The 65,000-nt window shown below is 28.4% G+C and overlaps 2 protein-coding genes across 5 annotated transcripts; one reads left to right on the plus strand and one right to left on the minus strand.

Annotated features, from left to right (window-relative positions):
- The first annotated feature begins 25,809 nt into the window (after window positions 1–25,809).
- Awh (LIM/homeobox protein arrowhead) lies at window positions 25,810–39,529 on the plus strand. 3 transcript variants are annotated; one of them, XM_035881992.2, is made up of 5 exons: window positions 25,810–26,012; window positions 37,048–37,265; window positions 38,195–38,443; window positions 38,754–38,924; window positions 39,306–39,529. In XM_035881992.2, the coding sequence occupies exons 1-5, from the start codon at window positions 25,825–25,827 to the stop codon at window positions 39,371–39,373; spliced, it is 894 nt and encodes a 297-aa protein (XP_035737885.2). In that variant the 5' UTR covers window positions 25,810–25,824; the 3' UTR covers window positions 39,374–39,529. The 3 variants fall into 3 exon arrangements, with proteins under 3 accessions (XP_035737885.2, XP_085517029.1, XP_085517030.1); XM_085660903.1 differs by having other exon boundaries at window positions 38,754–38,936; window positions 39,279–39,373; XM_085660904.1 differs by having other exon boundaries at window positions 38,754–38,928; window positions 39,280–39,373.
- A 1,814-nt stretch (window positions 39,530–41,343) lies between these two features.
- LOC118448565 (LIM/homeobox protein Awh) lies at window positions 41,344–57,973 on the minus strand. 2 transcript variants are annotated; one of them, XM_035881966.2, is made up of 5 exons: window positions 57,855–57,973; window positions 57,452–57,550; window positions 50,596–51,110; window positions 42,748–43,202; window positions 41,344–42,216 (listed from the first exon to the last, which is right to left on the minus strand). In XM_035881966.2, exons 2-5 carry the CDS (start codon window positions 57,455–57,457, stop codon window positions 42,008–42,010), a joined length of 1,185 nt encoding a protein of 394 aa, XP_035737859.2. In that variant the 5' UTR covers window positions 57,458–57,550; window positions 57,855–57,973; the 3' UTR covers window positions 41,344–42,007. The 2 variants fall into 2 exon arrangements, with proteins under 2 accessions (XP_035737859.2, XP_035737861.2); XM_035881968.2 differs by lacking the exon at window positions 57,452–57,550 and having other exon boundaries at window positions 57,855–57,967.
- Window positions 57,974–65,000: the final 7,027 nt, after the last annotated feature.

The raw sequence follows: 65,000 nt of genomic DNA on the forward strand, positions 1-65,000 counted from the left end.
TCATTTGTTCTATGAAAAAGACAAAAGAAAAAAATAGTATGCAATTTTAAAAATCATTTTGTAAATTCACGTGTTCTAATATTTCTGCGGAACTTTTTAAAACCTTCCTTGGAGTAAATTTTGGCACGATCGAAATTATTAAACGGACTCATCAGCTTTTCAACGTATTACACTTTACATATGACTCCCCTCTTCCACACACATATATATATATATGGGTACGTATGCACGCGCACATACAGACACATACACATACGCGTTAATACTTGGAGACGTACATTCGTACAGACATTTTTACACACTAATACACGTGTACATGCATACAGATTCGAATGTATTCGAAAAAAGGTATTTCTTCGGCGTCGTTCGGACGACCGGCAGCGAACGGGACCGCTATAAATTACAAATCGAAAAAAGGAAGCAACAATAAACGGCAACCGCGGCGAGTTACGATTTCGTGTTAAATATGAAATACTGCGATCCTTCGTCGTTTTGCTCGTTCGTTCTCTTGGTTCCTTGCTTGGTTCTTTGCTTGTTTGATTCTTTGGTTGCTTGCTTGTTTGCTTGCTTGCTTGCTTGCTTACTTGCGTACTTGTTCCGTTACACATGTGACCACGTCATAATTGCTTCTCTTTTACGGTCTTATACATTTACGTGAGTAGATTAATATCTATAGTGAGTAGATAATAGCTACTTAACATATTTTAATTGTCTTATTAAAAATCTTTTATCATAAAATGTGTTTGTCTAATAACTTTTTTTTATAATAATCTTCTTTTCGAGATAATGAATTTAACGAATTGTTATATATATATACATATATATATATATATATATATATATATATATGCGTGCGTGTGTATGTGTGTGTGTATGTTAATATTAATTAGTCTGTCATTCAAAAAAATAAATATAACATTTTTTACATAACTTTTTATGATCATATAAATTTTTTATTATCAAATATCTAAATTTAATTGAAGTAAAATAGAGATATGTCGTTGCTAAAAGAAAAAAAAATATTAATAATAATAATAAATAAATGATCAGATCAATATTTCGAAATGTTGTTTATCCTTATAGATATTAATTTCCAGACGACTTACGTCTATTTTGTATAAAACGATAGATTCGAGTATATTTCTAATGTTTATTATTATCTAATTTCTAATTACAATGAATATGATATAAAGTGAACAACAGTGGCTCATATGTATTAAATCGGCCAATAAGCAATAACAGAATTTTCTAATATATTGTCAATATTTTTTATTGAATATGGTATTATTTATTACTGAAATAATATTACTTTGGAGTTACTTATTATTATAATAATATTACCGAAATACTTTTGAATTAATAATTACTGAAATATTATTACTGAAATAATTTTGAGTTATTTATTATTGAAAAGTTATTACTGAAATATTTTTAAATTACTTATTATCGAATGATTATCACTGAATACTATTATCTATTCAGACATACATAGAATATTTTAAATTCTGACATTACTTATTAGCCATATCAGTATACGCCATTACATAAATAAACGAAATCAAAGCTCGAATTTACTATCGTTAAAATCTTATAGAAATAGTCGAAGTATAGTAATCTTGAGGATGTTCCTAGAAGCCGCACGACTTCTTTAACCTAGAGAAAAAGAGAAATGCTAACCAGAAATGATTTTTCTTCGCGTGGACATGAGCGTAGCGTCGAATGATATATCGTCAGGGCAATAACGCGTGTGAATAACGATAAACGATATTTTCTTCGATATTTACGGCTGCGTGTTTCCCCCCTGTTCTTCTCTCTCTCTCTCTCTCTCTGTCTGTCTCTCTCTGTCTTTTTTAGAATCGTAACGAGTTTCAAGGCGAAAGGACCTGAGCCGAGGGCGGACGGTTTCGAGAGAGATCGAGACGATTGGCCCATTAAAAAGAGCCTTATTAATATTGTAATTTCCTTTTAATACGCGTAAATCTAGGATCGGGACAAGGCCACCACGGAAGACTGTTTTATGGCCATAAGGGATTTTTTCCTTTCTTTTTTCTTTCTTTCTCTTTTTTTTTTATATATAATCTATAGAAGCTAGGAGATTTCAAGAAGCGTCTTTAGTTCAGTTCGATAAAGAAGAAGAAATTGAAAGAACTTTGTCCTTACTGAACCGAGAAATTTGTTGTTGATAAGATTGATGGATGGATTTTGATAGATAAGAGAGAGAGAGAGAGAGAGAGAGAGAGAGAGAGAGAGAGAGAGAGAGAGAGAGAGAGAATTTTGTGGTTTTTGAAAGAAATTTTCTTTTCTTCTTCTTCGTCTTCTTTTTCTTTCCTTTTGTTTCTTTTTATTCCTTCCTCGTTTATTCCTTCTTCATATATAGTTAAAAAAGAAATAAATCTTCTTCGTTAACTATATATGATAATACTCTTACAATTTATAAATACTTGTGATCAGTCGTAAAAAATTAAAATATCTAATTTTCTAATTTAATTGTGATCAGTTTCGTCGAAGTTTTAGATTCACAGATATGATCGTCTTGAATAGGTATAAAAACGAGAAATTTATATTAATAACAGAATGTGATAATTAATGAGTTAGATAGGACAATTTATAATATCTTCGAATTGTAACAATTAACAAATATCGCATTGAATTATAAGACATAAAAATTTATAATTTCAAATCTGATTGATACTTATTTCATCAAAATATTGAATTTATAAGTTCGATAAGTCTTAAGAGAAATAGGAAACTTATACAAGTGATTTCATATACGTTAAAAAATCGATGAATTTTATTGAATAAATTCAATTATTTTTAAATTTTTATTGTTCTTCTGACATTACTTATATTTCTGACATTACTGAATATATATTTCATTGAAAAATTTGAGAAACGATGAAATGATTTAATTTGATGACTTAATCAATATCTATGTCAAAATAGTAATGAGATCTGTACGATATAAGCTCGAGTATGATTAAAGTTACATAATTTTTTAAGAAATTTTTCGTATCTATTACAAAATTGAAAAACGATAAATTAAAAAACGAATCAGTAGGAAAAAATTTGTGCGAATAAATCGGTGTATTTAAAAATTACTAAATTCTGATTCAATGTAAGTTCGAGCATGATTAAAGTATTATAATTCTTAAAAAAAATTTTTTATATCAATGACAAAATTGAAAAACGATAAAATGAGAAACGAATCAGTAGGAAAAAATTTGTATGAATGAATCAGTGTCTTTAGAAATTAGTAAACTCTGATCAATAGAAATTTGAGTACGATTAAAGTTTCACAATTTTTAAAGAAATTTTTCCCATATATCTTTGACAAGAAATAGAAAACCGATAAAATTGGAAATGAATGAATAAATTCAATATATCTAAATATTAGTAAATATTTGTACTCGTGTATTATTGAAATATTTCTAACACTCGAAAAGATCATTCCGCGAATAAGACTATAAATGAAAACGCAAAACTTAAACGAAGGAATCGTCGAATTTAAATAAAAAAAAAAAAAAAAAAAAAAAAGAAAAGAAAAAAGATTAAGTAAAAATCTATCGAATAAATTTTGAATATCACGAAAGTTTCGAAGATGATTTTTCCTTTTTCTTTTTTTATTCTTTTTCCTCCCCATTTCTATTTTTTTTCCCTCTTCTTTTTTTTTCCTTCATCTACCTCATCTTCTTCTCCATCCGTGTCTTCTTCGTTTTTCTCTCTCTCTCTCTTTCTCTCTTTATCCTTCTCTATTTAGCCGGTCTCGATGCCGGTATGACGTGGTAAATTATATATTCACCAGCAACTGCGCCTGAATAATGGATCTTCCTTCGGCGCGAATGGCATCGAGAAGCGTTATTGATCACCGAAATATCAAAAGTAGGCGTATCCATCACTCGCTCGGACCACCGCATGTTATCCAAGAGAGACAGAGACAGAAAAGGAAAAAGATTGTGAATGAGAGAAAAAAAGAGAGAGAGAGAGACAGAGAGAGAGAGAGAGAGAGAGAGAGAGATACGTGTGTGTCGAAACGTTCACTCCTGCCAACAAACGTGCTCCAATGCGATGGACGGATGGACAGACGGATGGAATGTTCGTTCGGCGTCTCTTCCGACAATAAAATCGATTTTTCATGCGGGGCATTTATCATGGGTTGCCTCGCGCCTGATAATAGACGCACGTGGAAATATACCATATAAATGTTTCGAAGTAAATAATCGTTACTCAAGGGACTTTCTCTCTCTCTCTCTTTCTCTCTTTCTTCTCTTCTTTCTCTTTCTCTCTCTCTTTCTCTCACCCTCTCTCTCTCTTCTCTTCTTTCTCTTTCTCTCTCTCTCTCTCTCTCTCATGGTTTACCTTCGATGTGCGCGAGCAACAACGTGCTAACGATCGATTTGTCTCCGTATCACGTATTCGTTACAGCACCACCGATACTTACCTGGATGATAGGTACTACATGTTACATACACATCTAATATATACTCGTGTAAAGTACAAACTTTGGTATTTCTACTGGGTGTTTCTGAAATTATTCTCATAAACAAATTTTCTCATGTTAATTTGATATTTATATCAGTCAGTCAATTAGATTTGACAATATGATTAAAATAATATATTATGTTCATCGTACAAATTTTAGATACTATTGTAATAACAGAATATTTTGTGTGTGTGTGTGTGTGTGTGTATGTGTGTTTATATCTTGTACCAAATATGTACCTGATATTGTATTAACAAATTTACGATTGGATATGTCTTAATTATCAAAATTGATAATAGGATCGAACTTTTACTGTGTTCGTTATCGAAATTTTAGATTAAGTTTTAATAAACAGAATTAGAATTGTGTTTAATCATGATATTTATACTGGATAATTTTTGAAAACTTCATTGTCAATTAATAATATTTAATAGATAATATTTAATATTTTAATAGCACATTATGGGAGAATTTAAGTAATTTTTGAACAAATCAATAGAAACTAAATAGTTATATTTAAAATTTAATTAAATTCGATGGAAAATTTAATACTGTAATAAATAAAATTTTAATACTATATCATTCTACAATCCAAATAATTTTAATGTTACTTATCGTACAACTCAATACATATCTATCATTTAATAAAATTTTAATATCAAATTATTGATAAATCCAATAGATAAACTTCATACTTACATTTTATTCTTTTTTTTTTATCTTTGTTAAAATCTATCTCATTATATGTTTTCAACCTCAATCAATTGATAGGTCGTAACAAAGCTAAATGAGAAAAAAAAAGAGAAAAGGAGTTATATATAATTCAATATCCCAATATCTCTCGATCTTGTTTCATATCCAATGTAAAAAAAAAATTCTAACACAAAGAAAAAAAAGAAGAAAAAATTGATCGATCAGGACACGAGATATCTGAATTAGGGGTAAGAAAAAAAAAGGATGGTTGTCCGAGGAGGGGTTTTGACATTCGAGAGTATGCATGCAGATCAGTGTTACCGATAGATTGCACGTGCGTGTTATACAGAGAAATAGAGCCTCTTCTAACCGAGATAAGGGTAGATGGATGGTTTATGAATCGACCGAATCACTATTGTATCCGATAGGCGAACGATAATCGCTCGCTTCTGTAACACTTGTCGTAGTGTTAGACGATTTCACTCGATGTCCGCTCTGTTCGACGATCTCAAATCATCGTCCGATTTCGATCCACGGTTAGGAAAGGAAAGGGAGAGCGCCACTTTTAGTTCTGGCACCCTCGGTATCAGCGGGATACTAATCGGTCCTCCTGTCATTAAATAAAAATGTTCAACGAGACACGGAGATTTTCTTTTTTTTTTTTTTTTTTCTTTTTTCTAAGGGAATAAGTAAGGGAAACCATCTTCTAAGTTTCATTTAATTCTCGATTGAATACATATAATTAGATTGTATCTACGTTCTTTTCTTTTCTTTTTTTTTGCTTTTATTTTCTTTTTCGCATCAGCCGTACAAATAATCGTGTGATAATAATGACAAATCTTATATATTTGACTGGATTCCGATATTAAAATTTATATATATTTATATATATATATTTTATATATATATATTTAATATATATATATTTATATATATATATTATATATATATATATTAATATAATTAATATAATTAAATTTTAATATCGTTTACATTTATATATACAATATATATGTATATATATATGTATATATATATATATATATATATATATATATATATATTTACGCACATACATATACATATAACGTGACGAAAATTTTTTTTTTTATTTTTTTTCCTAAGCGAGTAAATAAGCGAACCATCTTCTTTTCGATTAAATATAAATAATTAGGTTGTATCTACATTCTTTTCTTTTACTCATAACAGCAAAAAATATAATCGTGTTGTGACAAATTTTATAAATTGAGCTATGCACGTATGTTCCGGTATTACAATTTATATATACGATATTACTTTATATATATGTATATATATATATATATATGTATATATATATATATGTATATATATATATATGTATATATATATATATATATATAATTTATATATATATATATATATAATTTATATATATATATATATATATATATATATGTATATATATAATATACATACGTCTATATAATTTATATATATATATATATTTTTATATAGTTCTATATATAAATTTATATATTTAAAATGAAACGATAAAAGAAAAGAAAAACATTATTATTGCAATAAAATTCTTGTTTTTTCTTTTTGTAAAAAACAAAATTTTCGCAAAAATTAATTACGACATTACTGAAATTATCTATTGAAATTTACGTTTATGAAATCTATTGAAATTTACGTACGAAGATGACTACGAAGGTGTCGATTATGTTTATTATCGTAGTAGTAGATACAGAGTGCTCGTTTACAAGGTAGAACTATGCTTGGCCAGGTGGTCGAATACTATACTCTTCCAAAACCTTCCGTCAGGAATGACCCCCAGCTGAGGATTCCCCTGAGCTTTTTATTTTTATTTCTCACCTCCTACGGCGTTACTTCTTCATCTTCGCGAAGCACACACGTATCACGCACCATAAACTCCCCTACCCCTCTCCTCACCCCGGCTACTCACCATTACCCTCTTTCTCTTCCATCTCACTCTCTCACCCGTTATCCACCCATCTTAATCCTTTTACTAATACAATTACACACGATAGATGTACAAGTAAATATCTTTTGGCTCGATTATGTAAATGATTTGTATCTACCCGTCGGATTTGCTTAAGCAGGAAGTTATTGTCTTCTTTAAAGACGTGACAAGACGCTGAGACATAACTTTCACGTATAGTTTTTTAATCCATCCGGCATCTGCCTTAAGCTTGAATATTACAGTCACTTTATTTCGTATATACATAGGTGTGTATATATATATATATTTATATATATATATATATTTATAATATATATTATATATATATTATAAATATATATATATTTATAATATATATATATATTTATATATATATTGTATATATTTACTGCATATATATATTGGTATATATATAAATTTTTATATCGTAGGTATATTAGTATTATATACATATATATAGTAAATCAATATATATATATATATATATATATATATATATATATAATAAATAAATGTTTTATATTTATGTTTTATATTTATATACGTTCGAGGAAACTCCTTTTCGGAAGTATTTTCATAACGACTATTCGCATACTATTCACAAAATTTCGATTTATTTTTAATTCATTCAAGATTTTGATAAAAATAACTCGTAGTTATGTTATACTGATTAAATATGACATATCTACATACTAACATTTTATGACCGTTTATTGTACGTCAGAACTCTTCATTGTAAGCTGTAATTATCCCCTCCCTTCTTTTTCTTTAGCACTTTCTAACTTACATATGTACATATTACGAAAGATTACGATGGCGAAAAATTTGAACTTTGATAAAAATAACAATAATACACAACTACGTCTTAAAATTCACTAAAAATTTCATTTATTTTTAACTTTCTGGAATTGTGACAAAAATTAATCCACTGACCTAGTGGAGAAAAACGTATCGTGAATGAAACAAAAAAAAAGAAGGAAATAAAAGATCGATAGAGATTCGGTCTTCTTTTCCTTTTTTCTTTGTTTTCTTTTATTTCTTTTTCTTCTTCTTCTTCTTCTTCTTCTTCTTCTTCCTCGTCGTTGTCGTCGTCATCGCGAAAGTCATTGGTAGGTGGAAGACTCGGAACCCCTTTTGGTTTCTTATTTCCTCATAAATAATTTTAATGACGCACCGTAGCAGTTCGGATATATATAAGGCGGGATCCAAGAGCCATACCTGTAGGCAGCCTTGTATTCTTATTTATTATGTTACTTATACATATATATATATATATATATATATATATATATTATATATATATGTGAGCAGTCGTCGCGAGATATGCCGCGGGATGAGTCTATGAAAAGACGAGAGAACGAACGAGTTGCGGACCAGTTTGTCTTTTTTACATATTCGCTTTCTTTTGCCCTCTACGCAAGCAAGGCGACTCCAATTAATCAATTTCGAACTTTACCACTATTGTCACGTTACCATTCATTTCGTTTTCGTTTTATTTTTATTCTTTTTTCTTAGATTTCTTTTTCTTTTTTGCTTTTCTATAACAATTCATTTCAACGGATAACTTTTAATAACATTATTTAACATTGGAATTAATGAACCGATCAATGAAAAAAAAAAAAAAAAAAAAAAAAAGAAAGAAACATAAAGTAAAAAAAGAAACAAACAAAAACAAAGATTTTTGTTCTTGACAGATAATTTCTAATACTTTTGTTTAACATTGGAATTAATTACTGATTAATAAAAGAGAAAGGAACAAGAAAACAAAATTACTATCGTTCCGAGGTATTCCATTTAAATTACCAAAAGGCAAATCAAAAATGAAAAATTTTTATTTTCGAAAATAACTTCTAAAACATTCTACAATAACTATGAATCTCATATTAAACGCTCATACATATACATTCATACATACGTAAGTATATACATACCGATTTATTTATTATATTACGAAATTGAACGCTAACAGGAAAAAAAAAGAGAAGAGAAAAAAGAAAAATATAAAAAGACAAAAGAAATTCAACAATTTATTTCATCAGAAAATATTCTTGTTTTTAAAACTAATTCAAGAAAAGTTCTGCAATCCGTGAGTGTAATGTCAAACGCACGGTTGAAAGAGAGAGATAAAGATCGAGAGAGAGCGAGAGAGAGAGAGAGAGAGAGAGAGAGAGAGAGAGAGATAGAGAGAGAAAGACGGAGAGAGAGAGAGAAAGACGGAGAGAGAGAGAGAGAAGACAATATACAAAGGCGATCGCTTGGTGGCACTGTTGTCGACGACGAAGAAGTTCGAAACGTAATAGGCGTGGTTTGAACGGGCCAATCGGTAGTCAGGATTTAAATCCCGCCTACGGTGGTCGGAGTCGAAAATTAGGCCATACCCACTCGGTTCCTCTCTCTTCGGATTGAAAGCATCGTTCTCCGGGTGTTTCTCGTCTTCGGCCCATCTCAAACTTGCTACTCTTCGCTCTCTCGACTCTTCCTCTACTCGCGGACGTTGCGTTTAACGCAACGGTTGTGTACGCGCGCGCGCGCGCGCGAAAGTTAAGTAAACGCGCTCGGAATATTATACGCCGCGAATAGATATAACACAGTGGAACCGTCGCGATATCGGAGATGTTCCGTCGCAAGTATTTTACTTTTGTGACATTGTTAAAGGATCTGTCATTAAGGATTTATTAAGGGTTACTTATCTTTTTTGTTTTTGTTTTATATATATATATATATATTTTTTTTTTTAATCTAAGAAAGAAGTTGTGCAGTGTCTCGTTCATCGAAGGGAAGATTCGTCCACTTTGGTTCGTTTTAAAATTAATCGTTCAACTTTTCGAGAAGACACACATTATTATGAAGGTATGCTTGATTAATCACTAATTTCTTATTGATTTTTAATTCGTTGAAATTTTAAATCTTCCCGAATTATTTGTTTGACGAGGATTTTACAAGATTTTGAGTATATTTGTATTATTTGTTAGATGTATGATCTAATCCTTAATCCAACGTTATTGAATGTCAATGAAAATTTCTTGAATTGTGAAATTGGATATATATACATACACATAGTGGACTTTAATGGTAGAGATATAGATTTAATTTTTATGAAATATTTAAAATTTATTCGGTACAACGATGATTAGATATAACGACCTTTTTGTTAAGTGTCCAAGATCCAATGATAACGCAATATTATCGAATAATAATGAAAAATCAAAGAAACTATGATTTGGAATATTTACACTTGGCAAACATGACAGCGCATGTATATTAATTTTATAATTAAACTTCGCTCAGTATGTTTAATTTTTTTTTACTGAAGTAAGTAATATCGTCTAATCGTTAAGCAATATTATCGACGAGGAAAGGAAAATTGGACCGTGATTTTTAAATATATATATATATATATGTTTAATGAAATCTGTCGATGTCGTCGAAATACGGCATGGTTTTTAATGTTATGATATTAATATATTATCTAATAAATTTAACATTAAATATATCTTAAATTATTCCCGAGTTGTACGATCTTATCGTTCAGTCAATGTCATTGAGTAACAACGAATATTAATTGAATTATGATTTTGATTATATACTTATAACTAATGAATTTTTTACAGAATAAAAGAGACGTCATATATTAATTTTATAAAAAATTTTCAATATCCCTAATTATTGCTCAAATCTATGATTTAATCGTTATCCAATGTCATTGAATAACAATGAAAATTATTGGATTATTATTTTGAATATACATACATGTGTGTATATATATATATTACATATATCTATATATACACATGATGTAGACTTCAATGGTGGTGTACAATGTTTTATAAATTATTAGAAAGTGTCTTTACATGGACGTTGCAATATACGGAAAGCTTGATGAGGTTGACGAGCGTCGGTGGACAAGGGTTGCCTTGTCTACCAACACGATGAACGATAAGAAGAATCTTACAACACTCATCGGAATGATTTAAAGGAGAAAGGAGACACGTTTATTATTATGTTAGAATGGGAATGGGAAGAAGATGGTGAAGGGAATAAAAAAATTAACGAATTAACGTTAGGGTATGTATTTTTCACGCTTTTCTTCAAAATTTCATCCTTTTAATATTCTAATTTATTATCTAATCACATCGTTTAAGATCTACGTCAATTCAAATATTAACGCATTCGTCTAAAATAAACGAATTAATTTTATTTACTGTATTACAAAATTAATAATTTCTATTATGTTTTAAACTGTAAAATTAATTTCACAGATACGGTATAACAATAAAGTTCACAATCTGTAATAAACTTATAAAATGTTTATCCGTTAATATTCGTGAAAGTGATTTAAGAAAAAGATTTTTAACAATTAACAAAATTTTGTTTTTTTCTTTTCTTTTCTTTTATTATTAATTTTTTTTTTCTCAATTGAAGCGTCATTTTTGGACTTCGTTGACAGTTGACAATTAATAGAACATAGAAATCAGAAGCGATTAAGATCATGATAGTGATAAATCAGGCTCAAGTACGTTGCATCCGGTTTTATTTATTGTTGTAGATATCTATAAAATGTGTTTCCCCGTCGACCTTCCTCAACCCTCTCCACCCTCACTGTTGCTTGCTTGTCCGCTTCCCCGCCAACCCTCACCAAGTACAAGATCCAGCTAAATCGTAAATACGTACTCCCGTTCATCTTTCGTCGTCGTCGTCGTCGTCGTCGTCGTCGTCGTTCACAGTTCCATGTGAGACAGTTCCACAACCCACACGAGAAGGTTCTGTCCCCGTTTTATTTCGTTAGGTAAGTGCCGTCGCTTACCACACACCGACGTGTGTGGTCCAGTAAATTCACGGCGTAAAGCGCAAAATGGCGACTGGACATCAGCCTTATCCGAAGTTATAACGGCTTCGCGGTTTTTTATTTACCTTGTCGCGGTTTGCCCTTACTATAGAGGATTTGCTTAAGTATGTTATGCGAGTACTGAGTGAATGTGCACGGAAAGTCACATCGCTATTTAAAATAAACCTACGAATTCCCTCCCCTCGCCATATCCTATTTCAGTCTTCACTATTTAATAATTCTTTTCTCCAAGAGAAAATATTTCTATACCGTTTCGAATAATCAATGAATTTTGAATAAATCAAAGATATGATAAGGAGTATATAAATCGGAATTTTCGAAATTATTTTCAATGAACTCAGGGCGTTACGTTTTCGTTTTTATCTTATTTTCGCTATTTTTCTTTTTCTCTTTTTTAGATATTTCTTTTTCTTTTTCTTTTTCTTTTTTTTTCTTCTTTACTAGGAAATAGAGAATCGTTAGTTTAAATTAAAAAAAAAAAATTATGAATGATTCTTTTTTGAAATTATACTTTTGTTGATATCAAAATTAAATATCATAAAAATAGAACTGATATGAAGCTTGATCATTTTTAAAACCTATTGAACTGTAAATTTTTTTGAATTGTTTTAAGTGTTTAAGAATTCATTCCTCTTTTAAATCCTCGAGATTATTATTTCTTTTCTACTTTAGATCCTAGTAATCATTTTTTTATATATATACATATATATACTTTTTTTAATGTAATATTTATATAACTCGTTAAATCATCAAAAATTCTAGGTCAAAAAATCTACATACTTTATATTTTAAGTGATCTTGCGATACTCTTTCTTTCTTTCTTTTTTTTTTTTGTTTTTTAAACGATAAAATCATATTTTAAGTGATAAAATTGGACGAAAATTCGGACGTCAAAATTTTAAAGGCGATCGATAAAAAAACTAGTCGACGTTCTTTTAATCGTTCAACACATCGTATTCCTTTCGAAATCCTCAAAAATCGCTGACTTTTACGGTGTTATAAAAAGATAATAGGGCGTAGAATATGACAAAGCCAGGTGAAAAATATGTAAATGACTATCTCTCTTTCTTTCTATCTTTCTATCTTTCTCTCTCTCTCTCTCTTTCTCTCGCTTTTTATTTTTTTCCTTTGAAACTGCATCGCGACGATGAATTAATAATGGGCAAGACGAACTCACGCACACAAGCTAATGCGTTCGTGTCAGACCAATGCGGTTATGCTAATCGGTAGAACGATTTTATTTCTCTAAGCTACACGAGTGGGAATTTTAGTATGCCGATGACAAAGTGCTTTTTAGATCGGAGACAAATAAAAGAACAACTTAAATAAATAAATAAATAAATAAATAAATAAATAAATAAATAAATAAATAAATGAAAACATAAATAAAGAAAAAATAAAATTGAAATTGTAATTGATTTTAACGCTTGTCTTAAATGTTAAATTTGTGCAAAAATTTTTTGAAGAAAAAATTATTAAAGAAATTTTTTCCAAATTTTTCATAAAGAATTATTATCTTTAAATCTTCTTCTTCTATACTCCAATAGTAACTTCAACTTGTAAGCTTAATAAAAAATAATTCAAATCATTTGACAAAATTATCTAACTATACTACCAATCACTAAACTCTTGTTAAGTTCAAATTTGTTGAAAAAAAGAATTTTTTTGACACAAGTCGAATTAACATTTTTAATTCATTCATCCACTTTTTTCTATAATAATGAACACATCAACTTCATTTGTATTATAATCTAAGTATAATAAAAAAATAATAAATTTTATAAGAAAATTATACTGTCTCTTCGAATTCAAATTTCTAAGAAAATTTATATATATGTACTATCTGAACATAATATCTTTATATTCTGAAATTATTTTTTATAGGAAAACAATATCTTCAACACATTAATAAACTTAATAAAAAAAATAATAAACAATTATAATAATTATATATTACATATAAATACTTAAAAATTAAAATATATATATATATATATATATATATTGTTTACAAAAAATTATATATATTTTAATTATGTATTTATATATGTATATATATATATATATATATATATATATATATATATATATATCTACATTTGAAATCAATTCTCATGTTCTGCATGATTAAAAAATCGTGTTAATTTTTCGTAATGGTGAAGGCATACCGACACTGTATAATAATAAACAAAAAGAAATAGAACGAAAGGAAAAAAGAAAGAAACTCACTTCAGTTTCCATCAGAAAATGACATTAGAAAGGTTCCCTATACAAATTCAGAATCGAAGTATCACCTCGAAATCGTGGGTTTACAAATTCGTAGGGCGTGTAAATTCAGCCTAGCTGGAGAAAGAAAGACAGAGACAGAGACAGAGAGAGAGAGGGAGAAAGAGAGAGAGAGGGAGAGAGAGAGAGAGACAGCTAGTATAGACCCAGAGAATACACCATTCGGTACACAGTATTGTCATGGCTCATTCGTCCTTTAGCAAAGATCCGTTCATCGCTTTTGGACGCGTGGTTAATACGTGGTTCGAGTTAATCGTGAAACGGATCCCCAATAGAACCGTAGAGACGAGAAGTTTCTCGCTCTCTCTATCTATCTATCTCTCTTTTTCTCTCATTCGAATAGGCAAGAGGAACATCAGCATCAGCAGCAGCAACAGCAACAGCAGTTGTCATTGTCCCTCTTTCTTCTTCTTACTCTCTTTTCCTTTTACTCCCTCTTTATCACTCTCTCTCTCTCTCTCTCTCTCTCTCTCTCTCTCTCTCTCTCTCTCTCTCTCTCTCTCTCTCTCTCTCTCTGAATGTTCACACAATGAAAGAAAAGAAACGACGAGACCGCTGACATTGTCCTGTGCAAAAGCAGAAATCGGATCGTGATTTAAATGGATTTCAAGTGGCCGCGAGGTTTTACTCTCTCTCTCTCTCTCTCTTTCTTTCTCTCTCTCTCTCTTTCTCTCTTTCTTTCTCTCTCTTTCTCTCTCTCTCTCTTTCTCTCTCTCTCTTACTTCAAAGGTAAAAGAATAAGAAAAAGAATAAAAAAAAGAAAAAGAAGAAGAAGAAGAAAAAGAAGAAGAAGAAGAAGAAGAAGAAGAAGGAGAAGAAGAAACACCATTGTACCTGCGGGGGACCGTTTCACCATAGGGGCCTATCTTTTCTACGAAGGCGTGAAGAGGCTCGTGCCCTTCGTAGAGTACCACTCGAAAAGCCTTTCGAAAGATACAAAAAGTTTAGAAGTATTATTTTCAGCATCTCTCTCCTCTCTCTCTCTCTCTCTCTCTCTCTCTATTTCTCTCTCTCTCTCTCTTTCTTTCTCTCTCTTTCTTTCTCTCTCTTTCTTTCTCTCTCTTTCTTTCTCTCTCTCATTTTAGTATCTTCCTCTTAGGCCGCAAGAACTCTGCAAGGATACCCGTAGCGGACCACTTTGTCAACTTGTCACCTGGACTCGCCAGAGACACACGCAAAAAGAAACTGAGAGTCACTCTTTTTCGCACCAGGAAGTCTACCGATTCTTTTTCTGAACGAGAGTGAGATAGAGAAGTAATGGAGACCTGGGAGACTAAGTCTGGAGAAAGAAAGAGAGAGAGAGGGAGAGAGAGAGAGAGAGAGAGAAAGAGAGAGAGAGAGAGAGAAAGGCCCAGGGTTGATGAGATGTGGGAAGGGGGAGTAAAAGAAAACTATAGTTTTCTTTTGAACCTCGATTAGTGAGGTAACTAATCCGACTCACTGAGATAATTCGAATTTATAAATCGATGTTCATTGATAGTTTTGAAAATTCAATGTTCAAGTGTGTTAATACAGAAGTAGTGAGAGGTGAAGAGGGGAATAAAATAAAATTATGTATAATTTCTTTTTTGATCTTGATTAGTAAGCTAACGAATACGATTTATTGTGATAATACGGACTTCTAAATCGATATTCATGTATTTTTGAAAATTTGATAATCATGATAATTTTGAAAATTTATTGTTTAAATGTTTTCATACTTGTAACTGAGTTTTATCAATCCTCTTATGGTCTGTATTATGAAAATTTAGTCTAATCAAATAGGGTAATTAAATTGATATTGAAACAACTTGAATTTCTAAATCGATGTATTAGTTGCGATAATATTGAGAACGCTGGTATTAATTGAGTATAGTATTTTTAAACATTTTTAATCAGCATTATAAATAAATGATATAATGGTATAATATGTAATTATAATAAAATATCTATTGCATAATATAATTGGTCAGTATTGCTCCAATTGATACGAAAAATTATCGCTATACCAATTAAAATAATCTTAAATATAGTAATTTGTTATTATTTATAATATACTGATCATTTATTTTATAAAATATTTATTATTAATTAATAAAAATATTGATCGAATAAATAGAAGCGTTCCGAGAATACAATGTCGGAATTTTAATACCGATAGTAAAGTTTTAGTAGTCTTTTTGTGCTCAGCATGACCAAAATTTAGTTTAATCGAGTGGTGTAACTAAATTGGTACTGAGACAAACTTGAACTTCTAAATCGAATGTTCATGTATTAGTTCTGGTAATTTTGAAAACTCAATGTTGGAATGTGTTAATACTGCTAGCAGAGTTTTAGCAGTCTTCTTGTGGTCTATATAATCAGAATTTAGTCGAGTCAAGTCGGGTACTGAGACAAGTTAAACTTCTAAATCGAATGTTCATGTATTAGTTCTAATAATTTTGAGATATTTTCTATGTTGGAATGTGTTAATAATGATAGCAGAGTTTTACTTTGTCCTTTTGCGGTTTCACATAATCAAAATTTTGCATGTAATTTAATTCTTTTGTTGTTTTTTCAAGATAATTAATATCTATTAATAATCGGTTTGATTTATTTCTATAAATGAAACATAATGTAACGTTTTCTGATAAAATATCAAGAAATTCTTATTAGATTTATCGATGAATTTTAGCCATTTTTATTAAAATATTATTGATAAATTCATAAAATAATATTATATAATATATATATATATATATATATATATATATATATGTATATATATCACGTAATATTATACATTATAATAATATATAATAATATATATAAATATTATATTTACAAATAATATTATTTTAATACATATTATAATTATTTACTTATTATAATACATTACATATTAATATCATTGTATCAGTAATACTAATTGAATTTATTAAAATAATCATAAATATTTTCTACTATAATTAAAAATCAAATAAGAAATAAGAATGTTGAAATGATGAAATGTTATAATCTGAATTCATATTATTAAACCAGATGATACATGAACTGCTCCAATGGTATATATATATATTTATATATATATATATATATACATATATATATGTATAATCGGATGATCATACTAAGCCTAAGAATAATCCTACTTTCCCAGCTTTACGAAGAAAGCTTTTAGACGAGGAACGAATTCGCGTTAGTTTCGTAAGCGATCCTGCCCGTTTTCTACACGCTTTTATTCGAAATGGCCATGAACCTCAATTTTTCCCTTTCGAGTGGTTTCAGTCCCCTTTTTCGAGATGGTAAGAAAGAGAGAGACAGATAGAGAGAAAAAGAGAAAGAGAGAGAGAGAGAGAAAGAGAGAGATAGGGGCCTTAAAGGTATGACTTTCAAAGCTGAAAGCCGATCAACGGGGGGTCTAACAGGGTCTCTATGAAGGGCCCAGGTCTGTCCTATGATCCTCAGAGAGCTCACCGTGTCATTTTGGGTTCGCGACACGATGCCCATTGTAAACGATACTTATTTTCCCGCAAGTTGAACAGCCCTCTACTGAAGAAATAAAAGAATCAACGCGCTCTCTTGCTACGTATACATATTACATATATAAATATAATATAATATACTTATGTAGTCCTTATCTAGTAGTTCCTTTTTTGTATGAAAAAAATATTATAATTTAGTTAAAAAATATTATAATTAGTTCTAAAAAAATTTATCGTGCTCCAATAATAATATACATAAATCAATATCTATTTCATTCTTTATCTTAATATAATATTTGAAGATTAATAACAAATTTATTCGCAAATTGGTAGAAATAAATACGATTAGAAAATAATGTTTATGTTAAAATATTTACAGTACTTAAATTTTATTTCTTTCTTTTCTCTTTTTTTTTTGTAAATATCGGAAAATATAAAAAAATGTATTTTTCATCGAATAAAAATCTAATGGAAAAATGGCGATCATCTAACGGGATCAAAATTTTGTGAAAATTTTGAAATACAACTCGATGACAATCGGCTTTTTATTATTCGTTTTAATAAACGATTAGAAAGTTAGTGTTAAATATTTTGAGTTTCTTAAATCGTTTAAACAAAAAAATATAATAAATTTATTGCAATGGAAACAACTCCAAGCAAAATGGCAATGATTTACCGAAAACGGTATAACTCTGCAACAATGGCTTCTGAAAACCCATTTAATATGACATCATAATGATTAGAAAAATAATATGAATTATTTGAAATATTTTGTAAAAAGGAAAATATCAAAAATATATTACATTATTGTGTAAAAATGTTATAAATATATATAAAAAAATATATATTATATATGTTAACTATATTATAAATATTAATTATATTACATCAAAATAGAAAATTCTGAAAGATAAATATTAATCATATTACATAAAAAGAAAAAAAAAAATGACGATAATCTATTTAGACGCAAGTTCTTCAAATATATATGACATATTTATAGTTATATTATGATAACTCAGTAACGATGTTTTCTAAAAATCTACTTTAATAGCCAGTTTAGAGATCCTAAATCATTTAAATATATAATAAATATATAATAGAATAAATTTATTGCATTGAAAAAAATCTCATCAAAATGATAATAATTTATAGAAAACTAAATTTCATAAAGATGTTACTATACAACTCAACAGCGATAATTTCAAAACATTCATTTAATATCCCATTATAAAATTAAAATATTTAGATTTTTTCTATCAATAATTAATAAACAAATAACCAAATTTTGTTTATCTTAAAAGAACATCAATGAAACTTAAAACTGTTGCAATACAACTTAATATATAAATATCCTATTATACTTAATATCCTATTAGAAAATTAGGATGAAATATTTTAAGTATTTAAATTATACAATATATATATATTTTTTAAATATAAATAGAAGAATATAAAAAATGTATTATATAAAAAAATAGACTTTGATTAAAATCTACTCTAATCTAATTTATTAAGATTCAAGTTTTCTAAAAATGTTGCAATAGAAATTGAGCAATAATGGCTCCCAAACATTCCTTTAATATCTAATTAGAAAATTAGTATGAAATAGTTAGAATACCTTGTAAATGGAATGATATCAAAAATATATTACATTAAAACAAAAAAAAAGAAAAGAAAATTTAAAAAATGGCAATGATCTGTCTAGATCCAAGTTCTTCAAATGTGTCATAATAAAAGTCAACAATGACATCTTCTAAACATCCATTTTAATAGCCAGTTTAGAGGTCCTAAATCATTTAAATACAACAATAGAATAAATTCATTGCATTGAAGAAACTCCAATCAAAATAGTAATAATTTATAGAGAATCAAGTTTCATGAAGATGTTACAATAGAATACAGCAAAAATAGTTTCTAAACTTTTCTATATAAAACTTAACTATAAACTTTTCTATTATTTTCTAAAATTCTCTAATATCTCAATGTAGAATATTTAGATCTTTACCAGTAACAATTAATATGATTAATAATAAAATTTTGTTTATTATAATAAAATTGTGTGTAAAATTGTTTGAACATTAATCAAAATAAGGATGATCTTATCAAGATCCATATTCCTTAAAAAACTTCCAATATAACTCAACTTCTAAATATACATTTAATATCCCATTAGATTAGAATGAATTATTTAGTAAATTACATACCTATATATATATATATATATATATATATATATATATATATATATTCTTTTTTAAATATAGATAATACAAGAATATAAAAAATGTATTTCATAGAAAAAAAAAGAATTCTGATTCAATCTGATTTAATCTATCAAGATTCAAGTTTCTTAAAAATGTTGCAATAGAAATTCAGCGACAATGGCTTCCCTCAATATTCAGTTAATGTTCGATAGGAAAATTATTACATTATTAGAAGATATTTAAGCTACTTTATATTATCCTTTTCTTTTTCCTTTTTTTCTTTAGATAAAATAATAACAAAATAAAATTTATTATTATTAAATATTTTCAATCTTGAAAAGATTGTCTAAGAAAGAACGTCAATCAAGATGGCGAATATCTCTGAAGAATCAAAAGTATTTCGCAATAGGACTTCACTTTCTCCTTTAAGGTTTAAACACGCGTAGAGACTCTCTCAGTAAGCCGCGTATTTCATATCTGATATACAGTATATTAGACGGATAATGAAAAGAAGTCTAATCCTCCGTTTTACGATCCCGCCTCGCATGCGAGCAGGGGTCATTATTGTCGTCTATAACTCTCCGAAGGCCGAGCCTTTGGAACCTAGAGCGTGGGTGCGGTACTCGAGTTATTCGAGACTCGCAAACCAAGCGGCAAGTGCAATTTCCGATATTTATTACATACGTATTACACCTTTACAGATTCAACTTAGCCCATTGTGAATCCTTTCTAATCGAGTCTAATTCATATGATCTTAAACTACCTCACATGTTTTATCAAAATAAAAAAAAAAAAAAATAGAAAAATAGTAAGAAAAGAAAGTAAGAAGAAGAAGAAGACTTTTTTACTGATTATTATTGTTATTATTATTATTTGATATGATTATGTAACTTGAAAAGTTGAAAAAAAAACGAAAAAGAAAACTGATTCTTTCGAAATATTTTTACTCCACAATATTATATTCACAAAAATATTCCTTCTGAAAATCTTTTTCGTTAGAAAAAATTCTAAAAAATTAACAAAGTTACAGATTTATTTAAATTTTAAACGTTGTCTTCTCGAAACTATGTTTTTTTAAATCGATGCAAATGATATTTTGAAAAGTGCTTATCAGATTTGAATGAAAAATTTAACACGATTATTTCTCCTATCATTATCCTAATTTTTTGTAATTTAAAAATTTTTTCTTCAAAATTATAGTTTCATTTTTTAATCATTAAAAAACTAATTAAATATTTTTATCGAAGATCATATGTTAAACTTCAATTATTCATATATTTTTTTATTAAATGAAAATATTAAACGTCAGTTTTTTTCTTTAATATTTTTTAAGGGCTCCTTCGTTTTTTTTTTTTCATTTTTAATATATTGCAACATAAAACGATTTTGATTGTTTCAACGTCGACAATTCAAAGAGAATTACGAAATGTTTTACTTTTTTTCTTGTTGGAAAACATTCCTCGAAATATACACAAAGTATCACACATATTTCATGATTTTTTATTCATGAAATAAATTACATATAAAACAAAAACTGTCCTTTTCTTGGACCACTTAGTTATGTGTAACCTGTTGATATCAACAAAAGAAAATTAATAAAAATTAATATAATTATTTACTTTTTAATAAGTCCAAAATAAATAAAATAATCTGTAATAGTAAATAGAACAGATAAACAAAATATTTCTAAACGATCAAAGAGAACGTTACATTTTCCTAATGCAAGGATATCAAACGTTTCAAGTTAAAAATCTCGTATTTGAATCTAACGTCCCTTTTGATTCTACCTAGAACATCTGTTTCTGAACGTTCTTATACTTCAGAAGTAACGTTATACGTTCCATCATCTAAGCCAATAACCAACCGAGTACGGAGTACCGAGCTACGGGTGGTATGTAACTGCAGCCGGTTCGACGTGCGAACATTTGGTTGGTTATGGTTGGTGGTTAACCGAACGTCACAGTTATAAGGGTGTGTGAAGTTACATAATGTCATTGTAACGTGATACCTACGTTAGCAGCTTCCTATGAACGTACCTACATATATCTATATATATACATATGTATCTACAAGTATGTAGCTATACATATACATATATATACATATATATATATATATATATATATATATATATATATATATATATATGTTCAAAGACCAAAGAAGAACATGGCTTTCAAAGCACACATACACCCCTAACTGTATATATACATATATAGATGATATACGTATTCGATACGTGTGAGCCACCCTGTAGTAGCCACAGGCAACCAACCCCTCTTCTCTATACGAGCCATTTGTAATGCGTTGGATTCCACTCGTAAAGTAAAGTTCGTTCCGAGCGTGCGACACAGACCTGTCAGGGGCGTGATTTTCGGGGGATTGTCCTGTGAAAATCGAACGTGTGTGTCTGGTGGTCAGGGAGAGGGTAAGGGAAAGGGAGGGGATTCGAACCCGCGACACCCCGTCCTTTGTTATTATACTTGTCATACGTGAGATCAGCTTTTCTCACTTCGTTAGGTGACCTTGGGAATCGAACAGTAGACATAGTGATAGTTCGCATATGTCTCTTTTTACTGGTTATTATCATTTTTCAGTCTTTCCATTGGCTACTCATTTCTATAATTATTTTCAATTTATTCTTAATTTTTATTGGGGATATTACCAGTTTCGCTTTTTGTAAATATATGTGGGTATATACAATATATATATATATATATATATATATATATACAATATATATATATACAATATATATATATACAATATATATATATATATATATATATATATATACAATATATATATATATATATATATATATACAATATATATATATATATATATACAATATATATATATACAATATATATATATATATATATATATACAATATATATATATATACAATATATATATATATATATATATACAATATATATATATACAATATATATATATATATACAATATATATATATATATATATATACAATATATATATATATATACAATATATATATATATATACAATATATATATATATATATACAATATATATATATACAATATATATATATATATATATATACAATATATATATATATATATATATATACAATATATATATATATACACTTGTTCCGTTCGAGATTAGGTTTCAAATTAATTATAATATTAGGAATGGTATTATTTCTTTCAATAGATATTTCTGTTAATAATTCTTATTGTTTCTTTTTATATAATACGATCAGAAATAAATGATCCAGTTAGAAAATAAATATGTATTTAATATGAATATATTATATATATATAATATGTTGTTAAGAAAAAATTATAGATTTATTAATATTGGAATTATCATACCTTTCAAAATGGCGTCGGGCGATGTAAATTATAAGATTTCAAATTTCTTACTTTGTAATTATCTAAATTGTAAAAATTAAAAAAAAACTGTAATTGAGTTTTGTTTTTATTTAGATATTAAATAAATAAAAGACAAAATAAATTTTTATTTATTAATATTCGTAAAATGATATATATATATATATATAATGTTCGTAGTTTTGCATAATAAATTATATTAAATTACATACGAAAAAAACGAAAAAGAAAATACAGAAACCGAGAATTGTCGAGTGTCAGTAAATTCATAAAGGATAATCATTTATATTATTAAAATAAGATACGAAAAAGGAAGGTTGAGGGTAGATAAAGAGGGGGTAATTCTGACTAGGCAGTCATGTTTGTAACGATGCAAAGAACGCACCCTGTTATGCGTCTTTTTCATTGACCAGCTGTTTATCGTTAGGCTTGTTGGGATCCAATTTCGAACTCAACTGGTACTTCTGAATGTGAATATTAACAGAAAAAATTTATAGAAAAAAAAATTTCGCATAACTTATAAAAAGAAAAAAAAAAAAGAAAAAAACATCAGAATATAATATCTTCGTTAAAATGTATAAATTCGAAATTAGGTATGGACATACTGATACGTAAAATGATCGAAAAAAAAAAATAAAAAAGAAAAGAAAAAAGAAACAAGAAACAAAGTAACGATAAAAGAAGATGGCAGAATAAAAAATGGTGAACGGAACACACAATGGCGTCACAAATGTTTCATGGAAAAAGTTATAAAAAAAATAATATGTAAGGAAAAAAAGATTAAAATTGACAATATTCGAGTCAAATTTTTACGAAATAAAAATGAAGATGGAATACCGGATGTGATCTTTACTGATGAGAAAAAAATAGTTGATTTTTTTGGCGCGGTTAACCGATCAAAAAATATCTGACTTAGACGTCTAGAACGAAAGGGCTCATTGTGTAGAAAACGAAGGAAAGAGTCGCATCCATCAAAGTTTCGTTCATGCTTTCGTTGACATGGACACGTTGAGGTTTCAGTGATCGAGCCTGCATTTATTATATATAGGGTGGGACAATACGATTTATACGAGTCACAGACTTCGATTTGTATTTTTCTAATGCAGTGGAAAGGATTACCCATTATACGTCAAACGTTATTTCTTGCTTTTTGTTCGTCCGTGTAACAAACGAGCAGATATTATTATTAAAAAAGTATTGTAAAAACAAAAAAAAAATGAAATTGTTTTCTATTTTTAATATTACTATTTCTTCCTTTCTTACAATTTTGTTACGATCATTTATTTTGAATTATTAAATATAGACGGTAATATTTTCGCCATTTTTGAATATTCATTTTTTTATGAAAATCAAAGTTTATTACTCAATGAGTTCATAATAAAATTACTAAAATTAGTATTATTATTATTAATTTATTATTCTGAAATTTAAAAAAAATTATAAACTTAAAAAAAAATTATAAAATTAATAAAAAATAAAATTATAAAGAGAATAAATTGTTTATAAAAATGTTAATATTATTATTATTATTATTAAATAATATTATTATTAAAATAACTAAAACGATGAAATTAAATAAAACTTTTATTTACACTTCAATTTAATTTATCATTATAATAATTATTGTTATTATAAATTTCTTTCATATTTATATTATAGTTTGTCTTTAATATTTATTGTTCTATTATTACCATCATTAGCATTGAAAAATATAATAGTATTAATTTAACTATTGAATAACACATACACATATATAGATACATGTGTGTATATAGTATGTAAATGTATTACGTGAGATTCTGATATAATAAAAAATGGAGGTAGATTCTAAATTTTCTCTTAAATTATTTTAAATATCTTTTTCTTTATATAGGGATATCTGTATATTTTTATCTAATTCATATATATATATATATAAGTTAACATACAAATCATGAAATAAATGATAACATATATACATAAATATAAGATTATAAAAATTTGAAAAAAATAAAATAAAATGAATGTTATAATCGTCATCACTATTTTCAAAATTAACATTTCATAGATGTTTTTTATTTACAAATTTTCTTACTTGTCCCGTTAAACATTCCGTTAAACAGTTTATAGCAACAATATATAATACATAGATTATAATAACAATATAATGACAATGATCTAATGCACATTATATAATTTACAAAAAAAATATACCAAGCCTGATAAAGAATTGTTTTTTAAAATATATAACTTTGAAAATAGATATATAAAAATTTTGGAATTTCAAGATATTCAATATCGCGTTGTACGTCAGTTTTACTTGTATATTATTTAGAGGCTATATTTATTATAAAAAAAAAAAAAAAAAAAAAAATACTGAAACAACACAAAATAAAAAGAAATAAGAACAAAAAGATAGAAAAAAAAATTTTTCTTTATTTATAGACGGAGGTTGAGGATATGAACGGTGATGGCGTGTGCGAAGGTACTGGTACGAGTCTGGGCCCGACGGAAACCACTGGTGGCCTCATCGGATCGGACATGTCTCCTGGTGTAATGGAGTGCGGTGGATGCGGTGAACGCGTCCGAGAACGAACTATTTTGTGCGTTGGCGGGCGTACATGGCACTCGAGGTGTCTTAGGTGTTGCGCTTGTGCCAGACCGTTGCACGATCAACACTCTTGTTTTTTAAGGGGCATGCGACTCTACTGCAGGCACGACTATGCACTGTAAGTCATTTTATTCTTCTTCTTCTTCTTATTTCTTTTTTTATATTACTTTTATATTTTATGTTTCTTGTTATTTTTTATTAAGTTAAGCCATTCATTAAACGGGAAATATTTCATGATAAGTTTTCGTCATTTCTGTTTATTAGGGTATATTAAATGGAGATATTTTGTGATAAATTTTTTAATTTCTTGTGATACATTTTTTAATTTCTAGGATAAGTCAGTTATCAATGTAATAGATTTTTTAGTTATAATTAAGTTAAATATTACAATTTTTTTGAGAAAGGAACTTATTCATCAGGGACATGTTGTGATAGGTTTCTTAGCTATAATTAAGCTTTACAATTTTTTGAAAAAGGTTAAGACACTTATCAAATAGAGGGATATGTTCTAATGAATTTCTTAGAATTATAATATAACAAAATTAAGTTTTTTAATTCATCAATTCTTGAATAAGAAACTTATCAAATAGGGATATCTAATAATAGATTTCTTAATTATAATTAAGTTGACTTTTTCAATTTCTTGGATAAGGATAAAACATTTAACAAATAGAAATGTATTGTAATGAATTTCTTACTTATAATTAAATTAAATTTTTGAATTTTTTAGAAAAGGCTCAAAGATATCAAATAGAAATTTGTTGAATTTTTTAGAATTATAATATAATTAAATTAATATTTTTAATTTTTTAGATAAGGATTAGACATTTTTATCCAATAGAGATACGTTGTAATGAATTTTTTAACTATTATTAAATGAATAGAATATTGAATATCTAGTTATTCTTTAGGTATTTATTTCTCGTCTTGAATAAATTAAATACAAATTGTTTAATAAATATGTCAGTAATAACGAAAATGTTTATTTGTCATATATCTACTGTTACATTGGATCAAAAACGCGTCATTATTATAAAATCACTGTATTAATTGTCAGTTCGAATTCCAATTTGATTATTGTTGTTAAGTATTACGTATTCAGTCTTAATCAAAAAAAGAAAAAACAAGAAAAGAAAGTAAAAAAAAATGCATAAATAGAATGAAAAGCAAAGAACAAAAAAGATAATGAAAGAAAAGTTCATAATAAAAAAGAAATAAAAAGAATCATATGCATACATGACCACGAACACATTTTTCGTGACTCGAACGAGTGAGACATGAAAATTATTGGGTGCCAACGAGATCCTTAGTTTTAATCTAAACAAGAAGGAGAAACGTTCTACTGGTTAATTTGGCAGCCTTGTAGAATACGAAACGTTTCAGAATTGAGTATCGTTGTTCTTCTGATGATACAGATATACGATTTAACCCATACATCTATTACTTGAGAGTGTATGCGTTCGTATAATATGTGCATATTCATTAAGGAAACGCAATTCAGTTAAGTCTCTTGATCTCCGTTGACCAATAAGAATGAGTATTTTGTGGACGACATAAATCGAAAGGGAACACAACGTGTAATTGGCGCCGTTATCGAACCCGCGTTTCGATTCATATACGAGATATCTCCTGGCTTTTCTCAATTTAGTGCCGTACCTGACAGAAACGTAATCGAAATCAATTCGATTAGGTTATAGTTATAATAGAGAGAAAGAAAGAAAAAGATAATTTATCGAACATTTTATTGGACATCTAACGTCGTAGAAATGGTTTATTCAACTTATTTCTAATATTCCTATTATCGTGAATTATTTTGTTGATCTATAAAACTGATTTTATTTAATCCATTGAGATCTGGTTCATTTTTTTTTATACTTTAGAACTGTTAATAGTTGAGAATGGATTACATACATTTTGACATGTATATGAGTGATTACAACGTTCTTGAATACCATCGTTTCACTTCGTGTAATTATATTAGCTGAAAACTTTGATCAATTTATTTAATATTATTCTGTATTTCTTAATTCTGCGTTCAACAATTAACCTGAAACTTTAATTGGATCATGATTTCATTGAGTATCAGATGATTAACCTAAAATTTTTGTCAGATCATAATTTTGTACGGTATTTAAAAATCAACCTAACATTTTTATTATCTCATAATTTTATTGAATACTCATTGATTAACCAAAAACTTTCATTAGTTAACAATATTATTGATTATTCAATGATCAATCCGAAACTTTCATTACTTCACAATTTCATTAAATATATAATTATCAACCTGAAACTTTTATTAATCTATTATTTCATTCTGTATTCCACAATTGATCTAAAATTTTAATTGGGTTCGCGATTTCATTTGATATTAAAATATCAAAAATCAGGTTACAATTTTGTTCTGTATTCAACAATCAACCTGCAATTTTCATTATCTCATAATTTTCTTTGTTGTTCAATGATCAACCCGTAACTATTATTATCAGTTAACAATTTCATCGAGTATTTAAAATTGTCATCTTACAACTTTTTATCAATCCACAATAATATCGAGTACTTATTTATTTTCTATCAGCTCACATATTTCTTATTCAACTATAAATCAGTTTTTGATCTTTCTACAAATTTTGCAAATTTCTTCTCGCATAAGCGTAGCGTTCGTCCATAGAGGATTTCATTTAATCAGGAAGAAAAAGAGAAAAAAAAAGATGAAAGAGAAAAAAAAAAAAGAAATAAAAAGAGAAAAAAGATAAAAAAAATAAAAAAATAAAAAGGAAATAAAAGATTGACTTTCGACTCGACGACGGAACGATGAACTTTGGCATAGAAATGTTCGTTACACGCGATGAGAAAAAGGAACATGCGTGGTCCGCTAGTAGCCTTATGTATGGACGTATCTTTCTTACTCCTTCTCTCTCTCTTTCTCTCTCTCTCTCTCTTTCATTCTCTATCTCTTTCTCTCATAGAAGACCTCGAAGAGCCCGAAATGACTCATCGATTGTATAGACGATCCTCGGCAAAGACTTCCCGAACGTGTTTATCCAACTGTCAATCAGTTAGCACAGTCACCTGGCTCACCAGCCCACCAAAGTCAAGTATCGTGATATCCGATCGCGACGTAAGCTCGATATCGCTGTCGGCATTATCAAACAGGGAAATCGACGAGAGGGAGAGAAGAAATAACAGAGTGAAAAAAAAAAAAGACAAAGTTACTTACGAGTCCAATACGAACTCAGTCGTACAATTCCGTAGAACGTTGTATTATAGTAGATAACTATACGTATAGTAAATATAGTACATAAGTATAACATATTTACGTAATAAATAAATGTAATTATATTTATATAGTTATTATAAATATAACTTGTGGTATAGCAATTTAATAGATTAAAAAAAATATAATTGAGATTGATGATTACTGAAATATTCAATAAAACTATTCTTTATTGAAAAAGTATCTTTAACATATTCAATGAAATTATAAGAATCGATGTAAGCAATGGATTTATACTTCAAATAGAGGATAAAGAATAAAAATAGAGTATTGAGTATAATATTGAGTATAAAATATAGAAAAATGAAACTGGATTGATACAATTTTTAGATCGATTTTTAAATACTCAATGAAATTGTAAACTGATCGAAAATGTCAGATTGATAAAATCCAATGATTATTGAAATTTTTGAAACGATAAAAATTTTCAGGTTGATCATTGAATAGAATAATCATATATAGTTGTGAGCGATAGTAAAGATTACAATTGGATTCATCGAATACCGAATGAAATTGTTCATTGTAGCAATTTTAATTTTTCAATGTAGAAATTAAATTATGGAGTTTGATAGAATAACAATATTTTTCAAGGTTGAAATAAAAATTTTTTTATCGATGAAATTTCCATATCTTCCATATCTTTATATAAGAATAAAAATTATTGTATTTTGTTGGATCGACGAAGAAAGGAACGTATAGAAATCTTTGTCAATATTTTAAAATAAACATTTTTTTTTTTTTTAATCGATAAAATTCCATATCTTCAATATCTTCGTACAAAAATAAAAACTGTTGATCGACGAAATTTCATAATTTAAACGAAGAATGAATTTTGTAGGATCGACGGAGAAAAGGACGAATAGAAAATTGGAAAATAAAAGAACATTGATAATCGATAATCGATAATCGATGAACGACGCGAGAATAATTAACGCGTCTTACGGATAAGAAACGGGCATGCTTTAAGAGAACGAAGATGCGGGAGGTCTTGAGGAATCTGCCGCGTAATTTTTTTGACTGGTGCTTTTCGCCTCGTAATGCTGGCTTACGATGACCCGGTCGACAGGATCCACGACCCGTAGAGTCGTCGACAAGGGATTTTGAAAGATCCGACCTCTTCCTTCGCTCACGCGTGATAAATGATCGAAAACTATACTGAGTGATTCACTAAGCGACATTAACACTAACTCTAACTCTTAAGTCTTTGGCTAACGACCGAAATCCTTTGGAAAGATTAACAGACGAATGGAACGATCGTGTTTTAATATCTATCAAATTAATTGTTATAAAAGAAAAAAAAAATAAATTTTATAAATTGGATTTTAATGTTATTAGAAATTATTCTTTATGGATGATTAGAAAAGTAATTAGATTTTATTATAAATTATTATTATTATTAATGTTATTATCTCTGTCTAGAAATCTTCGATACGTTTGAAAATTGTATATTGTTAACGTCAATATAATACGAAACTGTTTTTTAGTAATTATTAGAAAATAAAAATCTAATGTCAGTATTATCTGAAATTTTTTTTATGGATGATTAGAAAAAGAATTAAATTGATTATACATTATTTTCATTATCTCTGTGTCTAGAAATCTTCATCAGATTTCAAAAATTGTATATATCTAAGTAATATTATCTGAAATTTTTTGTATGTATGATTAGACTAAAAAATTAGATTATTTACAAATTATTCTTATTATATCTGTGCCAAAATATTGATCACATTTGAAAATTGTATATCTTAACGTCCGTATGACAGGAAAATTTCTTTAGAAATAATGAAAACTATGTTAATGTCAGTATTATTTGAAATTTTATTTATGAATGATTAGAAAAAAGATTAAATTAGTTATAAATTATTATTACTATCTCTGTTCAGAAATCTTGATTACGTTTAAAAATTGAATATATATTTACATCAGTATTATTCGAAAGTTTTTTTAGAAATAATTACAAAAAAAAAAAAAATTATATCATTTATTAATTATTATAATTATTTTTATGAGATTTGACAAGTTTTATTTTTTACATTAAGAATAATAATACATACTGAATGATGTTAAATCTTGTCAAAATATAGAAACAACATCAGTCATATTTCTGTCAATGTAAAATTCAGATCTCTGATTTATCTACCGTAGGCGTGACGTTTCTCCTTAACACAAGGAATATACGCAACACTACATAACCCATCGAATTAGAATATCCACCATCAAGAAACAATAGGATCAGAAGTACAACTTGCTCGATCAAAATAAAACTCTAATCAAATAAAATGTTTACTTAAGACCTATGCTCATAATAAAAGCATCCTTATAATATTAAATTCTTTATAAATTGATATATAATTATTCAATAAATATAATAAATATCAATATAATATAAATTAAATTATTAAAATATTACACGCCGACGTTACTTAACATCTCAATATATAAATACGAAATAATAAAATATTATTAAATATTTTTACATTTTATATTATTAAATTAATAAATATAAAATATTATATATTTAATACAAAAGAAACATGTGTAAAATAATATATTATTAAAATGTTTACATTTTATATTATTAAATTACCAAACATAAAATATATATGTAAAATGAAAAATATAATTAAAATATATAATAACAAGTATAATAAAAAGTATGAAAAAAGTAAATAAAAGATATAAAAAACAAAATAAAAAAATGAAAAATTCTAATAAATTAGAACATATTATATTGGATAATAGGCAAAAACAGGCAAATAGGCAAACAGACAAATAACAGGCAAGTACTCCTTTGGGACCAGTTACCACCCTCGAGGTGTCAGGCCCACCAGGGTAGTCGCGTGGCCTCATAAGATATCCCAGCGTGGGGGCGGAAAGGTCTGACTCGCGTCTGTTCGTGCTTAGAACGTTGGTAGTAGTCCAATGAAACCGGACGAGGAATCGGGATGCACTTTCCGTGTTCATGAATATGATAATGGGCTAATGGCCGGCTAGTCGTTGTTTAATTACCGCTCGAAGCACACACATCGAGTTAAGAAAGGTGGAGTGGGGGAAGACAGAAAGAGACAGATACAGAGAAAGAAAGAGTGAGAGAAAGAATAAGAGAAAAAGAGATAAAGAGAGAGAGAGAGAGAGAGAGAGAGAGAGAGAGAGAGAGAGAGAGAGTAGAAGAAAGATTCTCCAGTGCCATTCATCTAGCTATACGTGCGTGTGTCTTGTAGCATGCTCGTGTCGCTGCCGGTACATGGCTACCGTTTACATCGGGACTAAACCTACCATCTTCTCGGGCCTGTATCTTTTTTTCTTTATTTTGTTTTCTTTTTCTTTCTATTCGTTTTTCGTTTTTTCTTCCCGTTTTTTCTTCGTGATTTATCTTTCTTTCTCGCGCTCTCTTCCTCCGAGAGAAATTTTTGTTCTTTACTTTTGCGTCTTTCGTTTTTCTCTCTTTCTTTATTCGTTCCTTTTTTTTTATATTTTTCCCTTTTTTCTTTTGTTACCTTTTTTTTTTGTTTTCTTTTTCTCTTTTTATTCTTTTTTTTTCCCCCATTTATTTTTCTTATTCCTTCTTTTAAACTTCCTTTTTATTTTCTTTTTTTTTTCTTTTTTGTTTTTTTTTAATCTATTTTTCTCTATTCCAAGAAAGAAATGCCCCGAATTCACGACGAAGTAATTTATTTCTTCGATTTTTTTTAACTTCGGTACCAATATTAAGTTGATATAAAATGTATTTTTTTGCTTTGTTTTTCTCTCTTTTCTTTTTTGGAAAGTTGATACACGTAGATACAAATATAATTTGTGAACTTTAATATGCATGTTCGCATATTAATCGTTTATAAAAATTGCAAGTAATGATGAATTTGAGAATTTATGTGGAAACATTTATTTCATTAATTATTTGTCTTTGTTAAATGGGTTTCAATTTAATTAAAGTTGTTACATATTTATAATCTTTTTTGTTTACAATTTATAAATTGTTAAAATTTATAATCTCTTTTATGAAAATTTTAAAAAATGTTTGGAGAATTATTGTAATGTATTTAATACTTTGTTCTTTGTTTTTTATGTCTCTTTAAATCACTGATAAAATAATTAATTATTTGTTAAATAATTATTTATTAAATTATTAATTATTTTATTATTAAAATTACAGAAATTTTAGAAAATAATTGTAAGATCCTTCGTTGATCCTGATTGATGAGTGACCTCAATTTTTTCTAGACATTTTCGAAAATCAATCATCCATAAAAATCGCAAAAAATTAATACTGTTGATTTAAAAAAAAAAAAGAAAAAAAATTGTAGAAGAAATTAAAAAAAAAGAAATAAAGTCGATAGGGACATAATCATTTATTACTAATGCAATTGTTAATAAAAATCGATGGTTAATAAATCAAATGATTAAAAAAAAAAAAAATTATAAAATTTTACACTCTTTCGAATATTATAATCCGGACGTATACAATTAATAAATTTAATTACTTTTATTCTTATCGTGTATAAATAATGATCGTCGGAGAAAAAAATAGAAGAAGAAGAAAAAAAAGTAGAAAAAGAAAGAAAGAAAGAATGAAAAAAAAAATGCAGCAAAAGTTTAAAAATTAGAATTAATTATTACCGATCTTCCATCAAATTATACAAGTGTGTTACCACAAACGAATAAATCGCGAATATGAATATTCGAAATAATATGTTGCATACATGAAGCATACCGAAAGAGGAACGATCTCAGCTCGCTTTTCACGTCCTAAAGGAGATAATAAATGACCGTGAAACACGCGGCACATTGGTTGGCTACTTACTTCGAGTAGAAGACTGTTCAGGTCTTTTTAAAAAGATTTCTCTCTCTCTCTTTCTTTCTCTCTGTCTCTCTTTCTCTCCCCCGCTCTCTCAAGTCGCCATAAGACTTTATTTTATTTCTTATAAGAAGTAGTATCTCTGGTCTATTCCTTCTACCCAACTAAACGGAGGTCTTATCTAATCGTAAGAGTTGGAACTTGGAGAACCAAAAGGAACCTATGTGAAATCGTTTCAGCCTCGACCATTTTTTTATTTTCTCTTTTGTCCTTTTTGTTTTTCAACTTTTTTCTTTTTTTTTCCTTCTTCTTCTCCTCCTTCTTTGTGAACGCATACATGCGTGTGTGCGCGTGTGATTATGCGTGCATGTCTGCAAAGAAGCCGGAGATTACGAGCCGCTTTCATTTCACGGCAATACACCCTCTTACGATTCCTCCCGCCTTTCTCCTCCACCCTCTCTCTTCCCTCATCTACCCTCTCTCGCCAACTCTTCCCAATGTCTTACGCTTTCTACTTTGCGATTATATCGGTAATTAATGCGAGACATCGCTAAGACTTTTCTTTTACCAGCCGATTCATTTCTCTCCAATGTTCCAGGTTCTTTACTCTTCTTCTCTAGACTAATAAAAAATGCCTCCTAACAAACGCGAAAGGTATCAAATTAAATTCAACGCCTCGAGGGATATTATTGACCTATGGATTTAAAAAGGGAGAAAAAAGAAAGGAAAAAAGGAGAAAAAGAAACGAAAAGAAAGAAAAAGAGAAAAAAGAGGAACGAAAAAACTCATTACAAAATTCGATATCGTTCACAGGAAACTTATTAATTATATGCGGATTAAACGAGCTCAAAGTTCGTGATTTAACTACGATCATTTTATGGTTCTCCATTGAATTTTGGAATTTGTGAAGATCGATGATATCTTCTTCTTAGAATCATTGAATATTTAATTTTCGTTTCCTTTTTCTTTTTTTTTGTTTTTTTGTTATTAATATTAATATTATTATTATTGTTGTTGTTATTATTATTATTATTATTATTATTATTATTATTATTATTATTATTATTATTATTATTGTTATTATTATTATTATTATTATTATTATTATTATTATTATTATTATTATTATTATTATTATTATTAATGAGTTTATTGTGAGTTTATAATAAATTATATTTTGAATGAATATTTTACTACGAAACTAATTAAAATCTGTATTTATTAGGTACATCTAACGTGTTCGTTGTTAGATATAAGATTCGTTAACTGTTCTATTATTGTTCCACTGTTGTTATAACTTTATTTATTCATTTTTATATTTATAATTTTGAAATAATATATAAACTCTTACTGGAATTTTTTCTTTTTTTTCTTTTTCTTTTATACGTTCAGAAAGAATATATTACAAAAGAAAATTATATATATATAATAAATATATATAATTAAAATATATAATAAAATATATATAATTAAAATTAACAACATTACAATTTTAAAATAAGAACATTATATTATTATTTTATTATTATATTATATTATATATACCATTCAGAAGATACAGAATATTAAGATACAGATCATTAAATTTAAAAGTCTTTTAAGAGTTATTATTTATGAAACCATTTTCAAATTTTTATATTTGCAATTTTATATAATATATTGTTACAATCACAATCACGAATTTTTTAAATATTTTTATAGAAATAAATAATAAAAGTATGTTGTTAAAATTGATACATTTTAACTTATAAAAATTATATTAATAAAAAAATATTATATCAAAATATATATAAAGTGTCCTAACGAAAACGAGTGTTCATCCGGATTATTATGAAATTTAATGATATTTTCGAAAAACGTCAGATCAATTTTGTTTCCAAGAACAAATCCTTATCATAAAGTCATCCAGTTTAGACTAACCTCCAAAGAAGGATGACAAAATCAAAAATGTTCAATCAAAAATCAAAAATCAAAAATGTTAAATGGCAATAATGGTCAAGAGACGTATCATTTGAAAATTCTTTTAATTTTCTTTACAATAATGCCATTGATGTTTTTATTTAAATCAAGTTTTCGAAAAAATGCTTTTCAACATTTAAAGTGCAATAAAATGCAAATATATATATATACATATATATATATATTTTATTATTATTTATATTTATCTTATTATTATTATTTATGTATATATATATCATTCTTAATATATATGTACATATATTTTCATCTCTGTAATTTTAAATTGTAAATCACGAAATTGATTAGAACGTATGTGCATCGATAATGGAGTTAAATTCACAGAAAGAAAGTCTTGCATGTAAAATATTCGTACGAGACGATCCCTAATAAATTGCAATGAATGCATTCCACTAAGCACGCGACTCTACTAAACATTTTTTTTTTGCTTTTAATCCGTCTATGCAGCTGCGAGTTCGCGTAATTTATCAATGCCGGATATTCTCTATTATATGAATTTACGAATAACTAAAAATATTATTGTATTATATGTAAAAATAAACATAAATAATATAATGATATATGAGACACACGCATTCAGATTTGAATTGCTGCAATTTTTTATAATTTTTTTCAATTTTTATATATCAATTAGTACTTTATTTTCATTATTTATATAATAACTTAATTTAATCTCTTATTAATTTATATGTATATATGTATATACATACATATTTAAATTTATATATATATACTTTACATATATATGTTTATGTATTTTATGTAATTTATATATATAAAGTATATATATATATATATATATATATATATATATAAATTACATAAAATACATAAACAATTGTCATCGAAATTGTTGTTTATTTTATATATTTGTTCGCGTATATTGAACTATTTAAAATAATAAAAATTTTATTAAATAAACAAAAAAAAAAAGAAAGAAAAAAAAGAACGAAAATTGTATTAGTCGAATAATTCAATAAACAATTATGTCAAATACTAAAATGAAAAAAAGAAATAAAACAAAACAAAAAAAAACACAAATCTTGATTAATTCAATCAATTAATTCAACGTGTTGTTCGTCAATAAAATATTGTATTTTTCAGAACATTCGGTGCTAAATGCGCGAAATGCGGACGAAGCGTAGGCGCAGGTGATTGGGTTAGAAGAGCCCGAGAACGGGTTTATCATTTAGCCTGTTTCGCCTGCGACGCCTGTTCACGTCAATTGTCGACAGGGGAGCAATTCGCTCTCTTAGATGCACGATTACTCTGCAAAGCTCACTATTTGGATGTCATCGAAGGCAACAATACTTCATCCGATGGTGAGGATGCCCAGAAATTATAGTAAATCAATTTTTACGGTATAAACACAGAAAACTATTTCAATCAAAAAATGATTTCTCTTAATCAAATGTTGTCATTCAGATGATAAATCAAATGATTAATAATATTAATAAATCTTTCATTTCAGTCAGTGACTATGAAGATGATTTAATTCATATTGGATATGTAAATCAATGTAATAAAAGACATAGATGATATATATGTGTATATATATATATTAATTTAAATAGATTTTTAATTAGAATTATGTCATTTTCATAATTGCTGACATGTTTGTTTAATAATACAATAAAATACGCTGTTATTTGTAATGGGATAAGCGATAATCGGTACTCTGATGTTAAAATATTTGATTTGATAGATCATTTCAATATTTTATATTGAAATAAACAACACAATCTAATATTAATTTATATTATCTATAAAATTAATATATTGATTATAATTAATGCACAGATATATATATATATATATATATATATATATATATATATTAAAATTAATTTATATATAAAAATATTATATATATATATATATATATATATATATATATATTAAAATTAATTTATACATGGAAATATTATATACATATATATATATATATATATATATATGGGTATACATACATATTATACATAGTAAAACTTAGCTGTTTAATAAACAACTCAATAGTGTACAATTATTTGTACACATATACACACACATATATATACGTAATAATAGTGATGTTTATTTGGATATTACTGTTCTCTTCACACATATAAAAATTATTAAAAATTATTATTTTATTCATCATTGCATCGAACAGATTCAAAAATTATACAAATAAAAATTTTGCAGTAAAACCCTCCGATGATCACGATTAAGTATAAAACCATGGGAGCAAAACTAATTGGTACTTTCGCAGAAGGCGGTGACTCCGAGAGCGGTCACAAGGGTGGTAACAAAGCAAAGAGGGTAAGGACAACGTTCACCGAGGAACAACTTTCTGTTCTCCAAGCTAACTTCCAATTGGACAGCAATCCTGATGGTCAGGATTTAGAAAGGATAGCACACGTGACAGGATTGAGCAAGAGGGTGACACAAGTATGGTTTCAAAATTCTAGAGCGAGACAAAAGAAGCATCTTCATACGGGAAAAATGAAAGGCCAGCATGGTATGCTGTTCCTCTATTTTGTTGCATTTCTTAGGAATTTTTTTACGATTTTTCTCTTCTTTATTTTTTTTTCTTTCTTTTTTTTTGTTTTGTTTTATTTCTTTTACACGACTAGAAGAATAGTTTTTAAATCATGTTTTCTAAATCCATTCACCATTGTTTATAAATAAATAAATAAATAAATAAATAAGCAAATTTTTATAAATTTTGTTAATCATTTCTTTTAATAAATCTAATTTTTTTTTATAAATATTATTTAATATAAATAAAATTTTTTAATAAATTTAATTCGTCTCATTGACGATTACAGTACACCAATCCCCGCCAAATTCAACAACATCACCGGCCGACTTTGGTCGACACATCAATTTACACCTGACTTATTCCTTTCAACATCAGCAACATCAGCATAGTCAGCAACCGGTGCAACTCAGTCCAGCCGTCTGTAAAAGTCCCACGCCTTCGATCTATCATAATCACGGTATGGCTTCGAATTTTTAAATTATTTTTATTTGTTCTTAAAAAAAAAAAAAAAGAAAACCAAAATAATAACGAATCAAGCGAAGTATAAAATAAATGGTAAGAATTCAAAAAAAAAAAAAAATACATACAAATTCAAATAAAAAGAAAAGAAAAAAAAATTTATAAGATTCTAGACAATTTACAAGATTACACTAGACATTTACAAGATTTTCTTTTTTATGCCATTTAAATCAGATAAAAAAAAAAAATTAAAAAAAAGATAAAAGAAAAAAAATGATTCAAGCGATTTTTCTTATTCCTTTTTTCTAATAACGGTATCCAAGCGCTATGTTTAAAATTGAAATAGCCTAATCTTTTAAAATCTCTACATGTTCTTTAGGTTCGGAACAGTCAATGGATGAACTCTCACAGGACTCCATGATGTTGTCGATGCCGAACGAAGTATAATTAGCGCCGTTGGATCGATTACGTATTTGTAAATACTCTTTTTATCTACTTCTTATCATCCGAAGAAACGTTAGCTTCAGTTTTAGCGCTATTTCCGGATGGGCCTTCCAACGGCGCGTTATATTTTAATTTATCTTAGAACTCGTCACGAATCTAAGGTACACTTTCCATCCTCTTTCTCTCTCTCTCTCTCTCTTTTTCTCTCATTTTCTCATTCTCTCTCTCTCTCTTTCTTTTTCTCTCTCTCTTTCTCCTTTTATCATTATACCCCTCTCTCCTCTCTCTCTTTCTCCTTTTATCATTATACCCCTCTCTCCTCTCTCTCTTCCCTCCCTCTCTCTTTCTCTATTTCTCTATCTCTCTCTTTCTCTTTCTCTCTCTCTCTCTCTCATTCTCTCTCTCTTTCTTTCTCTCTCTCTCTCTATTTCTCTATCTCTTTTTAGATAATTTAGAAAGAAAAAAAACCTACTTGTTTTTAGCATAAGTGGAATGCATTTGAAGGAAACATTAAATAAGCTATTAAATTACGTACGATATTAGGCTATTATTGCCATGCAGTCAATTTTTAGCTTTGTCAAGAAGTTTTGAAAGGATCGATGAAACGTCATGATTCTATTCGATGATCCTATTCTCACCAAAATCAATATAGAACCTGTCAATGTCGAAGACCATGAAAGAAATAGAAAAAAAAAGAAAAAATAATAATAATAAAAACAACACGGATCTTCGAACTCGAAAAAAAAAACTTGTAACGTCTCGTCGAATGATTTTTTAGAGAAGAAAAAAAAAGAAAAGAAAAATTTACTCCAAATCGATCAGAAAAAAATCTAAGGATCTATCAATAGATCGTTTATCGTTCAGTACGATGATGATCGACGAATCATTCTTCATTTAGAAGATAAGTAAAGTAGGATTAAAATCGATCAGAAAAAAAAATCTCGATATCTATGTATCGTCTATATATCGATATGATCATTGATATCGATGATTTGATGATAAATATCGCACAGAGAAAATCCTAAAATTTATAAATCTTTCATCTTCCATAGATCTCGGGATATTCTTTGATCGATTTTCATTATCAGGTTTACTATATTTTTCTGATCGATTTCAATGATCGGATGATCGAATATATATAGATTTCTTAATTTATTCTGATCGATTCTTATTATATGGATCATCGATGATCATCACATGATTACCGCCAAGTAGATTTATAAATCATCAAGAAAATCGAATCTTCCTCTAATCAAACAATAGAATCCTGTCGATATAAATTATCGATGGTAATATTCTAAAAGTCGCAAAGGATCGAAAAATGTAGAATTACATCGATTAAAAAAAAAAAAACAAATCCGAATAAGTTTTACGTATCCTTGACGTATTTTCGAATGACATCAAGAAGCAATGTTCACGAACGGAATTATCTTTCGCAGTACGTAGAGAAAAAAGAAAAGAAAAAAAAAGAAAATAAAAGAAAACAACGCGATGTAACGATTTTATTTAATATGAATGTACTGTGATGTAAATATTGTAAACTAAGCTCTATTATAAAATATATGATTGAGTATACATGCATACACATACACACACATATATATATTATATATATATGTATATGTATATAAACACATTTATTCCTACGATCCTGAAATCCTTTGAAAAAATTATTTCTTTTTATTTTTAATATTTTTTATTTTTTAAATTACATTAATACTTTAAAGATTAATTCACTACTTTGTAAATTTTAAACTTTAAAATTTTTATTTCAATCGATTACTATGTTCATCGATATTGAGATTGAAAACATTATTATTCAGTAATCATCATTAATTAAATATTTAGTAATTATTACTGTTATTATTATTATTTAAAATTATTATTAAGTAAAGGTAAACGAGGGATATATGTAAATGACATATATTTATAACAGCAAAAGACATTTTTTATTATTAACAGTAGGCTTACAGTATTGCAGTAATGAATGTGCAAGAACGTTATCGTATGTATAATGATCGCACATTATTTCTAAAAATTTTTTTATGTACAAAAAAGTTCAAAGGGGGCGATGGAAGAAGGAGGGAGAGGGATAGGTCGGGTAAGAAAGAGGGAACGGAGAATTTATTTATTTACAATCCTTTCATCCTTCAAGTCTTTTCGATAGCGACAGATATAAAAAATATGAAAGCAAATTTACATGTACTTATATTTACGTATCGTTTATCTGAAAATTCGATTTAATTAATAATCGTATATTTTCCGCGTTTTTCTTTTACTTTTATATTTTTCTTTTCTTTTTAATATTAATGAAGGATAACAGGAAGTCCAATTTCTTTTCTTTCTTTTTGTTTTCTTCTTTTTTATTTTTTCGTTAGAAATTTGCACCGATTTAAATCGCTGACGTCGAATAAATAAAAATTAAAAGCTCGTTTATGTTACTAAACTACTGATCGATCATTTTCTACGACCAATCATTTTTTGTTTGCTTATTTGTTTGTTTTTATTTAATCTCATCTTTTCATCTTCTTTTTCTCTCTCTCTCTCTTTTTATTTTCTTTCCTTCTTTTTCTGTTTTTTTTTGTTTCTTTTTTCTATGTACATACAAAAAAAGATCGGCGAATATCGAGCAGATTTTTATCCCGTTTGATGACAAAATTGTGGTTGGTGATGAGTCGGGGTAGTTGGCGTTAAGGGTGTCATTGGTGTCAGTGGGGTTAATGGACTTCCGGGACTTTCACTTCCGGCACTGCCACCTTGATAACCACCTAGATATGCTCCGACCACGTTCACACTACTGGGATACATTTCCGTCGGGTGATGTTGCATTGGTGGTGAATGATGCACTATAAAATATATAAAAAAAAATAGGGCCAAAATAAGAAATTATTTCGAATGATTACATCTTTTTACTGGAGTTAAAAATAAGTTTTTTTAAAGTAAGTAAGTAAGTCGAAAGTGCGAAATAGAAATTTCTTTTTCATAAGCGGCTTTGTTATCAAGAAAATTTAAATTTTTGATAAATCCAAAGTCTAAAGTCCAAATAGTATCTTAGCATTTTTGACAATCAAAAATAAAATGAAAGTATGGAATAGAATTTTTTTTATAGATAGTTTTGTTCTCGAGAAAAGTTAAATTTTGGATAAATCCAAATTGTGAAAACCAAATCGTATCGTGCCATTGTTGGAAATAAATCGAAAATCCGGAATAGAAATTTCTTTTTCAAAAACTACTTTGTTCTTGAGAAAAGTCAAATTTTTAATAAATCCAAGTTATGAAATTCAAATATTATCGCAACATTTTGTTGGGTATTAATGATTATAAAATACTCTTGTAGTTAATAAGTTAAATAAAATTAAATCGTACGATAAACTCACTTTGCGTTTTGATTTTGCCACTGTGCTTCTTCTGCCTTGCCCTTGAATTTTGAAACCATACTTGTGTGACCCTCTTACTTAATCCAGTTACATGTGCTATCCTTTCAAGATCCTGACCATCGGGATTACTATCCAATTGAAAATTCGCCTGCAATACGGAGAGTTGTTCCTCGGTGAACGTAGTTCTTACTCTCTTTGTTTTACTACCCTTGCCACCGTGTTCGGAGTCACAATCTTCGGAGGAAGAAGTATTGTTTCCCTCTACTACATCAAGATAATGTGCCTTACATAATAATCGTGCGTCCAACAGGGCAAATTGTTCACCAGTCGATAATTGACGTGAACAAGCGTCACAGGCAAAACAGGCCAAATGATAAACCCTTTCACGGGCTCTCCTAACCCAATCACCTGCGCCCACACTTCGCCCACATTTTGCACACTTAGCACCGAACGTTCTGAAACAATACAATTTTTTTTGATGGGACCTATTAAAGGATATGAATTTTCGTTCGAATTATATTTTGAATTGATTTTTTGAGAAACAAAAAAGAAAAGAAAAGAAGATCTTTTTTTATCGTCCTACTTTTGTTATGACTCATCATTGCAATTTGATATAGCAGATCAATATCATTTCAAATAACATGTTACCAATGTTATCAAAACATGTCGTAATGATACTTTGTCATCGTATGATATGAAATAGTATTCATCGAACGCGTATCATAATACGATGATTCTATATAATACTTAGTCGAATGAGTAAAATACGATGATAGATTGAGGATCGACGAAGTTATCTCAAAAATTCAATATCGAGTGTCACTCGACAAGTTATATCTCAAAATAATTGGTCAATTAAGAAGAACACGATAATACAAACAACTAATCATCATCCATATATATATATATATATATACATAATATATATATATATTATATATATGATATATATATATATATATAATATATATAATATATTTTCAAGTATGTGGAAGGAAGGTGAACTCGCGAAAAGACAAAAAAAGAAATAAATAAATAAAACATATAGGACAAAAAATAATAAACTATTGCATTTTAAGGTTATCGCAAGAAGGTACGGATTGTGTTGTGTTGTGTCGCTGAAAGAAGGACGTGAAATGTTCAGTTTATTTTTATCTCGTGCGTCTCGGTGCAGGTTCATTGAGGACCGCCAGACCCGAACACGGTCCTGTCCTCATTAACATACTACTCGACCGAAGTCGATGTCCAGCGGCCCTCCTAAAGGCGCGCGTCAGAAACCAGGGGCACCGTTTAAGAGGGGTTGCCATCGCGATTCGGGAAGTAGATTACGTCGAGATTATTTCGACGTCTCAGTCGTGGCTTCCATCTGGCCAACAAATGACTCGAACCCTTTGAATTTCAGCCGACGATGATATCCTTTCAATAAACCAATTGTTTATTAAATACAATATTAACATCGCCATCGTTATTATTATTGTTCTTATTATTATTATTATTATTATTATTATTATTATTATTATTATTATTATTGTTATTATTATCATTATTGTTATTATTATTATTATTATTATTATTATTATTATTTTATAAGCCAAGTTCACAGGCCAGTTCAATTAACTCCACTTTTTGAATTTTTTTTAAATTTAAGTGTCGAAGTACTTGATGATTTTTATATTCTCAATGAATTTCCGTAATTTCTGTTATTTAATATTATTAAATGACGAAATTTTGTTGGACTTCGCGTAAAAAATAATTTATTTTAAAAATCAATCTGATTTAACTCAGCACTCTAATGTAAATCGTTGCAATAATGCAATTCAAACGTAGCAGCAAGGCCTTTATACATTCTACAATGTTTATTTGAATTTATACTTTAATGAGAATTTTAAAAAATGATTTATATTATTTCATCGCATTACTCCATTTCTTTTTTATTTTATAGAATTAATCGATTTGGTAAGTGATCATCTCATATAATATTTATATAATATTATCATATTATATTATTTATTATTATGTATATTTTTTATACTTTATTATTATTATTATTATTATTATTATTATTATTATTATTATTATTATTATTATTATTATTATTATTATCAAGTAAGAAGGTTAAAAGATCTGTTCCTCAATTCTTCGAGGATCATGCAATTTTTTTTTCCAAATATTTCGTTTCCCATTTCCTAATTTCAAATTCTTCTTAACAGAACTATTCGAATTATTAAAATCATATAAATTATTAAAATCATATACATTTAATTGGTATATATAATAAAAAAAAAATTGCAATGGATCATACTTAAATTTATAATCTCATTTTTCCAGCACTGAACTCAAAATACGAAAAGATTCAATACCCAGACACATTTTCTATACCAACTGCAACGACTATCAAGCTGATAAAATTACAAGTAAATATAAAAAAAAAAAATCGAAGTAAACGACTAACTAAAGTATGTCCATTAATTCATAACCTCATTTTAATACATACTCTTTAAAACGTAACATCGAAATAGATAATAAATTCCAAGAAGAAGTGCATTTTCGGATCACTCTCAACGTGATCTTTTCACAAAAAAAACAGAAGAAAAGAAAAAGAAAAAGTTCTCACGAGGAAACGTTCACGTTTTTCTTTGAAAAAAGAAAAAAGAAAAAGAAAAAAAGAAAAATAGGAACATATTAGATAGGATCAAACTCTTATAGTACATAAGTTCAAGGAAAAGAGCAACCATGCAGAAGAAGATGAAGAAGAAAGAGAAGAAGAGGAAGAAGAAGAAGAAGCAGAAGAAGAAGAAGAAGAAGAAGAAGAAGAAGAAGAAGAATCGGTTGGTCTACCATCGACCGTCTAGGGTTATTGTATGGAAAAATATGGTAAGCCAGGGAAGGGATTAGTCTCGGTCCTGTGCATAGTCATCGTCGTATCGAAGATATTTTCGGGGTATTATTGGTTATGTTGATCGTGTAAAGGGCACGCCTAGAAGCCCTGCCTCGGACACCTAGAAGAAAAAGAGAAATAGAAGAAGAGAAAGAGAGAAAGAGAGAGAGAGAGAGAGAGAGAAAGAGAGAGATAAGTCAAGAGAGAAACAACAGCTACCGCATAGTCGAATCAAATCGCAATATCTTCGAAGAGGCTGGGTAAGGTGCCATTTGCATAAACAGTGGCGCCATCCTTCTCTCTCTCTCTTTCTTTCTCTCTCTCTCTTTCTTTCTCTCTCTCTCTTTATCATTCCATCTATCAATCTATCTATCTATCTTTCTTTCTCTCTTTCTCTTTCTCTTTTTCTCTCTCTGTCTCTCTCTCTCTCTCTCTCTGTTTCTTTCTTTCTTATATCCTTAACTCGTGAAAGAAAAGAAGAAGGAGTAAAATAAGGGCCTGTGTAACCAGCCACCAGTAGAAAGAAAGAGAAAGAGAAAGAGAACTGGTATCGAGTATCTATAAATCTTCAGGGTCGTACGTCGGCTACCAAACGGCTCCGCCCTAATTTATTCATTTGTTCTTCGACATAGGCGGGCCCTATAAGTCAACGAAGGATTAAGTCGGGTGCTAGTCCCGACCCCAGTCATGCAGCAGCACTCTCTTTCTCTCTATCGACTGGTACCTACAATCTGCATGCAGATCACGACTACCCTCTACTTCGAAGTACACGCCGATCGTGCGACTTGCCAAGTAATTAGCCGTTCCACAACGCATTCTTTACGATTTACTACTGAGTTTCCCTACGTTCAGAAAGGAAGTACGACCAATTGGTTAATCCCCTTTAATGTCAATGTGATTATCTTGTTTCCATATTGTTCACAATTAACGTCTTGTTATTTCAATAGAAATTTAATGATCGATATATATATATTTATTTAAATGTTTATTTAATCAAATGTCATTTATTTTAATCTTTTTGACGTCTATATTTCAATGATTAGAACAAAAATGATTAGAAGATACGATTGAATTAAAATTATTTAGGATTAAAAGAAAAATTATTAAAGGAAAAATGATTAGATATAATGTATATGATTTCAAAATTAAAAAAAAATGAATAGTACAAAATTATTTGAACAGAATAACAGTAGAAAATTAACGATTGGAAATGTATAGATTTTTGGCTATTTCAAACTACGATAACCTGTTCTTAAAAGGATTAAAGTTGATAACAATTAACCATAAGTTTTCTAACGATAATATAGCTCACTTTCTTATTGACTTTAGTGGACACAGTAAATTAAGCCGAGTTAGATCGCTTCGATTCGAAGGTAAAGGAACTGGCTAATAGAACGATTTTTGTTCGCGCCTACTCTTTCCTTTTTCCTTTTTTCTTTTCTCTCTTTCTCTCTTTCTCTCTCTCTCTTTCTTTCTTTCTCTTTCTTTCTTTCTCCTATCTCTTGTTTATTTTTTTTTGGTCGGCCCATACGATAGGGTTAAAGGAGCGCTCGATAACGCGAGAGGATGGGAGAAAGTGTCAGTGAATATTTATTAATTTAAAAGGCGGCTCTTGCGACTTGAAAAGCGCCGGGGTCCTTGTGATAGAGAGAGAGAGAGAGAGAGAGAGAGGGGGGAGAGAGTGAGGCCCCGGTCCTCGGGGCCTTACGAGGCGAATTCCTTAGACCTTTGGAACACTGACACTCGGCAGCCTCGACTCGTGACTCGGCACCCACGTAGTACATGTAAAACGTACTGCCAGGATATACTATACCCGTTCTCCTACCTTCTAAACTGACCCCCTTTTTGGATATCGAAACATGGCCTATGACTATAAACCCTTATCATTAAACCTTTCTACTACTGTTTATATGTTCTAGTCATTTTCAGATTGAAAGGATGATTGAACAGGAAAATAATTAAATTATATCTAATTAAATTCGATTAAATAAAAATATTACTCTTAATCAATCCTAATCAGAAACATATTAGTTTGTCCTTTGTTAGCTCCAACGACGTCTAGTTTATTGAAGATAAAGAAAATATTGATTTTCACTCTTCGTTGAACATAATAATTAATTGACTTATATGAGCAAGTAGTCACTTATCAATTATTTATTAACACATTTTTGATCGGCATATGATAATAAGTAATACAGGGATTTTATCTGCTGGGATTTTATCCTGGCTATGTTCATGATTGAATTAAAATTGTTATTAAAATATTACAAGTTCAGAAAAATTGGAAATATTGCAATGAAGTAAACATTATGCAACATGATAAACAATATGTACTATTTTATACTTTAATAATTACGTAAGTCGTATGTATTTGCAAAAACAAATATATTTGTGGAACGATCTCAATTATATGTTAAAAATGTTTTTGACATAAAGTTAACAATAGGATCCATTCGATAACATAAGCGATATCCAAAGATGAATGTATCCGTCCCAAATGAAGAATTCCAAATCCTTCCCCATCCCCCGAAGGTGATCCTTCCTATTAAATCTCTAGATCCTTAGGATTGCGAATCTTTCGATGATCGAGTATAGAACTCGGTCTTGAGACACGGTTCGGCTTTTTCTTCGGGTTCACCGGCATCGGGACACCTTCTACGTCAACGTGACTTCGCAGGTCGTGCACGAGCATGAGTGTACAGTGATGTGAATAGCCGACTGTACGTGAGGTCTGAAGGAGGAGACGACGACGACGAAGAAGAAGAAAAAGAAAAAGAAGAAGAGGAAGAAGAAGAAGAACCATCGGAAGACATTAATCACCCAACGGCGAGGGACTCTTACGTTCGTATAAGACGTCGAACGCAACCCACAGTAACATATACATATATGTGATCTGTAGATCTCTACGCTCATAGATCCGCAAGCCACGTGACCTTTCCTTCGCTAAACAACCAATAAAAATTTTTTTAACTAACCCTCATCTGCCTCTTCTAACATCATAGATTTTCAAATATCATAGAGGATTCCTATTTATATTTATATTTCTTTTTTTGTTCTTTTCATGCTCGATCACGTCTTATGGATCAGAAATAATGTCTAGTTGGATATCCAGTTTGATCATTACGTAGTAAGTTTTTGTCGATAGGATGAGATTATCAAACATGAAAATATTAAGATAGATGAAATTTTTTGAGTATATAGGAAGTTTGAAGTTGTGTAAGTAATTATTTTTTATGGGCAATGGAAAGAGAACTTTAAGGGGATAAAATCGTCGCTCGTTTTATCCATCGTCAAAAGAGCAAATTTTATACAGTAAATAACGAAAGTAACATATATACAATTGACAATGGTTAATTTCATAAAATATATTATATTTCATCTTATTATTGTTATTGTTATTGTTAGTGTTATTATTACTGTTATTGTTATTATTAAATATCATGAATTTAAAAATTACTCGGAGGAAAAAAAAGAATATTCCTATCTAAAAAATGTTTTAAATTAATATATAATTAATGACAACAGATACACCTAATCAATAATATCTATTTCGCTTGTTAAATATTTGATGTTATTATTAAATATACTGAATAATATATTAAATTCAAAAGTTACTTAGAAAGAAAATAGACTGATTAAAAAATTTGTAAAATTAATATTCAATTAACGGTAACAGGTACACATAATTGACAATATTTATTTTTTTTATTATTACTATTATTATTATTATTATTATTATTATTATTATTATTATTATTATGATTATTATTATTATTAGATTAAATATACCAAATAATATACCCAATCCAAAAGTTACTTTAAGAGAGAGAGAGAGAGAGAGAATGTTCCTAGTTAAAAATATTAAAAATTCAAACAGGCGTCGCGACGTTGTAGCATAAGACGAACAAATGATCTCACCCCCCTTCCTCTCAACCCCTAGTCCACTACCTCCCTCTTTTTCTTTCCCCTTCTATCCTTCTCTTTTCGAGATGAGCTCCCGTAGTGGTAGCCGAGAAACGTCTTCTTAAGATCGGCTTTGGGCATCCGCCTCGAATCAGCAGGGTGCCACTGTACTCTCTTCGATACGAAAGAATATTATTGGCTTCCATCGATAATCCGTAATCCTACTACTGGATCGCCTACTACCGGCCGAATATCGTTCGCTATTCCGTTCTTCTTATGAATGGAACGCAACGGAGAAACGGATGTAATCGTATATCATCAAAATCGAGAGAAAGAAAGAAAAAAAAAAAGAAAAATAAAACAGAAAAAAGAGAAAGTAGAGAGAGAGAGAGAGAGAGAGAGAGAGAGAGAGAAAGAGAGAGAGAGAGAGAGAAAGAGAGAGAGAGAGAGAAAGGATATGGTAAATTTCATTTATAAGGTTTTTTTCGTGCAACAATTGTGAAGATTAATACGAGCGAATTCTATTTGATTCAGATTTAAAAAAATATAAATATGTGTATAATCGATTGATATTATTCAATGTGAGTAAAAAGTATTTAAATGCAATTGTTACTTTATTAAATGTATAATTGAATTAACATTGTGGAACGAAATAATCGTATGATTAATCATTGTGGAACGAAATAATCGTATGATTAATCATCGTTAATTGTTGCATAAATCCGCAATATGTGAAATAACTTGCAATCCTAATCTAGCCGAAGCTAAAGTTTTTAGGAGATTCAAAGAAGAAAAGAAAGAAAAAAGAAGAAGAAAAAAAAACGAAAAATAAAAAAGGAAAAATAAATACGATGGCTATTATAGTTATTCGACTTGTCTAAAAGAAAAGAAATGATGAATCATTGTGGAACGAAATAACTGCATGATTAATCATCATTAATTGTCACATATAAATCCGCAATATGTGAACAACTATCCTAATCTAAAAGAGAAAAAAAAGAAGAAAGAAAAGAGAAGAAATTTTAAATCAAAACGACGAGTGAAATAAAATCGAAAGATTAACTTACAGGGCGTAATCGTGTCGACAATAGAGTCTCATCCCCCGAAGAAAACAGGAATGTTGATCATGAAGGGGTCTGGCACAAGCGCAACACTTGAGGCATCTCGAATGCCATGTACGACCCCCAACACATAGTACGGTTCGTTCTCGGACATTTTCTCCGCAACCACCACAATCCATTTCCATGCCATCCTGTTGTTGACCATTTTCTTTAGCAGTAATTCCACCCCCAACAACTATAGCACCCTTTGCCATTGTGCTTGTATTGTTTCCTTTCTTACCAGGCCCATGATTGTTGTTATTGTTGTTGTTGTTGTTGTTGTTATTGTTGTTGTTATTGTTATTATTGTTATGATTCTGAGTATTGTTGTTATTTTTGTTGTTATTAACACTGTTAATATTGTTGTTATTGTTGTTATTATTATTATTGTTGTTGTTGTTGTTGTTGTTGTTGTTGTTGCTGTTATTGTTGGTCGAGCAGATCATGCTATTCGAACACTCGCTATCCGTCTCCAATTCTGTCTAAAAATCAAATAAAATGAAATCAATGATACATATTTATATACATATATAAAGTGAATTTTAAATCGTTTTAATTTAAATTTGTTTTGTTTTATATTTGATAAATTTTTGAAATATTTTCTTGAACTTTTATATATGATTAATGGATGGAGAAACGAGGAGGATTATATACAACAGGATTTATTATTCGATCCATAAAATCTGTATGTCGTCGGTTTGATTAGATAATAAAATGGAATCGTGTTAACGTTCTTCATAAAGCCAACTGGCCAACTTGAAAAGAGCACGATACTAGTCCGTTAAACGCGAGAAACCGTTCCGGTAGTAACCTCTATCCACTTTATTCCCGAGCGAATAAAGTTTTAAGAATAAGAATAAGAATAAGAATTTTTTGTTCTTTTCTTTTCTTTTATCTCCATTTTCTGTTTCTTTTCTCTTTTTTTTTTGTTCTTCTTTCTCTTTCTTTTATACAAGCTATTCTATCCGTATCGAGGAACATAAGTTTCCCGATTGATGTCGTAGAAGTGGCATTTTCGCGAGAATCTTTCTTTGCTGCGGACTCCAAATCTTAATTAATATAGGTAAGATAAAAATAAAAAAAAAGAAAAAAGAAAAAAAAAATAATAAATAACCAAGGAGTCTCGAAGATTCTCGTCGGATTGATAAATGACGTCTCCTCTCTCATTCTAACACGGGATGTATCAATGTATCCGTTGTTGGTGATGAGCTAGCTATAGTTTTGCCATTTGTACTTTACGCTTCTGGCTAAGGAGAAGAAAACCATGGTACGTGTTACACCGATATGCTTCGTTACGTGACTAAGATCCTCGTAAATGGCTCTGCGTCCTACGCTCTTACGTTGTTTGCTATGGTAACCTTCTTATGGATACTCTTCGCGCGAACATTTTAACCTTAGGAAATATATATCTATCCTGTAGGTAAATGTATACGTGAGACACGTTTCATTAACTTAATATTTAACAAATTATTATTATTATTATTATTATTATTATTATTATTATTATTATTTTGTATATATAAAATAATAAATTTAATAATATAATAAATTAATAAAATAATATAATAATATGATAAAATACATATGTATATATATGATAATATAAATATATATTTATATAATAATATAAAAAAAAATATATATGTATGTGTTTCAGAAATGTTTCAGAAATGTATAGAATTTAAAGAGCATATTCTACTCAAGGTAAGGATGACAAAAAATAATATAAACATTGCTTCAGAAATGCTTTCTTATAAAGTTATATTCATTTTTTATTTACATCAAACAACATATCCGTCATTAACAATCCATACTATTTACTCGACAGGAAATCATTTCGATGGAAATCATTTTCAACAGTTTCCATAATGAAACGTTGTAAAAGTTTCAAATTTTCTTAAGATCTCTGATAAATGAAAAACGTTTATAACTTTTAGGGAAAGAAAAACGTTTTCGAACGCGTGTTTATATAACCTTTTTTTAATCTTTACGATGAGTAGAAAATGCTCTTTAAATTCGACGATATATTTCTGAAATATATAAATGTTTATACTAAATGTTTAAACTGTATAAAAATATGCCACATATTCATAATAATTATATACGTGACGTAATATATTATAGTTATTATTTATGGAATTCGTATTTTTAAACATTTCTAATCAATATTTTAAATAAATAAATGATCATTATTTATAATAAAATATTAATATATAATATAAGCGATCAGTATTACATCGATTAATACAAAAACTATCGATATTTTAATTAAAAAATTTGTAGATATAACAGAATTTTAAAAGGAGTATTTATAAAAAAGAAAAAAAAAATCTAGACACAATTGTGATACTTAATTATTTACACTGATCGTTTGCATTATATATCGATATTTTTATCACAAATATTGAAGAAAATATACATAATAAATTATATATAACCATTTATTTTACAAAATACTTAACATTAATTAATAATTAAACAAAACAAAAAATTAAATGAAGAAAAGTGATGCATTATTCATTCATATTTCGAGAACAAAAAATTTATAAATATTTTAATAAAACGATTAGTGAATTTTTAGTGAATTAGTGAATTTTTTCTTTTACTTTTTTTCGTTTTTTTGTTTTTGTTTCGTACACAATGATTTATCAAATTGATGTCTTAGAGTATGCAAAGAAAAAAAAAGAAAGGAAAAAAAAGAGAAAAAGAAAAAAAATGTATTTATCAAATCGTAAATCAATAACAGGATTAATACAATCTGATCAAATGTATGTATGTATATATATATATCCGATAGATATGAATCTTTTTTACAAAATTCACTTTGGCCTGATAGAAACGAGTACAAATCGAGCATAGAATCGATAATATTAATTACCACGTGGGCAAACTTACCAAGTTGTTATTCTACGACTTTACGATTGATCAATCGACTAATCTGTTTAGACTGGTGAATTAATTAGAACGTTTGGCCAACCTTACCACAACTCCTCGCTTCGAGTTCGATCTATTTTGCATACACGATCGTATCTATTATAGAATATCATCGATAATATTACTTTTTCCTTTTTTCTGTTCTTTTTTTTCTTTTGTCCTTTTACAAATTAACACGAACCATATGTAACATGGGCATAGTTACTCGTTACTTTTTAATTATATTACAAATTTCATATCGGAAGAAATGAATTGCCATTGAATTTTCATGTTGTCGTACATAATATTATGTTCGACTCATGAACATGAATATTTTATCATATATAGGTATGGCTGGTTTTTTTTCTTTTTTTTTTTTCTTTTTATTTATTTTTATATTCTTTTTTTTCTCTTTTCTTACACGTCACTTTCGGACAATCAAATTCCAGCGCTTATTTTCTACCAGTTAATACGTAATTTTATTCGATTGACTATTAAAATTCTCTATGTTAATTTTACGTAAGATAAACCAATGAATTTTGCATGATCGATTTTAAAAATAAATCTACAAAATGTATAAGAAAGATAGATGTGATATTGGGTAGTAAAGAATTTCGATACAGGGTATAAGTAAAAATGTTGATACACCGAAGACAGGCAATTTTCGAAAGAGAAAAAGAGAGAGAGGAAGAAAGAGAGAGAAAGAGAGAGAGAAACAGACAGACAGATAGACAGAAAGAGAGAGAGAGAGAGAGAGAGAGAGAGATCCTACAGCTCTTTATCTTATTTTTTATTTTCTTCATTTCTCTCTATCTTTCTTCTTCCTCGTTCGTTCTGTCCGTTCCACGTCGAGTGGTAATCATTTCACGTATAACTGGACGGCCATTGATTTATGATCTGCCGAAGGCAAAGTCGAACTTCCCACCTGTGATTTATGCCCTATGGCTTTTCGATACGTTGGCGTAAAGATTCACCGACGTCGATTATTTCCGTCGGTCTCTCTCTCTCTCTCTCTCTCTCTCTCTCTCTCTCTCTCTTTCTCTCTCTCTCTCTTTCGTTCTCTTTCTCTTTCTATCTGTCTCTATCTCTGTCTGTCTCTCTTTTTTCACACCTTCGTTCGATCAGCAACTATTAACGTCAACGCCGATCGCGAAAAATCTATCGGCTCTCTCTCTGTGTAACACCGGATCTCCCATATATAATATACGTACATATACAACATTATGATAAGTCTCTTTTCGTATCATAATTATTTAAAATTTCAAAAATATTCATCTTTGTTGCTTTTTTTAGTCTTAAATTTCTTTTATCGAAATTTTTCAACAAAACTTTTCTAAAAAAATTTTTCATACCCGTGAAAATATGTTTAATATCATATCTTTAATGTTAGACGATTTTATCGAATAATTATATCTTCGTTGATAAATCGTTAAAATTTAACGATGAAATAATTCGAGGAATTATCGGTATTTGAAAATCTTTCTACTTAAAAAATCTATTATAATTTCAACTTGTTTAAATATATTAAAATTGTATGATCTATAAGAATGTAGGATAAAATTAAAAAAGAACATATTAATAAAATAATATTATATATATATATATATATATATATATATATATATATTTATATATATATATATATATATATATTTATATATTTATAATATTCAAATTTCGATAATATTTTGATATTTCGTCGATATTTCGTGTATATATATGACAACATTTTATTAAATATGTTTTAAAATTATTTCATAAGAATATGGCCCATATTAATTTAATAGCCGCCGTACAATAAATTTGAAAATGTCAAAAGAATTAGAATTTATTCGCATTAGAAAAAATTTCGTAAAAATCATTAATCTTCAAACGAATAAAATTATTTTACTGTTATTTTCCATAATATTATTTAACAACAATTATTTGGCTGTTAAGACTTCAGGATTACAAATTATTAGTATTTTAAAGAAGAAAAGGTTTCTATTTGGTTACAATGAATTCTTCAGTATTTTTGGTCACACCATAACGAGAGTTAAATACAAACGAGATTAGAAAAGGAGACACACTTAGGACATGAAAATCCTCTTTGGGTCAAGAAAATCTTGCGAAACTTTATTCATTGGTCTACTGTTGAGGCTATTCATGACTTCCAAGTAAAATACGAGGGATAATTTACAACACTTTGGAATGGTGACCCAACTTAAAAGAGATCCTACCTACTCTTTAGAAAACCTTTCCTAAAAAGATGAAAATTAACTTTTACTACTCGAAATCATTTGACGGTTTAGGTTTCTATTGTAATACCATTTTGAAATATCGGTCAATTTTGCAAATACTAAAAAAAAAAAAAAAAAAAAAGTGAATCAGAGAAAATTCAGTTATTACAACGCTTTTAATTCATTTTCGAACTTTTACACGTCAATTTTTGTCTTTTAAGCTCACAAAATTTTGACAAAATTTTGTAGAAAAATCTTGATCACCGTTTTTATAAGATTTCGAATTTCTAACGAATAATATATAAACAATAAATCCTACATGGATCACAAATTTTTAATACATATTATATAACTAAATCAAAGATCATGCAAAAATTTCGAAGTATATAATATTTATAAACAAAATATATATCATTTGATTAAAAATATTTTATAATATACATACTAATATTTACTATATTAATATTTATATATTTATATTACCTATATAAATATTTTACGATACCTACAAATATTATTAAACAAGATTAACATGTTATTATTTAAATATTTGAAATGTTATTCAAGAAAAAAAAAATAAAAAAGTTAAAAACAAAAAATTCTTCTTCTTCCTTTTGTTTTTGTAAATTTCGTAAAGAGAAAAAAAGAACAGAAAAAAGATTCGAACTCGTCGAAAATTTTTCTCAACGAAAAATATCTACCATGTTATTTGCCATCGTAGGTGGTTCGGGCAACGCAATCAAGTCGTAATGAGAAAGAATAATAGAAGTCATTTTTAAGGCCGAGGCGACGGAGATGAGCTGACAAAATGAGAAATGCCTGAGTGCAAGGGTCAAACGAGCTTCAGCCTACCAACTACTCACTACCGAATATCGAAAGTGCACCTTCACCGCCATCACCATCACCACAACCATCACCACCCTCCCCTTTTCTCTCTCCCTCTCTTTTTTTTTCTCTCGGAATTCCTCCCTTATAACTTCATAATTTCTAAAGTTCATAATTTCGTTTTTCTTCGATCACCTATATTCAAAGAAAAATTTATCGAAATTCGTACGAATTTATTGGAAATATCAAATAAAATTTTTAATTGATAAAAAAAAAATCTGTTCTTTCTTTGAAATTCGAATAATTATAACAATCCTATTTAAAATCGATGCTTTAATTAATTTTCCTTAATTAATTAATGATTGACCTTTGTGTGTTGATGAATATTTGGTTTGTAGATATGACAATTTTGCTATTTAAAAAAAATAAAAAATAAAAAAAAACAGAAAAAGAAAAAAGAACAACTAATTTATCGACGACTATGACCATATTTTTTTTATTAACAAGTAATATTATTACTTCGTCATTTTTGCATTAGAAAATATATTTTTAACAGATTCATCATTCATTTAATATAATAAAATTAAACCAATATTGTCTTGTACTTGACGAGTACATTTGCGCGATTTGCGAGATGGCAAATTTTTATTTAAGTCAAATTTAAATTTTTAAAAAATTTTTTTTAAGTCAAAATTGAAATAAAAACTTTATGTCCGTCCGACGGTAACGAAACGATAAATAAATAATTATCAAAGTAGAATCTTAATCATCAGAAACAATGTTATCACGATAAAAATTCTCTCCCACCCACCGCTGCTCCGGCCACTTCTCATCCCATCCCCTCCCTCAAAAAAAGAAAAACATACCTTCATTGTTTCTCCCGTCGTTAAGAGAAAACAAAAAAACAGAAGGAGGTCACGAATCCTCGACCTTCAACTGCATCCTTCCACTATCTCATAAAAGTTCTTATTCACAATAAAACCAAAGTCACGTCAAGTCAAATCGGAACGAGATTATTTTTTTATGATATTGAAAGTAAGGTTTCACCGAATGAAAACAAAAAAAAAAGAAAGAAAAAAAAAGATAAAAGAAAAAAAAAGAAATAAAAGGGAAAATGGAAAAGGAAAAAAGAATAAAATCGAAAAAAAAAATATATATATACATATATATATATATATATATATATATATACATATACATATATATATGTATATATATATATATGTATATATATATATCGTATCGAAATATCGTAATTAACTAACGCACAATTAACTGAACGTAGAAACTTTTTTCTTTCTTTCTTCTCCTTCTTCTTCTTCTTCCTTTTTTCACAATTTCGATGACGATGGAAGACGAAAGATCAGTAAGTATCCTATCCGGATCCGTGTCCCGGAGAAGACTGGCATCCTCGATCATGCCCCTACCACTCGCGCCACTATTCCTATACACTAACATTCTCCAAAGAGAAGTAACACTCATACTACAGAAACTCAGCATACGTATAACTGTTTGTCTGTCTCTCTCTCTCTCTCTCTTTCTCTCCCTCTATCTCACTTGTTAGCTACTAGAGAGGAGAAGGTTCTCTCTCTCTCTTTCTCTCTGTCTCTCTTTCTCTCTCTCTCTTTCTCTTTCCCTTTCTCTCGCTTTCTCTGTCCCACTCTTGGTAGAATATTGAAGAGGTTGGTACAACTGGACTCCGCCTATCATGAACACGCCCATGTTCTTTCATTCCTGCTATTAAACGAAACCTAACTCTGGTTGGGTAATGTGCTAGCGTGAGTTGAGCGCATGTGCTGTGCAAAATCTCATCCCCCCATTTATGAACTCTTCACAACCTATATCTCCCTCCTCACTACCACCCCCTCCCATTGATTCCGAGTTCTCTTTTCTTTTATTTCCTTTTTCTTTTTTTCTTTTTTTGATTATTTTTTTCTTCTTCTTTTTCCCTTTTCTCTTTCTTTTCTTTTTTTTTTTTTTTTTTTTTATTACTCTTTCCTACTCCCGTGCTTTCCTTCTTCTACACTGTTGTCAGAATTTTTCTCAACTCTAAGAATCGCAAACTCTGATGGAATTTCAGCGGTGATTCAGCAGGAACTTCACGTTTTCCGTGTATGTGTGGGCTTGTGTGTTCACTACATCTTTCTCTTACACGAGTAAACTTACTTTCTTTGTGCATCTATCGTGCGGCATAAGATATCGAAAGATATCTGGAGAAGGAAGAAGAGGAGAAGGAGAAGGAAAGGAAGAGGAAGAGAAAGAAGAGGGACGGGGATTCGAGAGAATCTAAACAGAATTTTAGATTGTTAAAAGACCGTATCTCTTGGCAAATAGAAAGAGAAAAGTAGGGTTGGCTTTTTTTTAACAAACCATGTGATTTTTGTTTTTATAGAGGCAGAAGGGTTAGATATATATATATATATATATATATATATATATATATATATACACATGATTAGAGTAATGATTAAACTGATATAAATTATAATTAATGTTTTAGTTAATGTTAGCTTGATTTGTTTGATAATAATACAGTGGTTTTAAACGTAATGTAATAATATTAAAAATAATATACAAATATATTTAATTTAGATCAGTACTTAAGTGACAGAAATTATAAAACTAGCCTAATTGTGAGAGACAAATTTTTGAAAGAATAAATTTTATTAATCATTTTTTATTAGGTTAATTTATTGTTATAATAATGAAATATTAATAAAAAAAGGATATGCCAGAATATATATATATATATATTTGATTAAGATCAGTATATGTATATTACGCTAATTATGAAACTAACTTGATTGTAGGAGACAATTTTTGGAACAATTAAAATATATATTTGTTAATTTATCTATAAATTTGATAATCATTTTTTATTAGATTTATCTACTTTATAATAATATATTTATCTATTTATAATAATATATAACAAAAAAAATATATATATATTAAATGGACCGTAAAGTAATGTCATTTCTGCGCATGTTGATATTTGATTGTGATTAAAAATAAAAACTTGTTAAAAATTTATTCGTTTGAATTTAATTTAAGAAAGCGACATTACTTTCCGGTCCCCCGAATATATACATATATTATTTGGGTCAGTTTATTTACCTAATCATGAATAACAATATACGTAATCTTGAGAAACAATTTTGGAAGATATTGAATTTATCAATCAATTTGTGATAAGTGTATCTATATAATAATAATGTAATAGTACAAAAAAAAAAATATATATATATACACATATACATAATATATGTATATATACTCATATCTATAACATATTCACAAAATATCTTCCTTCTTGTCAGCGTTCTAAGAATAATTACTTATATCAACCCCCTCTCTCAAACTAGTAAAGAAAGAAATTCTATCTGACGATTATCTAAACCGTTCGATAGAATCCGCTCTTCCAAACTTTCTCTCCCGTTTCTCGATATCCAATTTTTATCATCTTTTTCTTATTTAAAAAAAAAAAAAATAAAATAAATAAAAAAAAAACTGTGATATAGCTATTACTTACACCTACGTACGTACTCGCATACATATTTATATAACTATCGATGTATTCAACTTTTCCATCTTCACTTTTTTATTTTTTATTTTCGATGAGTTTGGGTTCTCGAGGGGGTTCGAGCACCTGTTTGTATTTCGGCCTCGCCGACACATAAATCATTCTGGAATGGACTAACGCCTTTTATCACTGCTATAGGCCTACTCCTCTATCCCATCCCTCTTTCCTCCTCCCTCCCCGACCCCATCACTCTCTCCATTCCCTTCGTCCGACACCATATTCACTACAGTATTCCTTCTGCCTAACTTTCGACGCTAGGTAGATACACCTTCTCTCTCTCTTTTTTTGTTGTGTATATATATATATATCTTTTTTCGATTCCATTCGAAAGGGATACATATACGCCCACGCTAGTATGATGAATATAATTTTTCGTTGGAGTGCCTGGAAAAGTGTCAAACGAGTTCTTGCTATGCTTCTCCTCCTTCTTCTCCTCCTTCCCCTCTCTTCCTCCTCCCTAATTCTTTCTTTTTTTTTTATTTTCTTTCTTTTCTTTTTCCCTTTTTTTGATTTTTATTGCCATTCCGAAATCGTATCATATATATATATATATATATATATATATATATATATATATAAATATATGATATATATATGCATATATGCATATATGTATGTATGTATGTATGTACGTAAATGTGTGCGACCATCCGTGAAAACTTACTGTTTCTTGTGTCACGCGTGTAGTAGAAGAAGGTCGATGGGGAGGATCGTAGGAGATGAGGTGGATTTTTTTAAACCGATAAATCTCGATCGTGCGATCCTTTCACGATTCACGAGCGAGGCGACGAAGTCATTTTTGGGAGACCATGGATTTGTGAGAAAGGTCTACAAATTTTACCTTCTTTTTTCTTTTTCTTTTTCTTTTTCTTTTTTCTTCTTTCTTTTTCCTTTTTCTTTTACTTTTTTTTTCTTTTTTGTTAATTTAGATGCACAGGTATAAGATATATATAAGTAGTTGAATGAAATATCGAAAATCATCAAATTTATGCGTGTAGTTATGTTAAAATTTTTTTTCTATCAAGTTCGACGCAATTCCTTTCATCGAACGTTTTTGTTTTTTTTTGCTTTTATTAAGTTCTCTTTTGTTTTTGTTCTTTTTTCGTTTTGCTTTTATATTTGACAAAAATTGTAAATTTGCGATTGTAAATTTAGCGACAAAGTATAATTCGTGAAAACTTTTTGTTTTTCTAAATTTTACTGGAAAAATAAAAAATTGTGTTATTTGAAACTTTAATTACGTAAAAATTTCATCTGTACTTCGTTCTTATTTCCTTTTTTGTTTTTAATTTTCCAAAAGCCATGAATTTGATGTTCCAAAAGATTCGTAATTAATAATACAATGATGTTGAGTTCGACACGATTTTGTTTGTTTTTTCGTTTTTTATTTTATTTGATGAAAATTACGAATCTGTTATTCCAAAAGATTTGTTATTAAAAAATTAGTAATATTGAGATCGTCAAAATCTTTATTTTTAATTTGACAAAAATTAAAAATCAATATAATTTTTAATAGCATCATTTCTTTTTCATTTTTACAAAATTTATACAAATCTGTCTTATCAAAAAATTTCTAATACGAAACTTAATGATGCCGAGATAGATACAATTTTTCTTCTATTTATAATTTCAAAAAAAAATTTCGTAATCCACTCTCTTCGTACACATACAAACGAAAAAGAAAAACATTAATAAATAAAAATTTTTACAACAAATTGTTCTTTCTAATCGATATAACATTTATTCTTTTGTAGATAATCGATTTATTTACAAAATTTACATTCCACTTAACGTTTTCAATCGTTATACCAATAATTTACTCTCTACTTAAACGACTGTGTAAATATTACCCAAGTAGATATATAGAAAGACACATTAAGGCCATCGACCAAAAATTCGGATGCACGGATCCGTACTTCAGCCGTACTATACATTATTCCAACAATATTAACATATTTTCTTTCGTTCCAGTTCGTCGTTGCCACGCGAACGATTGCCGAACGATACTGCACGAATTTTTCACTTGAATTTCTATCAAAAGGAAAGATATTTTTCGAAAAAGAAGAAAAAGAAAAGAAATAGAAAAAAAAAAATAAAAGTAGAAAACTGGCCATCCGAGAAGATGCTTAATTATCATTTCTCGGTTTTTGTCGAAAAAAGAAGAGCAAAATAGAGAGAGAGAGAGAGAGAGAGAGAGAGAAAAAAAAATAAGGGCCAAGACGATACTTAATTATCATGATAAAGCTTCCTATCCTCTCGAATACCTGTTCGAATTCGAAAGGTAACATCGTCGAACGTGTTCTCTGGTGAATAACGCGATTCCATTGTCACCTAGGTTTCTTCTCTATGGAAAAAAGAATTGGAAATTCTTCGGAGGTCGGTCGGTCGGTTGATCGGTTGGTCGGTTAGTCGGTTGGTTGGTCCGTTGGTCGGTCGATTAGTTGGTCGATCGGTCGGTCGATCGGTCGGAATATTCAAAACGTTACGTAGTTCACCTGCTGTGCAAACAAATATCAGTTTTTTTTTTTTTTTTTTTTTTTTCAAAAAAAAAAAGAAAGAAATCCTTAACCGAAGCGATGCTTCTTCATAATCGCGAATGTTGTACGGAACGTATGTACCTTTTTATTGCGACATTGGAAAACACTTGTTACATGATTAATTAGCCTCAATATTTTTTCTCTCCTTGTTCAAATATAAAAAATCAAGAAAAAATACATTCGGTTCTTCATTTTCTTTCTCTTTTTTACTTTTATTATTAACTGGCAATAAACATAATGTATGTATACATATATATATATATATATATATATATATGTATGTATATATGTATATATGTATGTACATTAAATAAAAATCGACAATAAGAATTGTTATAGTAATTGTGAATAATAAAAAATTACGATTTAATATAAAGATCTATTATAATAATTTCATTTAAATAATAAAAACATTATATGTTATGTATGGAATGTACATATACATTACATTATTCTATGAAATTATAGTAAAATGAGTAAAATGAATTATTATAAATCATGAAATTTAAAATAAGAAAATGAGAATCAAAAATTTATAATAAATAAACTGTTAACTAGATAATAATTATAAGATAATATTTCCAAATTCTTATTTAATATATTACAAAAAAATAAATAAATAAATGTAAATAAATATACAAAATAAAAATCACAAATTTCTTCTGCTAATACGATTGTAAGTAAGTAAAGAAATTTAAATAATAAAAAAGAAAAAGAAAAATTAAATCTTTCAATTGATTCAATTAATATACATAACTATATAAACGAATAAAGTTGAAAACGAAAAAAAAAAGATATTTCACACACTTCTCTAACAAACAGGTTCTAAATAAATAAATAAAAATAAAAATCTAAATATCACATCTATGAGACATAATAGTTACATGGTTATCTAGAAATGATCTCGAAAAGTTCCAATACATAAACTTTTATATCTTTTTTATCCTCAGAATCCAATCTTTCGCAAAAGAAAAGGTGTTGTTTCGTTGCTCGTTAACGCATCGGCAAGAAAATTACGTATAACGAGAGTCAGAAATAGTTGTATACATATATATATATATGTGCATACATATACAATATATGTATATATAAAAAGAGAGAGAGAGAGAGGAAGACAGAAAGAAGCTGAAGATACTGGCATGCTTATGTAGTCCCATATAGTTCTGTAATTTTCGAATTTCCATGTTCCAGCATCCATCCAAGAAAAGAAGGACAGAGATAGATGTATACATATACATACATATATATATATATATATATATATATATAGAGAGAGAGAGAGAGAGAGAGAGAGAGAGAGAGAGAGAGAGAAAGAGAAAGAGAAGATCGTCTCGTCTAGTCGAGCTCTCATCCTCAGCTTCCTGCTCTGTGATCTCCGAGCGTCTGAGTTTCATCCCTCTTGAAGTTAGCTAACAGCAGGATCCTGCACAATGTAGCCGTGATTGCAAATCCGCTCGTTATCATCAAAACTGTGCTCGACCTAACGAAAGCGTCTTCTCCCTTCGCTCGTTCTATCTCTCTTACTCGCTCAAATACTTCAAACCCTCGTAATATAGAGAGAAAGAGAAAGAGAGAGAAAGAGGGAGAAAGAGAGAGAGAGAGAGAGAGAGAGAGAGAGAAAGAGAGAAAGAGACAGAGACAGAGACAGAGACAGAGACAGAGACAGAGAGAGAGAAAGAGAGAGAGGGAGAGGGAAAGAGAGAGAGAGGGAAAGAAATACTTTCTGTTATCTCTGTCTTTCTTTCTGTGCTTTCCTTTAATGAAATAAAAAGTACCGACTACCTTGGTAACATCCTCGACTGTGGATTTTCAACAAGAAAATAGGGAAAAAGTTAAGTATCAAATTTGAGTTAAAGTCTGAGGAAATTTTTATAGATCTAATTTTTTATGTATTAGCACTTAGTTATTTTTATCATTTTTCATTTTTTTTTCTTCATATACCAAGCATGGGTATGTTTTTTTAAAGGAACATTACATTCATTGTCAAACGCGGGTAATTTTACAATTTATTAATTAGTACGTAATAATAATATTAATAATATAAATTAGTAATATAATATAATAAATATAGAAAATAAAATATAATAGTAATGTTTAATAATATATACTTCTATTTATTTAATTCGTATTTTTATTAATTAATGATAAGGATTTTGTAAAATAAATGGACAATATATACGAGTATTTTGATCAGTATTTATAATGATATATCAATGTATAATATAAAAGGTTATTATAAATAATTAAGTATCAGGAATGCATATGAACTGGATCTAGCTATATTATATATAATAA

Source organism: Vespa mandarinia, chromosome 13 (genome assembly GCF_050613455.1).
Source record: "Vespa mandarinia isolate Hongniang chromosome 13, ASM5061345v1, whole genome shotgun sequence".
Lineage (NCBI taxonomy): Eukaryota > Metazoa > Arthropoda > Insecta > Hymenoptera > Vespidae > Vespa > Vespa mandarinia.

Coding starts and splice junctions, on each gene's coding strand:
- LOC118448565 (XM_035881966.2), bottom strand. Junction 43,203..50,595: donor TGTCGACACGATTACGCCCT/GTAAGTTAATCT, acceptor GTATTGTTTCAG/AACGTTCGGTGCTAAGTGTG. Junction 42,217..42,747: donor TGGCAAAATCAAAACGCAAA/GTGAGTTTATCG, acceptor TATATTTTATAG/TGCATCATTCACCACCAATG.
- Awh (XM_085660903.1), top strand. CDS start 25,825: ATGTCTCCTGGTGTAATGGAGTGCGGTGGATGCGGTGAACGCGTCCGA. Junction 26,013..37,047: donor TGCAGGCACGACTATGCACT/GTAAGTCATTTT, acceptor TGTATTTTTCAG/AACATTCGGTGCTAAATGCG. Junction 37,266..38,194: donor CAACAATACTTCATCCGATG/GTGAGGATGCCC, acceptor GTACTTTCGCAG/AAGGCGGTGACTCCGAGAGC.